Source organism: Vespa crabro, chromosome 18 (genome assembly GCF_910589235.1).
Source record: "Vespa crabro chromosome 18, iyVesCrab1.2, whole genome shotgun sequence".
Lineage (NCBI taxonomy): Eukaryota > Metazoa > Arthropoda > Insecta > Hymenoptera > Vespidae > Vespa > Vespa crabro.
In genome coordinates this window covers 4494501-4566589 of record NC_060972.1, presented here as the reverse complement: position 1 = coordinate 4566589, position 72089 = coordinate 4494501, and the positions used below count along the sequence as shown (strand labels likewise).

The window sequence follows — 72089 nt, the reverse complement described above, 5'->3', positions numbered from 1 at the left end:
TGCATGAAAAGTTATTAATTATACATATTCGACGTATGAAAGAATCATTTGAATTTTAACATTTGATAATGCGTGACTGATGATATTACATACAATCTAATACGGAAAATCGGCTTACATAATGCAACTACATTTCGCATATCCGCTTATGTCCTTTCACAACGGATGTTCATTGTGTAACAAAACTCTCTTGTCGGCAATGGAAAATCATCTCGTAGAGAAATTCACGACGAAACCGTTATTATACCTTCCGCATTAATCAGTATTCAGAATAGCGTGTACCCGAGTGAATTTGATTGATTGCTTGGGTATCTATCGCATTCTCACTCATGTTCCCTTTCTTTTCATTCTATGTTCTCTTAATCGTTTGGATAATGGAAACTTACGGATCGGATGTGTTGATTTTTCTTCTTTGTTTGTTAATGCAAACGAAATATTGATAAGTATTTTTGGATATTCTTATATTTTCAACTATGATGAAAATGAAGTATCGTTTAAGATTTAAGGATAATGGATTAATTTAATTTTTGTATGGATTAAATCATAGAAAATTCAAAGTTCAGATCACATAATACATAATTTGCATCGATGTGCAGCTTCTTGAATAGAATGATCGTAGAAATGTTCTCATCCTTCTATTTTTAGACGTAGAAACGCGCGAAGGATACGTATTACGCTCACGAGATATTAAGAATAGTATGTTCTTAAGGAATACTTTGTCGTATTCTTATCGTAATTAAGCAATTATTTTGAAAATCAGCTGCATTTTTAGGCATGTCAAATTCGAACGGCAACTTTCGAACGAAATTAGAGTTAATTTGAACCAAGTATTTTGTCTCTTGTTGCATATTGTATTTGTATTGGTTCAAGGCCAGCGTACGAAGCTAGATCAAGATCAAAGAACAGGGTCGATGTTACAAATGGGTTAAAAGAGACATCTCTCTATTTCTCTGTCTCTCTTTATCTCACTACGTTCAACAGCATCGCAAGAGGAGATAAAACTCTGTACGTCGGGCTGGGACGTCGTAACGGTTTAAACCATCCACCGTAATTTCTGTTCTCTCTTTTCCTTTCCGTCCTTCCACTATTCCTATCCAACTGTCTGGAAATCTTCCTAAAGTCATTGTTGATTCAACGGAATCTATTTCTTGTCGAATATTCAACGTTCTTTTTTCGTCCTTACTTTTTTTTTTTTTTTTTTATTATTCTTAAACATTTCATTCTCTCATTTCAGAAATAACGGAGAGCGAATGGACACCCATAACAACGCCGGATGGTTGGGTAATGATCCAATCACCACCAACGACCGTTGAAACGTCCTCGGAAAATCTGGAAAGTTCGGCGACTAAATTAGAGTCTGTTTCGTCTACTGTATCGTCTGATGTACCTGGTAAAAAGATTATATCTTATCTGTTGTATTCGATATAAACCTATGTATACATTGTTTTTTAGCCTGTTAACAGTGTATTACTTAAAGTGAATATTTTATTAATATCTACGATACTTGACGATTTTAATAATAATTTTCTCAAACGATTCAGTGAGATCAACGACGGAAGTTCCAACGACGACGGAGCAAGTTACAGAGACGTCAACGATTCTGACGACATTGTCAAGCATCGCTACTATAGTCGTTGATACGGAAACTCCGATATCGATCGAAACTCTAAATATGTCGGATTACAAGCAAGGTTATTATACACGATCATTATCAAAATTTCGTTATTCACGTAAGAGTATTCATAGCAAATGCTATAAAGGTAGATAAATATGAAAAATGCATGACAAAGAATTATTAGTATTACGATTGGATGGATTGATTGTCTTTGTTCTCCTGTATTTCATACGCTTTTCTTTCCTTTATCGTGAATCATGAGAGCTCACGTTGAAAAGATCATTTTCACAAAGAACGATCCGTCGGTATATAAATTGAAAATGCTAATATAGAAGGGGCAACCACGTAGCCAATGAGACGTTTGGTTCACATAAAGAACATAGAGTGGGGTGAGAGAAAAAATAAAAGGAAGCACGTGACTTATATACCGGTTCATCCAGTCGAATGAATTCGAGCACGTCCTCGTTCTCCAACATGGCCGTCGTCGTGACAACGGCAAACCACCACGCGAATCTCTTCAAAGCAGTAAACTCAACGATGCTTCTGCTTGCAGTTTGCGGAAGGAGAATATTTCCCGAGTCGAGGATCGTGGGTGGCAATCGCAGTACCTTTGGCAAGTGGCCCTGGCAGGTGAGTGGATAGAAAAGAAAAAAAGAAACCAAGCTCTTTTATCTTGATTTGTTTTTCACGATTTTCGCGTGTTACGTCTAATTTCTATATAAATAAAACGAAAGAATAAAAAAGAAAAGAAAAGAATGAAGATGAAGGAAGATCACGTTTGTCGAAAGACCAAATTGATCGACGAGGATAGTTAGGAAAGCTTTTGACCCATCTCATTTCTCGGTGATGTCTATCACGACGTTGTTTGCTCATTTTCTATCGAGACTACGCAACGTACGATCTCTTCTAATCAACGATCCTATCCATTTCTACGATGCGCGAACTTGAAAGATTGATTTACAGATCTCGTTACGTCAATGGAAGACATCTACCTATTTGCACAAATGTGGAGCAGCCTTGTTGAACGAGAATTGGGCTATTACCGCGGCACACTGTGTTGAAAAGTGAATATACGAACGTTTTCATTCTACTCATCTCTATTTCTCTTAAGTATTTCATCACTTTGATCTAATTTCAGTGTATCACCGGCGGATTTATTGTTGAGGATCGGAGAATACGATCTAGCGAACGAGGAAGAACCATATGGATTCCAAGAAAGGCGAGTACAGATCATAGCGAGTCATCCACAATTCGATCCAAGAACTTTCGAATATGATCTCGCTCTTTTGAGATTCTACGAGCCACTTCCAACATTCCAGCCAAACGTTTTGCCAATCTGTCTCCCGGATGACGATGAAACTTACGTTGGTCGTACAGCTTATGTTACTGGATGGGGAAGACTTTATGACGGTGCGAATAGTATTTTTTTACTCTACCTTCTTAACATTTTCTAAAAAGAAAGGAGAAATCTTTGGTAAACTGTTTCTTCATTGTTACATCTGACGTCTATTTTTAAAATTTTCTTATCATCGATTTATAGAAGGACCACTGCCGTCCATCTTACAAGAGGTTGCAGTACCGGTTATAAATAACACGGTATGCGAAGCTATGTACAGAAATGCTGGTTATATCGAGCACATACCACATATCTTCATTTGCGCAGGATGGAGAAATGGTGGTTTTGATTCCTGCGAAGTAATATATTAACTATCTATACAATCTATAATAAAACAGTATGAATTTGATAAATGATATATAAAATCGTTACGTTTTTTAGGGGGATAGTGGCGGCCCAATGGTGATTCAAAGGGCACGAGACAAACGATGGTTACTAGCAGGAATTATAAGTTGGGGAATTGGTTGTGCCGTACCAAATCAACCGGGTGTCTACACGCGTATTTCCGAATTCCGCGAATGGATCAATCAAATCTTACAATTCTAATCCGACTAATTAAAAAGTACGGATGCGTAAGTTCTATGAATCGTCAGCGCAAACTGGACGAATTCTGCGCTCCGAGGAGGACTAGAAAAAGAAGGACGAAGGATGAATTCCGGAATAAGAATTCGTAGCTTTGATTTCGAATTTCCCGGAAAAGTGAAAATGATGAGGAAACGTTCATAGATGCCGCCTGACGTCAAGGTTAAGAAATCGCGAAAAGAACGTTGGATAACTGAACTATCTGTTTTATCAACAGTAACAGTAATGCACGACGAAGTTACGATTTGTACGATATGTGGCGTCTTTCGATCAGAAGTGCATCCCGACGTCATTTTCCTCGAAATCGCGTCTTATTCGAATATCGATCGAAGAATGAATGACTGAAGAATTATTTCTTTCTTTTCTTTTTTTTTTTCTCTTTAATCTCAAAAGATCGGCGTGCAATGTAGATGCATGGAAATTTGAGATTTTCTTTTAAAACTCGTTATTTTCCTTTGATCGGAAAAAGAAAGAAAATCGAAAAGAGTGGTAAATTCAATGTGCCTCGGATAAGAAAGAAATTATCGAATGGAAAGCTTGTTGACAGCAGGAGAATAAATTGAAAATGATTTTCATTGCCACGCTTCGATATAAATGCACGATTTACCAACGCATCTAGATATTTACAAAGAACGATATTCAATCTCGAGCATATTTTAAAGTACTTAAAATATTCGAGAGAAGTTATTCGCAATAATGTTTTTATTTGCATATATAAAACTGATTATTTCGCGCTTCACTGAACTCGATTTATATGCGATTATTCTCGTTGAATAGAATTTTTATATTCATCGTGTCAAAACTCCGTAAACACTGATACGTTTGCAGAGTTAGTTTTTTTCTTTTTTCCTTTCTTTTTAGAAGTAACCATACGCGACCTTATGACGATTACTATTGTCGATAATTTGAAAATATTTTCATATGAATGCAATTGAATATTCTATATGAACGCTAACATTTGGCATGAAAGAGACACGTTTCCACTGATAACAATTAAATTTGTATTTTCACGAGGACATACATACGAACGCCGAATCAAATTCATCGTTATTTATTTTACGACGATTGTGCGTAGAAGCATTATTGTTTATTCACGAATTATCGATAGGACACGTATCATGCTTCATTGCCAACGAAGCGCCATAATAAATGGACAAAGTTTAGTTTGTACAGATTTTTTTTTCTGAATTCTAGAGTAATTTTTATGTACAGTAAAATCTCCGTTATTCGGACATAACAATTAATTTTTAATTTTAAATACGCAGACATGAAAAATGTAAAATTGAACAAAAATCTGATTAACAATACTTCTATTGTACCTCTCAAAAGATGATATTATATTTCACAGCTTAAGTTGGCAAAATGTGGCTCTAATATGCATACATATATACGAGATGAATCATTAATTATTGCTCCGGTCGAAATAATTTTTTATTCACTTATTTTAATATAAAATGTTGTCCCTTATTATATGACGTAGTTATTTAACTACTTATTATAAGATAAATATTTTCTTTTTTTACGATCAACAAATACAAAATTAATATAAAAAGCAATAATTATAAATCCGTCCTATATGTATTATTATATATAGAATGAAAATAAACGGCTCGTATCGTAGCAACAACGGGACGAGCGTTTCGACGTATCGAATGCGACGATGAAAGAAAATGTTGAAACATTAATGATTATTCCTCGTTCGTTCGCGATGCATCATCGAAACGTTATTTAATTTAATTTATATAAGCGTGACGCGCGAGCGTTACAAATAAATAATTTATTTTCACCGACGAGTCAGATAACGTGAGAAAGTCGAATAGTCGTCATTCTGTAAATATTCAATGCCATCTAGCGATTGTTCGGCTTTGATCGACTCGTTGTAGTTTTTTTTTTTTTTTTTATTTCTGTTTTCTCATTTTTTATTTGTATCATTCTCTCTCTCTCTCTCTCTCTTTCTCTCTCTCTCTCTCTCTTTCTGTTTTTACGTTATTCGTTCTTTGCGAGAGATCTCGTTCTTTTTATATTCAGAACATAAGTTATTAAAGACGATAGATGGATTAAAAAAAAAAAAAAAAAAAAAAAAAAAAAAGAACAAAAGATTCCGTAGTATATTTATTTTCTTTCAGTTTTTTCCTTTTCCTCATTCACTTATATTTCCTTTGTTTTTCAACTCTTCGAATCTCCTCGACTCTACAACTCTCGTCTCACCCTTTCTTTTATTCGGAAAGCTTCGTGTGGGTGGCGAGCTTTATTCGCACAGCTTCACGGTAAACGATTCCAACAACAGTAGAGATGGCGAATACAGCAGAGTGCTCATGCAAAACCACCTACACATCATATGTATCCATGTGAATGAGAAGCTTGTTTACGGAGTGGTATAAATGATAAAGAAAAAATAAATGAATTTACTGAGGTCGTAGATTTGATAAGGAACCGATGGTACGTTGTTATACCAAACATTGATCCTATATTTCACTTATCTTTTATTCCTTTTATCTAACAAGATAAAATGCATGATCGTAATGTACAGTAAATATTATTATATTTAAATAAAATATCATTGGGGAGATAATTATTTATATGTAATTTAATATTTTATTAAACGAGATATATGTATGTATATTATAAGTTTCAATATTTTTAATTTTGCAAGTAAATTATACATTTCCTTTCTCAATATCTTTCATAATAATATGAAACCGTACTGCTTATTGATCTATCGAATACTGGTAGTAGGAAATTGTATCCATAGCTAAATAAAGTTAAAGAGAAAATATGTACGTTAGTTGCTATTTTGAGCCTTCATCTATTATTAAATTTAATAAAACGATTCTCGTATGGTTATTTTTAAACTAGAGAAAAATTTCCTTTTTACGATCACACCGTGAGATGTTTCGACCAATGACGGAATGTAAATGTCTACACCGTAAAAAGAAAAAGAAAGAAAAAAGGGGGAAAAGGGAAAAAAATGAAGAATTCGATCGTAACTCAAAGAGCCAACGAATGAGACTCATGAATATTGATTATAAAGTTAACACGTCGGATTGCATCTCGTTTAGGTTTCCTTCCTATCTTCTTCATATTCGTTCATTCATTGAGAAAAAATGATATTTGTTGAAGAAAGATTCAAGAATATATTCGTAGTTGAACTGATAAGAAAAATTATTCTTATATTTAACAAAAAATTTACAAGATTTAATTTAATTTCGAACAACCAAAACCGATAATTATTTTTAAAAAAATTCTTTATCAATTACTGCTTTAATTTATTTAAAATTAATTTTTTTCCACAAGTTAATTTTTATTTTTATTTAATATAGATATAATTACATATGCGAATAAATAATTTTAATTAAAAATTTGACACGATTCACTAGAAAAAAATAAAGCTACATCCATTGTTAAAATAATTCATTGCTCTTTCGTAGTATACGCGAGCATGGATCTCGATATTATTATGGAAACTTTTTAATTTTTAAAAGAATTTAGGTCAACTTTCTATACGGGTAAAAGTACGACATATTAAAATGATAGGCTCTCGTATCAAAGTGGATTGTATTATTTATCTGCTCTTTTGCTTCTTCGACGAATAATAATTTCTATTTGAATAAATAAACAATCATTGAGTGTAGTCGACTATATATTTTTCATTTTTGGAATACCGATACTAAAATAAATTTATTGAATTACGTAGCAAAAATAAAGTTCTCCGAACAGACATAAGAAAAAGGATAAGAGTCGAATTGAGAACGCATATAAATACGGGTTGAGAAGATAATTACCTATTGCCCATATAATTAATACTTTTCCATGATTATACTTTTATATTTTCTGTTAATATTGATGATAATAAGTTATACCATATTTGACCATTTAAGAAACTGATAGAAAACGCAAATTTTTAATTTTATAATTAAAGGAAATTATAGAAATTAGGAAATTTAATTTATTTCGAATTCGATATTAAGATTTCCGATGCGTTTCTCAAAGAAAATGTAAATAATAAATATAATATTGTAATAGTATATAAAAATCAAATAATTTTGTTGAAACGCATCGAAATGTACAGCCATTAGCTCGGTAGTATTTACGTTACATCATTTAACATATCGAAAATAATACCAGATTATCCGGATCTCACCGCGTGGAGGTTGCTGTACACGGAGATCCACGGGCTATTATCAAACAATCAATTAATCGCGTTTAATGAATCTTTTTTCAACTTGGTCGATAGTCGATCTAAGATGCATCAACCGTGATCATTCTCTATCCTACCCGAAAAGAAGAATGGATTTTATTATAAGAACATTTTATTAAGAGAAGAGAACACATATTTTCTTGTATATATTTTATACATCCCGGAAATGCACAAAATATATTTTATAATGATTAAGTTGATACTAACATTTGCAAAAGTTTAAAGTAAAAATATACGAAAGACAAGAAAGTATTAATTAGAAATATTTGCTTAATTCGTCAATAAGTGTTGCTTTATGTAAAGAACTTTCTACAAATAATACATAACTTATTTATTGATTAAGTCAAATATTTAAAAGTATCCATTCTTCTTCAATTAATTTAATTATTAGGCCGCGCAGGACAGCCGACCGCACTGTCATATCCTTAAAATTAACTATTTTTGCGAAAAAGCAATCGGCAATAAGCACCCAAGTTGCATAAGCATCCAAGACCCAAACATGCCTTATCTACTAACGCGTTATAAAATAAAGAAATTTCTTAAGCAGTCACTGACATACTTTATCACACAATTATATGTAAATATTTTCTAATAATTAAAAAGCAACATTATCTCTTAGTGTTCTAATTTGATATATCCCTTTTTCTAATTTGATATATCCCTTATACCTTATGAGAAAACCTGCAAAATTAAAATTAGTTTTATATAATGAATTAAAAATACAAGGAATAAAATTTACATTGGTATATAAACGAATGCAATTTTATTGTATATTGTTTAGCTATGTATATAAAAAATGAAAGGCAAACCAAAGTTTTCTTCTGATGAAAGTGATGAAAGCCTATAACAGAATAACGTATGATTATACATGAAATTATAGGTATATACTTTTTATATATATTTAATTAGTTAATTTAAAAAATGCCTCAACATTTATTTATTTTGAAGCGAATCTTTTAGAAATATGAATTATAAAAAAAATGTTCGGTGCAATCTCATTAGCATATGATCTGTTATCCGTTTCAAATGTTAATAAAATAATCATGATAGTATTTTTTTTTTTGAAATGTTTAGCTTACCTTCAGGCATGCAAATAAATATGTAAAAAATATAATAGCCATTTTAGGTGTTCAAATACGCGAAAATTAAAACGGACTGATGTTAGCGAATCCAACGATGTCCTGAAACAAAAATAAAATATATCAATCATGTAATATCATAAAATATGGACTAGATGCATTTTTCAACTAAAATCCCTATCTACTTTATTTTTAACAATTCTGATAAAACCCGTGACTCTACGTTATAGAATATAATGTTTAAATAATTAAGAAAAAATTCAAATATTATAAATATATACTAATAAGAATAAAAAATATATATATTTTAGTTAATTATGAATTATTTTAGACAGAAATCACAAATAAAATTTGATCAAAGTTAAAAATTGTAAAGGCAAAAAAGAGGAAGAGTAATTATTGTAATATTACATTTAAAAATTTAATACGTGAATTATAATTATTTCCTATTCTAACTTGTGCATCTAGTGGATGATACGGCACGAACTTTACGTGCCAAAGAGATGGAATGGTCCGTCATCTCCAGTTATAACAATAAACTACTGACGAGCAAAATGACAACGTGGTAAGACAATAAAAAATATATGATAAGACTAAGAGCCATTTTCAGAGGAACATGTTGATCCTTTGAAAAGATGACTCCTCGTCGATAGTTGCCCTCTTGAACCACAGAGTTTGTGGGGGCCTCTTCGGCAAATAGCCTCTTCTTTTCTTCGTGCCCTAACCACTGCTGCAGGGCATTCCCTAAGTGCACCGCATGGAGTTAGGGAGGGGAAGAAAAAGAAAACAAAAGAAAAAAAAAGAGAAAAAAAAAGAGTACATATTTTATGAACTATCCTAGCCTGTGGACGATCAATGGATCAAAAAAATTCACAAATCGTGCACATTTACACAGGCACATTTACTCGAATGCCCCAGCAGATATATTCAATCTAATCGATGAACCTATATTACTAACACTTCGCATTAGGAGAATCGTAAAATATCGAGCAAAACTAATAAATCTAATTAGACATCTTATGGTCATAATCTCTTGTCTGACCATTTTTATCTTTTATATTTATTATTTTTATTTTAACATACATATAGAACAAATTATACATTCTAAAAATCACGAAAGTGCGAAGCGTTAATATACTTAATACTAAGTATCCGACGTTTTAAAAAATCTTTACTAATTCGAAAGAAAGAAATTTTTAAACAAACTCATAAAGATTTTTTAGACTGTTATATTAAAATACAGAGCATCAGCAAAGTATGAAAAAAGAAAAAAATCAAATTTGTAAAAATTTGCTGAAACTTTGCAAATATCCGAAGACGCCACATTTCATTTCTGATCGGAAATTATATCCTGCGTCTTATTCGATCCTACCTACTTAAAATTAAATAAACATTCACGCAGAAAAAGGTATGCTACCTGCCTGCCTATAACCTATATTTAAAAAATAGCAAAACATTCATTCCAACACATACACTCCACGATTCTCTCACATACCGCCAGGGTGCAAAAGCCTACACTAGAGAGTATGCCCCGGGGCACCTCCGACACCCTAGCTCAAACGCGTATATTATTAACTAATTAGGGGTACGTACCAATTGCTGTAATCGACTGTCAAGGCTAATGATTATTGCGTAAATGACTAAAGCAAAAATAACTAGTATATACTAGTATATATACATACTAGTCATATACGAGTATTTCAAAGTTTCCAAACAAAATGTTGGCTACTACTACATGCAAATCTACTATATGCAAAATGACATTAATAATAATATATATTAGATATGTAGGAACAAAATTTATTTAAATATTATCGCGAACCAACATACGATTCACCACCTAGCACGCACATACACAGATGAACCGTACATCGGGCACAATCATTAACGCAATGACAGCCGCCAAATATGGGAACTTAAAACTAAACCCATATTAACTGTTTCTCACCTATACGTGTAACACCTGGGCACACGCATAGATGAGGACACAGATAAAATGGGGGGGAGAAACGGGAATTAGTTTATTAGAAGCTGAAAATCCTGATCTAAAAATTGATTAACTTATTATCTAGGGCCTACGGTCTATGACTCTATAAGTCTCTTTGTTTTCTTAGCAATTATTTTACTCGACCTTTTTTGTTTATTCTTTCAAAAACAACAACTCTATTGAGACTTTGTATTTATCAACAAAACTGATGGAATATTTATAAAATTTTTCATGCAATAGTAATCGAACAATCCTCGGACGATTCCTTCCAACAAGCGGCTATTCTAATAAAAGAACAAGATCATGATTTACCGCTTGCTTTCCAAAATCTATCCGTCGCGTATGTCTTCTTGCTCATTTTTTGATAAATCCATAACGATATATCGAAGTAGATTGCAATTGAATAAACTATGTACGAAACGATGCATGCAAACGACATCGTATGCTTTTTTTTTTCTGAAAGAAATCGGATAAATGAATGTCCGATTTCACTACTAATATCGCGAACAAATACGTACGAAAGAAGTGCTAATTAATTGCACTAGTAATTAAACGACTTGAACCGATGATACAAGAAGACCCTATCCTGAACTAATAAAAATAAGCATGCACAATAAATAAACAATGGAAAATATATACCACTCGCGAGTAAATCCAAAAGAGGAATTACTCACGGTCATGCTCGTCAATAATTTAATTAAAAAAATTACAACCAGTAACCCGTGCCGATTCGGACCTTTCGTCCTCGGCATGATTGAGCACTGGAGGGACTTAAAATTTTCACTCACTACTTAAGAAGTTCTCTGATGGCTCCAAAACACTCCTCCGCGAATTAGGTCGAAATTGAGGGTGGATGATTCGTAGATGGTTGAAAATGAGGTAGGTCGACATCGAAGTTGGTTGAGATCCTCTTCAATGATGCACTGACTCGAATACTCGATAATTATTTATTAACGAACGGTCACTGAATTTACTCTGCGATACTCTAAAATCTTTTATAAGTACAGCCTGTGCGACTGTTAAAAAAGCAACAAACTTTGCGAACAAACACTGACTCTATTAATGACTGCCTTGCACGCAGTCGATTCAAATATACATGTTCCTGAAAGTCACTTTAAAAATCGCGTAACGCGGTAAAATTTTTATCAACGAACAAACACTGACTCGACTTACGCGATTCTTCTTTTCTTTGATCGATACAACACTCGATTACTACATTGCTTCGCGCACGAATGCAATGATTATCTGAAAGAGAAAAGAGAAACGAGATGATCAGTAACAATATTATAATTAATAAAATGATTAACATTATCGAGGAAACGTTTAAAAAGAAATTTACTCACCAAAGTCTTCGTTGCTCCTTGCACGATGAGCATCCTGCCCCTGGATAATGTACCGGCACAAACACTGACTCTACTTCGCGAATTTATTTAATGACTCTTTTATATTAATTAATAAAAATATTACGAGCAAAGATTGACTGTACTTCGCGCACTATTGTAACGACGATCTGTAAAAGAAAAGAAAGACAAAATTATAAGTATCATTGTTGTTGAAATTAAAAAATTGTTGAAATTACTGAAGAAACATTTATAAAAAAGAAATATACTTACTGATGCACTTGATGGCCCTTGCACGATGAGCATCCTGCCCCAGGATCATGAAGAATGATGCATTAATACGAGGATGATTGTAAATCTGTGACTGTAAAAAAAAAGAAAAACAAAATTATTAGTTTCATTGTTATGATAATAACTTGTTAAAATCGTTAAAGAAAGATTTAAGAAAGTAATTTACATATTGGACTATTCGCTTTAACGCCTTATACGATGATATTAACACACATATAAAAAGTAACAAAAGAAAACGATATCCTATGTATTCCGTTTCGTCCGATTCCTAGAATATAATGTATTATACCTACAATAAAGAGCCTATAAATATATATATATATATATATATATTTATATATATATATATATATATATATAAATATATATATATATATATATATATATATATGCGATGCGATATGTAGCATATATCTGTATATGTATACGCATGAAATCTGTATCTATGAAGAGTGTATTCATAAAAATATATGTATATATATATATATATATGGTTAGGTATGACGAGTGTGGTTGGACATGTTACTGCGTATATGTTGCGTATATGTGTGTACGGCGTATATGTGTATACCTATGTATAGGGCATGTGTACGGAAATCGAATATAACACGAAGTACGATCGCTAATGATTAATAACCGATAAATAATCACACTGATCACTATTAAAACACACGAGAAGTAGAAATATCGTGGAAATAAGACCGAAAATTGGGAAAAAATGTACCTCCGAAGGAACGCCGAGACGCCGATTTTATTTTTCCGGATATTTCTTAAACGCGATAATGCCCCGACTTGAAAACACTCACGCGTGGAAAGGGTGTGTTCGGCTATCGATTGATATATTGGAAGATGTTGTATGTTCGAAAAAAATATATTAATTACCTGTAATTATGAGGACGACGCAGTTTCTTTGCAACCAGGTACGCACGAATCCAAAATGGCGTTAATGAGCCGGTAGGGAATCACACATGCCTTTTATTTCGCGCATGCGCATAATGCCACGAGTTCCATGGCCGTCCCAAAAATATGTGATTAATCGATCTATTATCGGAAAATATCGAGATGTTAAAAATTCGTCACAAAGCTCTAAAAACTAGCCGAATCAGGTAGTTTTTCACCCCAAACAACAAAATCAATTGGTCAATATAACCTATCTATTAATATAAGGCCAATAACGAGATTTACAAATGAAGACGAAAAGTACGCAGTATGAGGGATCATTTTTTTAATCGCAAATATTTTTTAAACGCTACAATGCCTCGACTTGCGAACATTCACGCATGGAAAGCGTGTGTTTGGCTATCGATTGATATATTGGAAGATGATGTACATTCGATAAAAATATACTACTTACTTGTAATTATGAGGACGATATCTATCGCGTGCTGTCTTGACAATGTTAACGAATCGACCATCAATTTGAATCGCAAGATTCCGATTGGCAGATCGCATTCATAAAGCGCCAATTTTAATATAAGCGATTGATTGAATAATCAACGAAACATTGTTTAAACTTATTCTATTTCAACTTGAGAACTTGTTCTGACCAAGTTCGTATAAATAAAAAAAAACTATAAATCTTTTTATAAATAATACGTAAGTATTACGTGTAAAAATATCGAGTTTAACAAGATATTTCAAGTCGGAAGTAGTAAGTAATCTTCGGGCGATCCTTAGAAACAAAAGAGAATGTGCGAAAGTGGAATTTCGCGCGTAAACGATAAGATTCAAATTACCTTTGTTCGAAGCGTGAGAAATTTTAAGATTATAATCGATTAAGATTATTATAATCCAATTAACTATAATTATAATAGACCAATAAATTATTTTTCTTCGCAAATTTTTATCCTGAGAATCTAATTACAGCATTTACGATCTATAGACTTTATATTTAAATGAAACTATTAGGAAATTATATGTTTCATGATAGAAACAGTTTTTGTTTCACATTATTATTTTTCTTTTTTTTTTTTTTACTTAACGATATTAAACGTATATAATCAATTGTTAATGGTATTTGTTAATAATCTCGATTAATTAATTAATATTTTCTCGATTTTCTTGGCTCATTCTGTGCCTTTTATATATTTCTTTTTCAACGAAAGAATCGAGACTAGAAGGACTATCAGAAAGAAACGTAAGATTTTCTTTTTCCCACGTAGATTAGACAAATGTTATGGTGTCTGAAATAATGTTTTTCCGTTTTCATGATTATCACGGTGGGGGTGAGGGAGAAATCGTTGAAAATGTCACAACCGTGACAGACCATGGATGGATGTTACTGGACCGGGTCAAGTGGCTTTAGAGAAAGCCAGCTACCTCCGCCTTTTCCTTATGGAGTCACGAAACTGCTCACAGTAGCTGTGATAAACTATTGCTGGCCTTCGTCGTCGGTGTCATGGCCAATTGAAGTCGTCGATGCGAAAAGAAGAGGAAACGTTGGTTTGTCGAAAATTTTTACACATACTTAAACGATCTAAAAAATTCGATTTAAGGACAAAAAAAATAACCACCAAAAAATGCATTGAGAATGTCAGGGTCGCTAATATTTCGTCACATAGTTCTACATGCAACGACGCAAGCACATGGTAGCACTGGAGGTGACAGAATCGATTAAGGGATTTTATACGGATGACTGCTAGAGCTAGGGTTGCGAACTAAACTTGATAATCGCTATGATGACGCTAATACACATTTCCGTACTCCTAGGTGAACGATCAAAGGAACGAACGAGTTTCTTTTTTTTTTTTTTTTTTCATATTTCTAAACATACCAATTATTTTTAAGTTAAATTAGAAAGTTTTTCTAGCTCGGTTTATTATCCACACGTTTTCTTTCTAAATCGGACATGCCATTTTTACGAACGTTAATGAAACTTAACGATATTTCTACGTGCTTTCGATGGAAAAAAAAAAGAAAAAAAATCACTCTCCAATACGATCTTTATTGCAAATTTGAGATCTATCAAGATAGAAAAGAAAAGAATATAATAAGCTTATGGGATTCTCACGAATGGCTCGTGCAACGGTAAAGAAAAATGACGGGCGTGACTCGAAGGAGCCACGGATAATTCTGACCCAGTTTGCATCTGATATCCTGGGTCATGACCATCGATTGTTGTCTCCTTAGTTGTTTCTTCGTACGTTCCTTCTTATGAGGTCACGACCCAAATGCATCAAATGTTTCCCTAGGATTAGGCGATTTAACGATCATCCAACGATTTATAGCTACGTCATGTGACATTTATCCCTATTAGGTATTCCCCTCCGAAGATTTCTGTACGTGTTTCTCGTCTGGGTCACCGACATAGGAATCTATGGAAGGATCGATGTTACGCGAACTGCATTCAAACTTGCAATAGAAAACAAACGTGTTCTATTCGATTAGAAATAAAATATTGATTGTATACGAACAGATCTATATTTCTTTATTCGTCGCAATTAAATAACATCATACGAACTTGATATAAAGAATTTGTTTCTTAAATCAACGAAATAATAAATTCAACTTATTCATGTCACTTTTGTCAAAGCGAAAATAGGCAAATATTTGATCGATTAGATTTTATTTTCAGGGCTTTAATAAAAATCGATCTTCTACGAAGATAGATTTAGTAAGTTCTGACCGCGATACCTGAACTGAAATTTAAACTAAAAAAGTAAATTTCCGTCCGGTCAAAGGAGAACGAAATGTAAACAATTGAATTAACATCGTCTATGACATCATTACGTACGTACGAATTTAGAAAGTTCCGTCGTCATGGTTCGTACTCTTGTCACGACGTAAGAATCGCGGAATCTATAAAAGAAAGCAATATATCCACTTGCCGAAGCGGCGAACGTATAAAAATTCGTTCGAGCCGGCACAGGTTCTGTCCCACTTACAAGAAGTCACGATCAAGGTCATCGGCACTTGTACTTGCCAGGCACCGACCATGAGGAATCGCCTTCGCCTGTTCTTCTCGTGTTTATAATCGCGAGGAAAGAAGAACTTATCTCAACGATTTGTGGGAGCGAAAGTAATAATAATGATAATCGTTATCGGAAATGTTCAATCGATATTATCATCATCATAGTTTGTTAATTAATTCTAAGTTTACAATGTCCTTATATCTCTCTGAACATTATACAATATAAGTAGATTGATATGGAAGCAATCAAAGATATCATTTGAAATGTTTGAAATTCATTTGAAGTAATCTCTTAGCTCAGTATGATATATTTCAAATAGTTTCCTATCTATCGAGTGGCTCTATCGTACTAATTACATGTATCTGTGCAAGTAGTACCTCGTTAAGTTTACACGTAACGTTAAATCATTCTATCGAGAAACTGGGAAGTTATCAGTCGACGACACGAAGAATCACAGTACGAGTTTTCGGAACGTCGTTCATGCGATTCAATCGCTATGGGACTTCTCGTTAGTAGGTCAGTTTCTCCAATCTTTAAATTTCAAGATCGTTTCGAGATTTGTTTCGAGATTGACATTTTTATTCACTTTCATTGGGATTTAATCTTATAACGACATTTTTGGAATTCTCGATAAAATTGAAATTTAAAAAAGGATGTCGATCGTACGTAACTTCCTCTACTCTGTATAATTTCTTGAAACATATATTTCCAGGAAAATATACTGTATTAAATTTATAACATATTTTATAAGAGATCATCCGAAAGATAAGAATTATATCAAGAAATTACCATTCTAATTTAATACGTGCTCGTAATCTTAACGAAATTCTTTGAAAAATATCTTTATGAAGAAAAATAATAAACGCCTAGTTGACGTCTAACATTTTTACTCCTTTTTATTATTACCTTTAAAGTTATATTTTATAACAAATGATACATTACACATATAATATACCGTATGACCTGTATAATACCATTAGCAGTACGGAAATGAAAACGGAAATTTTGACACGGTACAACAAGATCCAAGTTATGAGATCATAACCAGAAATCGGACTCATTTGTTTTTACATTGTTTTAAAAAGAGAAAAGCTCTAGGTTTAAGATCATTATCCAAAGGAATTCTCGTTGGCCAAAAGTCATAAGGTGAACATAAAGTACCGTAAAAGACGGGCATCTTTTGTCTGACCTACTTCAAGAACAGCACAGCCTCCGGGCTTTCGTACCTTCGGGACGATCAGGTGACAAGGGGTAAGCAAGTAACTAAAAGATAAACGGTAAAGATAACAAATACATTGGAGATAGGGTGCACGTTAAACTCGATCGCATGCGAGATTATAAAATCGACGAGTGTTCCGGATAAGCAACGATGTATAAATAAAAGCTGTGAAACATAACTGGACGATAAAATATCAACGATGAAACGAATGAGAGAAAGTGTCGATAAGGCGACATCGGGTATCCGTAATCTCGAATAAAACTCGAAGCGTGATCAATTGATTTGACATAAGTTTCTAGAGCGAACCATTTATCATAATTTAAAAGAAAGTTTTATTTCCTATTACGGCTATAATCATTTTCCCGATCATAATTTCTTTATTTACGAAACTATCCTTGTGTCCATATTTTTTAACAAAGAGTAAACGTTGAATTAGATAGTAAATACAATAAACATATTATTCCTTATTTTTTCATTTACAAAAAAAATATTTATAATATCAATTCAGTGTACACGTTCGGTATTAATTTATTTCTCGAATAATGTGGATGAGATTAATTTGAAAGGATAAACGAACAGAAAGAGATACGACGATTATCTCGAGACCGTTATCAGGATTGCATCGGGAATCTACATTTAAATAAACTACGTGCAGATTTCTCTCCTTCTTTCTGATGATACTTGCTTTCCGGAAATCGTCATTTTCTCATCGAGTAGAGAGAATTATAGAGTACTTTTCGAATTATGTTTATTCGATAGAAAGATAAATTCTGCCGATAAATTATAAACTATAAATTAGAAAAAAATTAAATGGAGAAAAATAAAGAGACATCTTTCTTTAGCTTCGATCAAAAACGAGAATGTCCTTGCGTTCTGCAAGCAATTTAGAGAAAGAAAAAAGGAAGGAATTGACGTAAATAAAAAGAAAATTGCAACGTGCTCGTTATCGATCGTCTTCTTCCAGGGCGTGGATAAAATATAGATTTTTTAAAGGTTCGTTTTGACCTTTTCTATGACTAAAGGGAATAGCTCCTATAAAAACTCCATGCATACGTATATATATATATATATATATACATATATATATATATATATATATATGCATACATATATGTTGTTTATAGGAAATATAAATTATAAAATTCCAAAAGTACATTTAAATTCGATCGAGTCTTACGAATTTTATATATCTGCATATGATCTCTACAGATCATAAAAAACATTTTTCAAAAATAAAGCATTGTATGGAAAAACTTAAACTTATTTTTAAACAAGGAATCACCCTATATATGTGTATCAGAAAGCGTTATACGAAGATGCGAGATAAATGTCAAAGGTCTGCTCTATGCTCTCTCTCTCTCTCTCTCTCTCTCTCTCTCTCTCTCTTTCTTTTTTCTTCAAAATTGTTGGACGTAAATTGCTTGGCTAGGCGTTAGAAAGTTAATATAACTTTGTACCCCATGACGATTGTGCCCGATATTCATGGTGAGATATTAATCTGACGACGCAGCTGGTGCACAAAATGTGCTATCGTACATATGATAATTCTATATGATACTCGTTGCGACGAGGTCACAATTAGTTAAAAGAAATCGACATGGTTCGCTGGTGTGACTCCAAAATGAAGAGAAATTCGACTCCCTGAAGCCAATTAGAATTTACAACGACGTCTCCCCATTGTTAGAATGCTCGCAATATTTTATCATTCGACAGTTTATTCCAGATACGTATTGAGCTCGTTGCAAATTGAACTAGTTATTATTCAGTAAATTAATTATACTAATTTCTCTCTCTCTCTCTCTTTCTCGGAGAAATATAATTTACGTTAGACTTTCGTTGAAATCACGTAAATTTCAAGTGAAATAGAAAGGTATATTGCGAATGACCGCACATGGAATAGAAAGTATAATATAAATATATGTATATTTATATATATATATATATATACACGCTTCCTTTTTATATACAATTTCGAATCACATTATTTTTACAAGGTATTGTTCCTCAACTAATCTTCTAGAAAGATACCTATAATCATATATTATGAACGAAAAAAGAAAAAGAAATTGATAAAGATCATCCGGGTTGTCTTGAATGTACAGGTTTGAATTAGGATTGCAAACAAGGAAGTTGAGATGGTGTCGAGAGGAGTCGAAAGCGAGAAAAGACAAGGAACATAGGCCGAGGACGTGGGGTCTGAGCATAGCGAAACGTTTCCTGAATGGATAGAGACGAGCGGAAGGTGGAGGTTGCGTGGACGTTGCGATGAGTAGGACAGTGTGTCGGTGTCGTGCACGCTGGGCCCCGTTCTTCTCCACGTGACCTGGCCACTGGCCCACTTTGGTTTCTCTTGCTCTCTTTCTCGTTCTCTCTCCCACTCTTCCGATCGTCTTCTCCTTCCATTTTACCTGCTTTCTTTCTTCCTCTCCTTTTCCTACCTTTCTCCAAGAGCAATCGTCTTCTTTCTCATATATATTCTTAACTAACCCTCTCTCCCCTACTTCTTAAAGTTTATCCCACCACTCTGGGCCTGTTACCACCACCATCAACATCACCATTCTCCTTGCGACGTCCACCACCATCCTCAGTCGCGTTTTCCAAGGCGCCGCTCGTGACATTGCCACGCGATTCCAGCACATGCCGTGGCACGGGGTACAACGGACAGGTACCATCCAGTTCACTGCCCGGATGGTCAATAGTGCGCGATAAGCTAATCGGTGCTCTTGTGGACGATCACCCAGGAACCGATTCAAAAGATTCTTTCCTTCTTTTATATATCTTTCTTTCTCTCTCTCTCTCTCTCTCTCTCTCTCTCTCTCCCTCTTTCTCTCTCTCTCTCTCTCTCTTTCTCTTTCTTCCTCTTTTTCTTTCGCTTTTTGTCCGTCGAACAGTGTCACAAGTTCATCGATTTTTCTTTTTGCTTCGTTTCTCTTTTTTTTTTTTTGAAAGAATTTTCGTCGATGACAAATCGAATTAATTCTCGTTCGGATCTGTGCTGGAATCTCGATCGTATTCATCCAAGTTTCTATTCACGTGGACGCGGAACTAATGTAAACGTGACCCTTCTACGAGCCAAGTCAAGGAAAAGTAGTTGAAGAGAGAAGGTACGGTAAAAATTGAGTGAAGAAGTGCCAAAGGTAAAGGAAGAGGATAGAGTCCAAGAAGTGACCTTGACAACTCGGAAAGGAAAACGTCAAGAGAGAAAGAGAGAGAGAGAGAGAGAGAGAGAGAGAGAGAGAGAGAGAGAGAAAGAGAGAGAGAAAACCATCCGCGATCTCCGTCGAGAAGAACTATTCACGGTTCCTTCTTCGAGGTGACAGCTACGAGAGGATTTCTTTACGAGTGCCAAGAAAGAGTTATGAAACGTTCTTAAAAGGCAGACAGTTGCAAACAATTATTGCACTGCACGGTGAGTGACATGACATTTTTTTTAAATATCTATCTTTCCTTTATAAAAATTAACGTGATTATAATGTATATTCAATTCTCTTATTTGACAGGATATTCGACAAATTGTCTAAATTAAATAATTCATTTGATAAGATGTAATTATTTATGATAATTATCAACATCGATTGCATTTACTCTCATTCAATTCTCATTAAACGAGATTTAATCTTATGGCTTTTGATTCAACGTAAGGGTTAATCGTGACAAAAATATTCGTGCAATCGTCTGGAATCGATATAACCGTATCGAAAGAACATCGATCGAACTATACACGGTACGTCGATTTTCCCATGAAAGAGATTAATTCTCGTTGCAAAATACGACGATGAACTTTCGATCGCTATTTATAATTGACGCGTGCCGATCGTTATATCGAACGCGAATCTGCGCGATGTTTTCTATGTTCTTTTTGGTTCGCGATCCGTAATTACAACGGAATGAACATTCATTAATGTATCTTTCCGTCATTACTTTAAATGATCATTCCTAACGTTCCTAAGATGTAATAATACGTTATGGCATTCCTCTTTCTTTCTCTCTCTCTCTCTCTTTAACGTAATTTCTTTCTCTAAAGATACAGGGCGTATTTATTGTTTTTCATATTTCACGTTTTCTTTAAGTCTCTTTGTTGTTAATAATATCTTTACTGTCATCAATGAAATAATTTTGATCACGTCCTTATGGTCACTTCAAAGCTCCTCGATTCCCTTTTTTTTTCGAGTACGAACGAACGAACGAAGACAACGAAAAAAATTGCGAAAGAATTGTCTGGTCGTTTATCGAAACCAGGACACAATCGGGAATCGATGAGATCGTTGGCAGGGGCCAGCCTGATCGTGAAGCCAGGAGAAAGCTGGCTTTCCGACTTTGGTCCGTAATAAAACGAGGTGTTCCAATATAAACATGGAGGATATCATTCGGCATGCTTCATTGCTCCATCGTCGTATCCCCTTCATTTTCTTTTTTTTTTTTTTTTTTTTTTTTATTCAAACTTTCTTTATAATCATCTATCTTTCCGAACAATTGATCTTTGAGAACTCTCTCGATATTCATGCTATTAAAGAAGATTTTTTAAGAGCCCAATTATAATTAATTGATTTTTTTCACATATTATTTAAGAGCATACATCATTGGTGATCTTTTTAAGAAAAACGTTCTCACGTACTCGATATTTTTTAAAGCACGGTGTCGATGACTCGTTGTAAAAAAAAGGAAAGAAAAGAGCAAAACGAAAATTAACATGGTAGATCGAAATTTCTCACTTATTGCCTCGAAAAGTAAACGTTAGTTTCTTGAAAGGATCTGTGTACTTAGGTACGTCTTTGCGTTTACATAACTCCATTTTAAATGGCATACTGCTGCTTCGTGAATTTGACATTATTTTGATTACTCGGTAAAAAGTCAAAACGTCTTAGAAAGATGTACTGAGGCTTCTGGAAAATGCGGTCCATGGATTTTACATTCAGCTAAAGCTAAATTGATTTTTCACGTTGACCTCACAGTAGCTCGTAAATCTATCGTAAACGCATATGTAGATGGGTTCTCTGAACGTTCATCCAACTTAGGCTTGCCTCGATGGTGCGGAATGGTTAACGTGCTAACGGGTTATATCAACGTCACTTATTCCAATTTAGTATTTCAATGAATGTGGATCATTGTCGAATCGATTTAGCATAAATTTATATACAATGCAAATGTGGTTACTTAAAAATTTCAATTGTTAAATGTAACTCTAAAACATAAATAGTAACATTTCTTAAGTTAATCAAATGCATGAGCAGGTTAGATATAGAATATTTGAGGATATTATTTTAAATTTAAATCAGCAAAAACCTCTGAGTGTCCTGATCACCTTCGACCTTAACATAACGATAAACGTGTTGATTCTCATCTTCTCTTTCCTCTTCAACTTCGTCTTTCTCCTTTGGCCTCGATAAGAAGAGAAAAGTTTAGCCCCGTATAATCATCCACGTACTATCACTTTCATGACAAGAGAGAAGAAGAAGGAGGAATGCGATCCTCTTCGCTCGTGCACGTTTCGTTCGATGCATTCAAGTCGAACTAACTTGCGCGAATGCCGATCGGTTTTGCACGAACGATCGAGCCCGTAATGTGTCGTTAAATCTTCGAGTGAAAGCAAAGGAAGAACAAAATCTCTTTCATGCGAGTACCGCCTCGATTTACTCATCCTTTTCTCATCGAAGTTTATTCTCTTATATCGTGTCTTTTCTAACTTTTATCTGTACTAAAACATGATGTTTTATCTATAACTATATAATTAAATTATTAATTTTCCAAGGAGAACTATTAACACATCTTTACAACTGCATCGCACTAAATAATTAAATGTATGAAATTAATATAACTTTGTTATATGATTTTTATATAAAAATTGATTAAGAAAACGAATTGATTCCATTGATTATTTATTTTTTCTTTGTTTTTTTTTTTTTTTTTTTCATAATAATCAATGAACCGCCCATTGAATATTCCAATTCTTACCAATATTTTTTTTTCTTTTCGATAATTTCCGCTGATGGAATTTCTTGCGTCATTCCGAGTGAAACAGAATTTGCAAATTGAACGGAAGAAGGATGATGGTGACTCCTTTACGAAGGAAACGAGGTCGACCGATAGTAGTACCTACGAAGAACGTCGACTAATGGAACACCGAGTTTCTCTATGGGCGATCGTTCCTTAGCGAAAAGGAATAAAAAAAAAAAAAAAAAGAAAAAAGGAGGATACGACGTTTGAAAGAAACATTAACGACAAAAAGATCGTACTGATGTACTCGTAGAATAACACGAACGCTCCTTATTTTTCCTCTATTCATTGCATTCTCTATTGTATATACTTTGAATTATAACAGAACGAACAGTCGTAATAGAATTTCTCATATAGTTTTCTTTTGTGTCGTTTTGATCTTTCATTTTGTATTTTAACAATTCGTGAGATTTTCTTGAAAAAATGTCTTACCATCACAATTTGATTTATTTTATTCACTGATATTCTCTGTGATATTGATCTTTACGTTTTTAACAATTTCTTATTAATTAATTAATTAACATGACTTCCGAGATCCGACGTCCAGACCTGCGATGACTCGAAGAAGTCTCGAGGGTAAACTAATCCGGTCACCCAGATCTAACAATCAAGTGATGCCACCAAACTGAGCTTTCTCCAAGTGTTTGTGATATGCTCGAGTGCTCGAGAGATGAGCGAGTAAATTGTCAAGAGAAAAAGAAAAAGAAAAAGAAAAAGACGTACATGCGTATAGTTTGAGTGAACATGCATGCACCTGTGCACGCTCTCCTCTTACGTTGTTCCTATTGACGAACGGCCAATGAACGCGGAAGAATTTTCGAATCACCGACACCGTCCCTACTCGACTCTTTCGATTCCTTTTCTTGAATATCCTGAAAGTTCTGACAGGGCGAACAAGACACGACACGATAGGTACATCGTACGATCTTCCTTTCTCTCTCTTTTTCTTTTTTTATTTCTATCATTATCATTATTATTATTAAATGACAAATGTTCCTGAAATTTGTGCGACGAATAAAAATTTTTTACGGATAATTACGAACTAACTTTTATCCAAAAAAAAGTATTATACTCCAATGATGAAATTAACGATCAACGATTTGTTTTGGATCATCTTCTAATATGGTTGGATTTGTCGCAATCGATACTACTAGCAACGTGAAACGGGAGAATGTTGAGTGAAACGAAACACTTTGAAGGAAAGTGACTTCCGTGTGCTCACGCGTGAACATTTACGCGCGTTCGTACACGCTTACAAAAGAGAGAACGAAAGGAAACGAGTGTTAAATCGTTTAAGAATTTTCTAATTCGATTTAGATATCTATGTATGTACGAGATCTTGTGTCTTCGAACATAAGATAAAGTTCGTTTAATGTTAATTAAATTTTATAACGAATCACAGAAATATTAATTTTTTAATTAACAAATGTATCTATTAGAATATCTATTAACTATGACTCGTCTTCTATATACTTAAGATATACTTAAACATTTTAATTTTTGATTAACTAAGTGCAAAAGAGAGTTAATGACGGGGGTATTCACACGCGCGTAAACGAATCGGCTTAACGGTTTACGTGAAAAATCAGAGCGGCACGTAGGGTATAATTAAATTAAAAAAAAATTAAGTTTTTCATTAACGTGAAATGGTCACCCAGAAAAGAAATAACGCGTGCTACATGAGACCTATTCCTATATCATTGACGCTTAATATTTCATAAAATTAATTCGAATTGACTATTTGCAAAAAAAGGTGTAATGGAGTTGATTTTCCAAAATATGCGATATAGAATAAGTAGAGAGAGAGAGAGAGAGAGCGAGAGAGAGGGATGGAGAGAAAGAAAGAGAGAAGGGAATTAGGTTAGCGGTGTAGAATCAGGTGATCAATTAGCATGCCAGTCTTTTTAAGAATTCATCGAATTATTTTTACGACTATTAAAATCCAATCTTTCCATGTATTTTCTTGGCTTCTCTTTCAGTCATTCTCATCTTCCACCGTGTTTCTATATACTATGTATGTGAGCATCGTAAACGTACGAGGACTGTAATGAGCCACTCTGCTCGTCCGATGAATATAACGGGATTTTGTACGCGTGGAAAGACTCATTTGTCCGTGTGCGTGTACGAACGAGCCGATACTTTTCGAGAAGAGATTCGAGAGGGAGAGAGACGACGAAATGTGGTCCAGGCCTCTCAAAAGATTTTCGTAGACCTTGGCCAAGTTTCATGGACCAGGTTTTATCAACGATCGATGATCAAAACTCCATCGTCTAATTTATGATTGTTTCGGTATTTAATAGACGATATGCTATTAAAGAAAAGATTTTTCTTAAAGAAATAATACTTATAATACTTAATTTGTCAAAAAATATTTTATAACATCAACTTATACGCGTATTTCAAATAAAAAAAAAATATATATATATTTTTTAATATTTGAAGAATAAAGGAAGAACAAATTGTATTAGTTACTTATAATATATAGAGGATAAAGGGATGGATATATATACGTAGAGAGAGAAAGAGAGAGAGAGAATAATTTATTCATCACATTATATATATTTACACATAAAAACCTAATAATGAATAAAAGCGTAGAATAAATTACAATAGACATACTTAACAGTTGAATATATTAAACATTATAATTTTGAATGATTGACATTAAGATATTTGCAGACTAATGATTTTAAATGACTAAATTTTTTGATAATTTTGTTATCGAAGAGAGATTGGAATTCTTGATACTCAATGAGTACGTCAGGTTGTCACCTTCCGATTTCCAGTTTCCGCGTCGCATACTGGAGTCGATATTCTTGTACCGTTATTACGGACGGACAAGCACGTCGATCTCCGCTAAGCGAAGCCGAGAATTAGATCGACGTAGCGGCTATTTCTCATTGCGTACCGATGCACTTGTTGTTTAAATTGCAACATAACAAAAAGGAAAGAGTATGAAAAAAAGATTGTTACGTAAGACGGATCACTTTCATAGCCTCGTAATAATTTCAATCGAGAAAACATAAACTAATCGTGAAATTTCTCGCGAGATGCGTCTATGAAGACACAGTTTTAAATTCTTCTGACCTCTTTCATACGCTCTGCCGTTCATTTAAATTAACAACAATTAACATGATCTCTTTTTTTGTCAATTTATAAAATCCATGCCGACTCTTTGTGTTCACAGATGGCTACTGGAACTAATCTTTGTCTATTTTTCGCCTTCCTGGTTTCGACGTCTGCCTTCTCGGTTTCCAATGCATCTCAAAACAAAGGTAATAGTCATCTCGCATATAACTATATAACTCAATAGTTGAACAACCGTATTTTCTATAAGAAAATTATTTCTTCCTAAGGACTCATTCTATTTAGTTAACTCCGTTTGGTATCACAAGTAATAATAAAGAAAATATTTACAGGTGAATATTTTAATATTAATACTGTCGTAACATTAAATATTTATTATTATATGATAAATTATGGAAACATTCTCATTGTTATTTGCTGAATGATTTATACGCAAGAATTTCAAATTCTTTCTTTCTTTCTCTCTTTCTCTGTAGGATAATACATCGAAATAACCCGTGAAATTAAATGGATACTCATTTGGTATCATTTTAAATACAGGCTTTCTGTGGTTTAAAAGGAAACTATTAGAAAAGAAAAAATATTACGACTGCAGAAGATATGCAAATTTCTTGTGGTTTATCCATGAAGGTGTACATTAAATAGTCAATAATGACACCAATTTCTACTTACTCTTTTTTTTTTTATTTATCCATTTTTTTTCTCTTTTAAATATCCACTTTCTCAACTTCGTTGTACTTTGAGTTACGAAAATATCCTCTCTTACCTCTCTATTCATCGTTGTTGTCGTCGTCGACACGTGACACCAAATTCTACTTCCCGTCTCTTATTCTCCTTCGAAAGTCGAGTATACCTACGCTTCTTTGCAAGTATTCGCGTATACCTATTCCATTTCGAGAAGCTACTTATGCATGCTGAAGGTATAGCAACCGTTTAAGATCTCATTTTAAAGTGGCACGATCTTTTGCCGAGAGAAGTTATAAAAGCGTGTATATAGAGAATTTAATGTTCTGAATGCGTGCGAGGTACTCGGATATTTCAGAAAATTGTCCAAAAGTTATAATTCCTTTTAACAGAGATAAAAAAAAAAAATATATATATATATATTTAGATGTACATATATTTATTCCTGCATGAAAATATTATGGAAATTAAAATACTCAGAAATAAGTATATGCTATATGTGATATCTACTATTAACTGTCGGACTGTTCGTTCCTCTATCGAAAATTTCACCTTTCTCCACTTTCACGCGTTGATCCGTGTCATGAGAAACAACGGTATTTGATGATGGTACTTTGAATGTAACGTATATATGTCGAGAATTTGGATAATTTTATATAATTTATAGCAGATATATTTAAATAAGAAATTAAATATCGATTTAATACGAACTTTATACCAATTTCTTTTGTAGAAAGATTTTCTCAAAGATCTCTACGGTAATCTTTATATCATTAACTATCATAATTTATCAATTTACAGAGCACCTTGATTTACGATCAATCAATTTGAAAGATGAATTTATTTATTCGGGACGCACAAAGCGATATGAGGAAATAACTAATAAGCTACGAGTAAATAAGTTAACGAAGTATTTCTCTTTATCCACGACCGATTTCGAACGTGAACGAAGCCTGAAATTAATAGTAATGAATTTAATACCGGCCGATTTGGTTTTTATGCGGTCAAGTGAAACTCGAAACAGGATCTCTCATCATCGATCGTGCGAAGCGAAAAGAATCAACGATCTCCTCGTTATCCTTCTTTTTCCTCCTTCACACGGATACGTTGTCCGTGTCTAGTGATTAATAGTAATTGCATGTCCAAGAGCCTGAGTCTAACTCATTGGTCAATTATTAAACGAGTTGAGAATTCGCATTTTTCGTAGAACTCTATTTTGTCCTAAATGACGATGACGAGATAATAAGAATGATAGAGATGGAGAGATATAAATAACAGAAACGATTTTCTTTCAGGCATTTCTTTTACGCAAAACGATCAACACGTACATTCTTATTGGCTTCTTATTAACTTGGCAGCAATTTCTTTGATGTAAGCAAAACCCGATCCCACACGTTCGAGTAAACTGACTTTTCCATCCTCTCTGTTACTGCATTACTAGTGACACGGTTCTACGTCCCTACGTAAGAGCGCACAAGCGCGAAATACAAAAAAATCTGGAACGGTGCAAGGATCCGGACGAGCAATACGGACGATTCGCGGAGTAGGTCATCATATCGGTAGTATGTAGACGTATAAGGCACGTGCGAAGCCTACATGCTTGCTCGTCTATGCCCCTTAGTCATCTGAGCATAACCATCGTGCCCAGTTATATACATACAAAGTATACCGCACATGTTAGATTTGCCAGCCACGAACGATCTCTTTTCAACACCTTCTTGACACACGTAGATAAGTAATAAAGATCGTGTTATTAGTCTGTCACAGACCTAGTCTTGTCAATGCTGAACGAAACGACACAAACGTATCGTATTGTGCAAGCAGTTTTGCAATTAATCTTCGTTATAATGCCATCATATACCAGTACAGAAGCAAAAGGCACGTATTTATTGGATGAACGATTTTAAGACCATACCGTATAATTATACGAAAATTTTTACACATCATGTATCAATGTTGACGAGGTAATTGTTAAAACGTTATCAACGATGGCCACTTTCCATCAAAGAACCCGGTCCATTGGGCTCTATTATTGTGTAAATAAATGATTATATCGGTCAATACGTCTTTCAAGCGTTAAACGACCTGGAATTCAGTTTCAATTGCGACCTGATTTACATAGGGTTTCTATCATGAGCGATTATCTTACGTTTGATTAGAATACGATCGTTAGCAATGAGATCGTTAAATAGAAACTTAAGCCTTTAGTAATTAGAAGACGATGGGAGAACCGCTATTTACCCGTTATGATGTGCAAGGACAATGGAAGAACGGTTAATTCGTCGCAACACGCATCGAATTCGTTAAAATCTCAAGAATCAAATAGTATCAGATTCATACTAAATCTAGTCTGTCTAGGATTCGTATCGTAATTTGCATTGATGTATGAAGTACGAATGCCAAGTACCCATACTTATTTTGCGTGCGATGCACATTCTCGTTCAGGACTCCAACTAATCGCTGCAGGCGTTTAGAATTTTTTGATTAGATGTAAATGATCGGAGACCTTTAAGTGGCGACAGGTTGCCCTCTTTCAAAACGATCACGAGCGAAAAATAACTTTGATACGTTTAAAAAGGAAATGGAAAAATACCGGTGTCCATTTTCATAATAAAATGATTTCGATGTTAAAACTTTAAGATAAAAATCGTGTTAGCAGGTCGAAGATTGTTCGGGGGTTACAGAATAGTGCCGAAGGTGTGCCAGCCGACGATTCCCTCACGAACGAAATCGGAGGAACCAGCAATTTGCATGTTCAATTACGAATGCACACGCCGGAACGGCCAAGTAGTCGGCGCCTGTATGGATGGTTTCCTCTTTGGCGCGTGTTGTCAATTACCATCGAAAAATATAATTAACGAACCTTTGGAGAAAATACCCAATAAGGAGAACATATTGAATTTCGAGGAGATCGATCACGTGCCAGATATTCCGATTCTTTTAAATCCGGATGGTACGCCGATCGGTATGTCGATCCCGCAACAGATTAGTAACACCATAAAAACCGATTCCTCTGGGGTTTCGAATCATCTCGGCGAGGAAGAAACTTCTTACACGAAAATAACGACGTTCGACTCTAATCCATCGACTTCCGAATCACATAGTAATGATGAATTGGAGAATGCAGAGAAGCCTCAGGTACCTCCGTTACAACCAGGTATAAGTCAGCTGGAAGATGATTTTCCTGCACTTCTCGGACAACAAACCATTCTGGATAGCTTACAACTTCCAGGATTACTCTCTTATACGGACAAAAACAATAATGCTCAGACTCATAATAATCCCATTGTCGAGAATCCACTTGCAACGTTGCTGAGTCCGGATCAAGTACTTCAAATCGCTGATCCGGTCGATCAGTTACCAGCTTTGTTCTCTCAGGGATTGAGTTATAACAATCATAGTTCTGCTGATACGATATTACTCAATGAGAATGGTACCATGTTAAATGAGACGCATAATCCGGATGAATTGTTTAAACCTACCACGGATTCTTCGATCAATCGTTTTACGGATAATAAAATCGTTACTTCCAATTGGAATATGGAGGAAAGAACGAAGGCAACGACTACGGTGCAAAGTACGCAGTCATTGACCGAACGGACAAAAGTACACGAAGGTAGCACAAAGTCCACGCAATGGGTGAAATTCCCTGATCAATTTACTTCCACGACAACCGAGATGCCAATCACGTTCACTGACTTTAAATCCTCTAATTTCAACATGGAATCAACTATTGCAGCCCAAACATACACGAACACGCAAAAGGTCTTGAACGTGACACCTAACTCGGGTTTGAGCGGTACTTATGACAAGACAACCACGACAGATGAGAAACTAACGAAGCACAAAGGAACGGAAGTTGACAGCACGGTTAAACGCGTGGCCACAACTCCGATGACCGCGACAAATGGTGACAAAGATATGATAAGAGTACCGACGATTACTTACGAGGTTCAATCGGGCAACAAGAAGGACGATATACTTGACAAAGAGGAAATAGCGATCAATCATATTATTTCTATCTTGAACGACACTACACCAGGAGCAGAGACGACAGTCACCATGCAAGGGCCTATATCTATCGCTCACAATTGGGTGAACAAAGACGATACTTCGAAACCTTCATTGATCAAGATTTCCTCTTTGAAACCTACCAGTACGAAACCATCGACGTTCAAACCTTCGGTACACCCTTCTACTTTAAAGATATCCACGTTACAATCTTCCACGTTAAAGCCTACGATCACTACGTTATCCACAGCAACTCCTATCTTCTATAAACCAATACAACCATCTACATATTACAATTACGAAACCATTCCTACGGAGACTAATTACCCTACCTACTCTACGTCCAATTCGTATTCCTCGAAACCACCATCAACCCCATTAACTTATGGATCGTCCAGCAGCTTTGCATATTCTTCGAGACCAACCACAAATCCTCCGGCACCGACCGTGATAGTTTTGGGTCCGCTCGGCACGGAATACGTCACCCAAACTACACAAAAATCTTTGATAACTAAGAAACCGTCTAATGGATCGAGTAAGCCAATCTTTGCTTCGACCAGGCCTACTTCTTCAACGATTAGACCTGTTAATGCTAGCACGAAAAAACCGAGTGTCTCTACTATGATCACTCACAACATCAGCACTGTCATATCCAACGTCGATACCAACAGCAATCACGTAGTTTCTACTAGTTATATCACGGTTAATCTGAAAGATACCACCAGTACGAAATTACCTGATAATATCGACACTACGACCGAAGCTTTTGTACCCGAAACGAGTCTGGAAGAAAGGATGACCACGAGAAGACCTACGACATGGACGGCTGCACTGTCCTGGTCCAAAAAGCCAAGTTTCCATTTGAAACCTTCGACTCTTAACGTTGTTTCCTCGGAAAATACTCCAGGCGTTACTATCGTTTTAAAATCTACAACTCCGTCGTCACCAATTGCAGCACCCATTGTCCATTGTGACGACGAAACACCGGCACCTGACGATCTCGTCAACTTCCCACCCGTTAGAAATCCTAATTTAAATATTTCAACGCCCTTGTCTCAGCAAGAAAAGCCAACGATCGTCGAGACTTTCAATCATACAGGCTATCCAAATATCGACATCATCAGTGAGAATGATATACCAACTCCCACGTTCATCGAGGATGCTCTACTCACAAATAAAGTCGATAGCTTCGTAAACAAGATCGTCGAGTCTCTGCAGAGTAACTTTCAGGTAATTCTAAATTACTTTTACTTTTAGTTTTCAGCTAAACTCATTTCTACTTCCCACGTATATAAACGAGTTATGATCTTTAATCATGTTATCCTGAACTATCGATCTATAATTAAAAGAAAAATCTTGATCAAAAGAAAGACGCGATTCTTATTGACTAATCTGTTATCGTATATCGCGAATATAGACGTAATTGAAACGAAATGTTTATCCAGCTTTGAGAATTGTTACTTGAGAAAGATACTATCTGATTTCTATAGAGTAAGAAAAAAAGGATAATATAAAACATGTAGAAGGTATCTAGCTCGGCACAAATTGTAATGGGTAGATCTATCAAGCGCAATTGTTACTTTTCACTTTAGTAGTGTACCGTTGAGAATGGAATAGATTTCTTGCTCAGTGAGAACTAATGTAACATCTAACGAACCCAAGCGCGCATTTCAATTAAATTTTAATCTACTCTCCGGACAAAATCCGTAAGAGAGAACTAATCGAATTGTTCATGTGAATATTTAAGGATCTCAAAGACATCGTCTATAATCGCGCTAACGGATCGACGACGTCAACGACGACTACGACGTCGGTAACGAAGAGGCCAATCACCACAGTTGCCGGTAATACGACGAAAAAACCTATTAGAAGACCATCAACGACTGTCAAACCGTCACAGGTTACGACTAAAAGACCTGTTACTACGAAAAGACCTAATGTACGACCAAGCACGTCGAGACCATCTTCCGGTGAGAAACCTCGTCCATCGAAACCCACAACCTTGAAACCGAGACCATCTGTGACAACGCCCACGGTTACTACGAAGAGGCCCCAGGTCACTACAAAACGTACGAAACCAAACAGAAAGCCAAGCACTGTACCTACAACTACGGCCGAGCCGATTCTCCAAGAGGAGGTAGAAGCGGTTTCGATCGATACAACGCAAAGCAGTGTCTTGAATGTTGCGACCACCCTAGCATCGGATTTTCGTACACGTAAGACACATTATTGCCATATATTTTCTCTTATTTCTAGATATTTCTCATCGCTGGTAAGTGAACGCATACGCTTGAAAGATTAACTGAATATTATTTGGCTGAATAATAAATTTGCAAGTTCATGCTTATTCGTGTTAAATTCCCGTTAATCCATATAGCTTTTATCGCAACTAATTTATTTTTACTACCTTTTACTTCATCGGATTTAAGAAAAAATTATTATATTGGCCAAGAGGGATAAGAAATGCAGAATAGTTAAAGTTCGTATTTTGTTTCATCAGATTAAGAAGGTCGATTATGCGAATTATCCATTTGTCTTTTTTCATTATATTCAAATATATGTGTTTACGAATTCATCCGAATGACCTAAGTTCCATCGTAATTGATAACAGAGGTGAACTCGTGTCGATAATTAATATGTAGACATCTTTTATCAACAGAATGCGGGGTAAAACCTCTAATCAAGACAGGTAGAATAGTTGGTGGAAAGGGTGCACAATTTGGAGAATGGCCGTGGCAGGTATTGGTTCGGGAAGCCACGTGGCTAGGACTTTTTACAAAAAATAAATGCGGTGGTGTTCTTATCACGGACAAATACGTCATCACTGCGGCACATTGTCAACCAGGGTAATTGGATATAATATCCAGATTTAAAATGAAAATTTGTATTTTTTTTTCATCAGGGCTGTTTTTTCTTTTTTCTTTACACAGATTTTTAGCTTCCCTCGTAGCGGTTTTCGGTGAATTTGATATATCGGGAGAGTTGGAATCGAAGCGTAGCGTAACGAAGAACGTACGTCGAGTTATCGTTAACAGGGGATACGATCCAGCGACCTTCGAAAATGATTTGGCCCTTCTCGAATTGGAATCACCGGTGCAATTCGATTCTCACATCGTACCAATTTGCATGCCCGACGATAACGTCGATTTTACAGGCAGAATGGCTACGGTCACTGGTTGGGGTAGATTGAAGTACAGTAAGTATCCCACGTTAGTTTTCATACGTATTAGCAATTAAAATTATTTCCTTTAAATAAAAATCTCGTACAGACGGTGGTGTACCATCGGTATTGCAAGAGGTCCAAGTGCCGATCATGGAGAATTCCGTTTGTCAAGAAATGTTCCAAACGGCTGGACATTCAAAATTAATTTTAGAGAGTTTCTTGTGCGCTGGATATGCCAATGGTCAAAAGGATTCTTGCGAGGTACGCTAAGTAATCTTCAATATTTTATTTTATCATACCCTTGATGTATATCTGCTTGTATATTAATATCCATAAGTAATTGGATATGTCGGTGTATTTATTGTTACTATGAAGTATAGATTAATGAACTAGCAAATGTCAGGTGGCGGTAGTTATGAGATTGCAATTTACGAGAACTCGTACGATACAAGGACGATGACTAGCGTATTTCAAAGTAGACGTAGTAATGAACATAAACGTAATCAAGTGATGGATTTTATACTATCGATCGATCATTTGCAGGGTGACAGCGGTGGTCCACTGGTAATGGAACGACCCGATGGTAGATGGATGTTAGTTGGCACGGTATCTCATGGGATTAAATGTGCCGCACCGTATCTGCCTGGTGTTTATATGAGAACCACTTATTTCAAGCCATGGTTGCATAGTATCACTGGAGTTTGAGGTCAAGAATGTTTCGTTCTTCTCAAGGACACTGATATTTACCCGTGCCACCTGTATAAATGTACAAAGGAAGTCTAATTTATTTCCCACCCGGCATAGAAAGATCGATATCGAATAAGGAAAAGACCCTTTCCTACCCCTAACTACCCCTTTGCAACTAGTGCGACGCGAGAAATTATAAAAGAACGAGAGGTTATTTCTTTATATTTCTTTCCTTTTTTTATTTTTTTTATCTGACACCGAGTGAGACTTTACGATTTTTCGTTATCGAATGAAACCCTATTCAATGTAATTTCTTCGATAGGATAACAGAAAAAGTGGAACTCACAATCAGTGTCATTTAATTTGCGAAATTTTATTTCGTTCTTCCTTCGCGTATCGTACACTTTAAGATATTTTTACCGGGACACGGCAATTGGTTCTCGTGTTCCATGTACATATACGTGTATCTGTCTCTATACGTATACATACATATATACATACATACACACACACACACACACACACACACACACAGATATATATTATATAGATATTATATGAGAATTAATGCGATGCGAATATTATTTATTTCATTGTTAGCTGTTATTTATTAAACTCATTTTTATACGAGAATGGCTCATTTATTCATCCATCTTATGCAATGTCTGATTTTTATGTATTGTAATTGGAAAAATAAAAAATACAAAAGTAATAAAAATTAATTTCTTTGATCGTTCGTTTGTAATTTTCCAAATAATCAACTTCAAACAGATCAAAAATGCAAATGTTCACGAGTCAATAATTTCATTAATTGCAAAGGTAAGTTCTTCGATAGGGTCGTTTAATTATCAACAATGATTTCAACTTTTAAAGTTGACGTTTAAGTCGGTGAAAATAATGGTAGCCCGTGGTAATTAAATTCGAGTCGTTATCTCGTGGCAGGCGGCAAAAAAAAATTGAAGAGAAAAAAATCGCTCGATAGAACATTATGCAACTTATCAGAGCGCAGACTAAAGAACGCATTGCGTGACTAGACGTAGATAAAATCTTTGCTCGGTAGTTCTTGTAAATCAACGAGACGTATTTTCGGCTTTTAATTTCGCGAAGTGTATACCATTTTAAGTTAGATTTTATTAAAGAAAAATGAGATTAAATTGTACAAATTTTATTATTCTTTGATTTTTTTTTTTTTTTTTTTTTTTATAAAAATAAATGTAACCGTCATTATCAATTAAAATATATCTTTTTGAAAAAAACGTATGGAACGAACGTAAGTATAAAAAGAACGTAAATCGTAATTTTCGATAAAATAAATAGGTTAAAAATATATTTCTTTGTTTTGTTCTTGATCGATACATCACGTAGTTGAAAGAAACAGGATTAATAATGTAAAAATAATAATAATAAGGAGAAAAGTTGAATAGAAAATGAAGATAAATAAAGATGGACATCTAACATTGCTACGTTTCTATTGCAATTCTCATAAAATAATATCTTTCCTTTTCACCTTTGCCATACAAATACGTAAATTGTTGGCGTTGTATACGAATACGTAATGCAAGGTACCTGTAATACAGGGCGGAACCAGCGTGTACGTAAAACCAGGAGCTACCTACCACCCGGCTGGGAACATCAGGACACTTTGGATCAATACGACCAAGAGAGAAAGAGATGATGATAGTACGTGAAAGAAGGAGTAAGAAAGAGTAAGAGAGATAGAGATAGAGATAGAGGTAGACATAAAGGTAGAGGTAGAAAGAGGAAAAGAGAGAGAGAGAGAGAGAGAGAAAGGGAGGGAGGAAGAGATAGTATGAGATGGGGTGAGCTAGCTTAACACCTACACGCTAAACTAACCCGCTGGATGAATTTGATCTGGGGCAAGCAAGGAACGCAGATCTCTTTATGGAATGAACAATTCAAATTTTACTATGCCAGCAGCGATACGTCAAAGTTTTACATTCAAGTTCCTTTAACAGGATTTTCCTCAATATTTCATGATATAAATCATGCCTAAGGCCCAAACGTTATCTGAAAAAAAGCTTTCAAGCTTGATTATGTAAAGAAAAGTTATAAGACCCATTAGAATTTTTATCTAAAAGTTAACAGGTTGATTAATCTTACTCAAGTTCATTTTGAATTTTTATTAGAATATCCTTAATTGCACAAATTCTCGTTCTAATAATAAAAATTATTACAATGACAATTTAAAAAAGAATTGTCATTTTTGATACATTTATCATATCTTAACGTCATGATTTTATCTCCATAATAATTAGTATTACAATAAAAAAAAAAAAAAAAAAAAAAAAAAAAACTAGAAACACAACGAAAAAGAAAGAACGGAAATCTGCTATAAGAGTGTTTAGTATCGCTTTAACTATAAATTTAGAGTAGGAAACTTTTTTATCCCTTCATATGGCTTATCATTTTGCAAACAGTGCAAACTTCGATAGGAAGTAGAAAATGCGAATGGATGAAATATCACGTAGGCGAGTGGGAGAGAAAAGGAAGACGAAGAAGGAAAACAATATAGGGAAAGATGGCAAACGCATGCGCAACATTATATATATAGGGTGCGCTTGTATGACGGGAAGGCGAATAGGTAGAAGTATAGATTACCTAAGGTTGCGAGGATTCAGCTCAGTCCTCCAACAAACATCAAAGAGGACTTGTTGATCTCCCCGAGCTGATAAAAAAGTGACTGCTCTCGCCACAATTCACACATCAACTCGACTAATCGTCAGTCATTCGAATTAAAAGCTTGGCCCTGGCGCAGGTGAATAATGTGAGTCACTTTTTTATTTTTTTTCAATAATTCTTTTTCTTTCAAAATCATCTTTTATAAGCCTATATTATAATATACACAATTATTTCATTAATTATTAATATGATTTGTAGAGTATATCATTAACAATTTGAAATTGCTTCTTTGAAAAATTTGCTTATAAATTTCAACAATTCGTAATTCTTCCTTTTTTTCGTAAGTTATTTTTCCTTTTTTTTCTTTTCATTTGAAAGTCGAAATATTTTGAAATAAATAGTCTGTAGTATCCTGTATAATTTTATATTTATATTAAATGCATCTCGATTTTTTTCACGAATAAAAAATGTATTAAAGAGACTCGTATCCTGAATAATAATTATATTCGTGTTATATCATTCGTTGTTAAGAATATTTCTATATTTTATCAAGTTGATTATTTTGTTACGTTGAACACAAAATCGTCGTAGTCACGCAAATGTAATGCTAATATGTAAGAAGAAATCACTATGTTAGATCTATGTACTTACTTTAAATGTTTGTGATCAAAATAAAATAAGAAATGAAATCATTCCTCGAAAGAATCAGAATCGATACAATGTAAGGATCCTTGAATCCTTTTTTTTTTTTTTTGAATCATTCAATTTGATCAGCGAAATTTAAAGAAATTAAATGAAGTTTCAAATTGCAATTGCTTCATTCTTATATAATTTTAATTCTTAAGATAAATATTTATTTCGATCAATAATGCTTCATTTATAGAGCGCTCAGCGACAAACTCCTACGATATAAAAAAAAAAGGAGAGAACTGAATGATGAAGATGCAAGCGAGTATCACGGTGGCTCTGATAGCTCTCATGAGCACGATGCACTTTGGGGTAGATGCATGGGGTGGACTTTTTAATCGTTTCAGTCCCGAGATGCTTTCCAACCTCGGTTATGGTGGACATGGTGGTTATTTGAGCAGATCGAGACTGTTACAGGTATGTAGATCATCAAACTATCCATTTTTTCTCGTCTATTTTCTTTTTCTTTTTCTTTTTTTTTTTTTTATAATAAAAATTCATTGAAGTTACTCAAATCTGGACACAAATTGGACATATTGTGTTTTTTGTCGCAATACGCAAAATACCTTCGATCGATAATCCCCCTCCCCCTCTCATTCTCTCTCTTTCTCTTGTTACTGCATATACAGTTTGGCGTTGCTACGTTCGAATTACGTCACTGGCATTCACGATAAGCAATCACTAATTACGTTTAACCATTGATAATTATATATTGAGATTGATTCTGCATCGAGTCTAATTATTGTCAATTTTATTTTCAATTATTATGATTTTTTTACTTTTTTTTTTTTTTGACAGACGATTTACATGATCCAATTAAGTATTGAATACATTTTATGCAGATGAATTAACTATTCTACATGAAAAGTGACTTGCTCTTGCTTTTAACTACTTGGAATTTAAGATTGCAATGAATTAATATCAGTTAGCTCGTGTTATCTCGTAAATAAGAAACTCAATAAAGTCGAGAAAGTGCTAAAAATATTGAGAGACAAGGTAACTCGAAAGTTCAAGCTGTGTCACCGTCACTAACGGTTTGAACTTCCTCGCAGGATCGATCGTAACAATGTAGCAGATTTAACCTTTGATCTTCTCTCTTTTTATTAGAAAAGAGAGAGAGAGACAAGAAAAAAATTCTTGTTGTAACGAGATCGAATAAAAATTATTAAACTAACTACTCAACGTTATAAAAAAAGTTGGCACATATTTCGCGGCTATGTAAACATGTTATAATTTCAATTGAATAATATTGATTTACACAACTGAGAGAATTAAAATAACATTTAAAATTAGACTAATGTTTAACTTTAATTAAAATTTTCTTTACCATTTTAATTTCCCAAGAATCTCGTACGAAAGAAATTATTGTTTTGAATACAAAATTTAAGTGAATTTAATCATTCTATTTCTTAGATTAAATACTCTTTGGAAATAAAAATTTTATATAACTCGAAACATTTTTTTCCTTTAATTAAAGGGACCACTTTCGGGAGGTTATGGAAATTCTTATGGGGATTCGTTGGAAGAAGAATCGGACGATCCGTGTTACGAGAAGAAATGCACAGCCAATGAACATTGTTGTCCTGGTTCGGTCTGCGTCAACGTTGATGGTGGTAAATCTCTATTAATGTCATTTTATTGTTTCGTCGATATGTGCCTATAATACTTACCGATAGGTGTCTAATCGATAAATTATGTTTAATCAATGTACATGCTAACAAGCAATCCTTTCGACGTATGTAAATTAACTTTTATCATTTACGAACGTACGTTAGTAATCCTTAAAGTATTGGATCCTTTCTTCTTAACACCCTATATAAAAGTACTTTTATCAAATTTTTATCACGATGAAAAAGAAATTGATTTAACTTACGTTTATACATAAAATGCATGAAAACAAGGTGGGGTAAAATGTTAAATGCTATAAAGGAGAATAAACGGAGAGCTATCAAGTAGTAAAATTACAATTTTGACACAGTTCTACGTAATTCTACGTAATAATATTATTTTTAATATATCTAATATATACATAGGATATTTATATACTATGAATAAAACAAGTATAAAAATTGTTTCGTAAATTGTTTAAATCGATCATTATCAAATTAAATTTCGTAATTGATAAATTTCAGTCGTTGGAACATGCCTATTCGCTTACGGACTAAAACAGGGTGAACTTTGCAGAAGAGATAACGATTGTGAAACAGGTTTGATGTGTGCTGATATAGCAGGAGGAGAAACTCGATCGTGTCAACCACCGGTTACTTCAAACAAACAGTACAGTAAGGATCCTTTTCGTAATTCTAATCGTAATTTTATCAATAAAAATTCTATTCTGAGTAAATGATGCATTTTTTAGACGAGGAATGCAACATGTCAGGTGAATGTGATATCGGTCGTGGCTTGTGTTGTCAATTGCAGAGGCGACATCGACAAACGACTAGAAAGGTAATTAAATTAATTATCAATTATTCGTAACGATAGGGATTTTAAAATATAAATATATCATATTTCTGTCCTTAGGTTTGCTCTTACTTCAAAGATCCTTTGGTATGCATTGGCCCTGTTGCGACGGACCAAATAAAATCTATCGTACAATATACTTCCGGTGAGAAACGTATCACTGGACAAGGGAATCGTCTTTTTAAACGAGTACCCTTCGCCTAAACTATCTCATCCCTTTCTTTGGCTTTCGAGGAGGAGAGGTAAAAAGTAAAAGATAAAAAGAGAAGACGATTGGAAGAGTTTTAAACGTCAAAATTCTCCTCCACCAAAGCACGTAGATAATAAGCTATGTCGATTTAACGCAATTACGACGATCCCGTTCGTATTCCATGAACTCCACTTCGAGTTGATAAGTATATCTCAACGGTATAACTGGCGAAACAACAACAACAGAAAAAAACAAAAAAAAAAAAAAAAAAAAAAAAGAAAAAGAGAAAACAAGAAAAAAAGAAAGAAAAACGTAAAAGAGACGAAAGGAAAGAACGTTACGAGATCGTCGAGATATATTTAAGTCACTTTGAAAATTCTGGGTGACGATACGAGACGCCTTCCTGTGTTTTCTCCTAATCTTATGACTGATAATATACGGATACATATCACATTGGACCGTCATCTTATATCGTTAAAGATAAAGCAAGTACGATGATCTTTTTCGTAAAGAGAAAGAAAGAAAGAAAATCCTTCCTTCGTTCTGCTTGTCGAACGGTTGCTTGCAGAATGTTTTTGTCGAGAACACGAGACGATACTTCTAAATCTTTCTTTTCGATCTTTCCTTCCAACTTTTTTATCTTCTCGATCGTTCTAAAACGCAAACAACGCCATGAACGAACAAGTTCCGAGTCATTCTGCAGGCAATAAACCGTCTCGTAGATTCTCCTTTGCTCTTTGTAAATGTGTAAAAGAATTCTAAGTTCGATCGCTATAGATCGATTAATAATATTCGCCTTTTCAATCATATCGATTGAATTCGTCTATGATAAAATTGTACGCGAAAGGGGAGACTATTAACACTGATCGATAGTTAGGAAGTCTTACAATAAATGTATAGACTACAGATTATCGTAATTTTCTTTCTTCACGTTCTATATCAAATGAAAAGGTATAATCGAACGTTCTTCGTATTCAGTGGTGAAGGAACTAAACTAAAATATTTCAAAATGGAAAGTAAACGTGACAAAGACGCGAATTAGTATTTAACTTAATCGATGTTTGATGAATTTATCGTAACGTGTTGTTATATAGACGTCTTTTCTGAATTAAATATCACTTAATCGTTCTGAATATTGTTAATCGGTGTAATACACGGCATAACTATATATATATATTTATATATATATATATATATATATATATATATATATATATCTATGTTATATATATATATATATATATATAAAAAATTACATACATACTTATATATATTTATGTGAAAGTGATAACGTACGAGCTATACCAAAATATACGTATCAAGGAAAGTCTTGTTCTTCTAGATTTTGTTGAGAGAGCTATCGTTTTTATCTATATTGCGAATTAAAGTCAAAATGTTGAATCAACTACGGCGAAACGGGGATAAGAAAATTGATAAAATCGTAATATCGATTGTGGAATTATCATTCTGCCACATATCACGTGTTAAATGGGAAAAATCGCGTTGTTAATTAAGATAATATATAAATATGTATGTGACACGTCGGTTAATTGTATAGACGTATGTTCGCATGAACATGATCTGAGATGCGTTCGTGATGTTAAAACGAAGAGAAAGCGTAAACGAAAATAAAAACAAAAAAAAAAGAGACAAAAAATAAAAAAAAAAGTAATAAATAAATAAAAAATAAGAATAAGAAAAGGAAAAAGAACTAAAGAAATGATGAAAGATCATAAACGCGCGCTCGCGAAAACCTTTCTGAAATGCTTAGAGTACCTGTCGCCTTGTCGTACGTCTTTCCAAATAATGATTCCTTGTTTCTACGCTACTGATGAGAGTCGTCGAGAGTCCGAATACATATCTATAATTTTCAATGACACGTACATACATACATATACATATATTATATATATATATATATACATATATATATATATATATATATATATATATATACACTTATAAATTAAAATTAAATATACTCAAAAGTGTTAACATTATTACATAAGGAAAAGTCAAACATATCAATCGAATGCCTAAAAGCATTAAGAATGTTTTAAATATGAATGTTATATCGAAATTATATTTTTATCTTTGATCCGTATGTATAATTAAGCTATACATATATATATACATATACACATACATATATATATATTTGCATAGTATTCATATATTTTCTCGAGGCATATATATATATATACATATATATAATATATATATATATACATATATATATATATATACATATAATATATACACATATAGTCTATACACGTTCTTTTTTTATGTCGTACGTATGTAATACTCGATATGCAATTTCCAACAAAAAAATTCTTTTCTGTCAAAGAACTTGATTCAAGAAGCCTAAACAATTATATTCATCTTTCTTATTAATTTATAACGATAGTATATGTTCTTATTAGTCTACAACGATATTATTTATAATTGTCCTTACCCTTTACCTTCTGTCTTCCCGATGTAAGGAAACGATAATGAAAAAATGAGCTGCATAAAAATACATATCATAGATATAAGATACTCGATCTTACGAGGGAAGATTCGAAATATATTTAGAACAACTGTATAAGCGGAAAAGTGTATAAAAAAAAAAAAAAAAAAAAATCGAATGTTCATACGTACGATGTATCATAGAATTTAAGGAATTTGGCCGTGTCTGGCTTCGAGTCAAAAGTACCTCTATTGAATGAATTAATTCCAAAGTAATTATATGTGTGAGACTATCTAATACACAAATAAATGTATCGTTCAAACAATACAACATTAAAGAGCTCTAATAGTAATAAATGTGAAGTAACGATGAATAGTAAATAAATTTGAAAACTCCTATCAGTACTTCGATTCGTATATCTTTTCTCCTTGAACATTTAAAATAAATCTTAAAGAATTCGATCAATCATCGATTGCTTATTTAAAAGAAAATTTTAAGAAGGAACTATAATTTTTAAAATCAATGAAATAAAATACTTAAATAGAATAATATTAAAGATATACATGATTTGTCTAAATTTCTAAATTCTTTTTGAATATTAAAAATTTGCTTTATTGTTTAAAATAATAATAATAATAAATATTATATGGCAAATAATATCGATTGGCCACCCTGAATATTAGTGCTTTATTATCAATTTTCAATAAAATTGACAAGTTTTCTATAAATTTATTTGCCATTTTTGAATATAACTCACTTGTTCGACAAAAAATCGAATATCGACGGATAATTTAAACTTACCGCTTCTTCGTTGAACAACCCGGAAAAGATGGCAGCACTTCCACAAAGATTGTGATGCAGGAAAAGATGGCAGCACTTCCACAAGGATTTTGATGCACTTCCACAAGGATTGTGATGTACTTCCTTCTTTCCTGTGCTATCCTCGTCATTAGTGATTTCTTGGGAGCGTGAACTATTAGGATTACAACGTTTTAATAAATATTTTAATTCTATAATATTCGAGAAGTAATTGTTTTGAAAATTAAAATAAAATGACTGCTATACCGGGAACTGTGGCGTTTGATGAATATGGTCGTCCATTTATCATCTTAAGAGATCAAGAGAAACAAAAACGATTAACCGGTATCGACGCTATTAAGGTACGAATTCAGACATTAATATAATATATCTTTTATAATATTTATAAACTATATATTCATATCATATATTATATCGCAATTGTGTTTTATACAAGTTTGAATGAATCATTTTATTTCGATATTTACTCAAATTTATAGTTAGCCATGTGAAGAGCGTAATGGCGACATTCTGGGCTTGGCATTATTTCAATTCAATTTTGAAACAAATACAATTTTTATTATTTATTTAAGATACGAAAGATTTTGTTCTAATTTTAAACGAATTTATTTGAACGAAATGAATCGCTTATATATTTTTCAATTAATTCTTTAGTAATGTTCATTTATATACATCGGCGTATGAAATCAATGAGATCATTTTCTACCCATAAAAGGAAATCTGTTTGGTATTCGTGACGTTCTTGCTCCATTTTATAATAAAATAAGACGTTTCGATTTTTAAAAATAACTTTTAATAATAATGAATTTGTGTGTAAAATTAAATAATAAATAATAATCTGCATTTTCAGTCGCATATATTAGCAGCCCGTAATGTGGCTAATACTCTTAGAACATCTTTGGGTCCAAAAGGTTTGGATAAGTTGATGGTAAGCTCGGATGGAGATGTTACCGTTACCAATGATGGAGCTACAATTTTGAAGAATATGGATGTAGACCATGAAGTTGCAAAATTAATGGTCCAATTGTCTCAATCTCAAGACGATGAGATTGGAGATGGTACCACTGGAGTAGTTGTATTAGCTGGTGCTTTGTTAGAACAAGCTGAACAATTATTAGATAAAGGAATACATCCGATAAGAATAGCGGATGGATTTGAAATGGCTGCTAAATGTGCAACTGATCATCTTAAAACAATTACGCACAAGTTTCCAGATAGTGTAGAAAATTTAGAACCTTACATCAAGATTGCTATGACATCTCTGGGCTCTAAAATGTAATTATTCATTTTGTGACAGCTTTTACCTTTAAAAATTTTGCTATTTATTCTAACCATGATCTAAATAATATATGCTTTTATTTCTAGTATCAATAAATGCCATAGACAAATGGCAGAAATTGCAGTGAATGCCGTATTAGCTGTCTATGATCATGTTACATGGGACGTTAACTTTGAATTAATCAAAATAGAAGGAAAAGTTGGTGGTAGATTAGAAGATACTGTATTAGTACGTGGTGTAGTTATTGACAAAGATTTCAGTCATCCTCAGATGCCAAAGGTAATACATATGATTTATGAAATATATATATATATATATATAATATCTGTTTGAAACTTTATAAATTGATATCTAATTATTTCGATGTTAATAATTTTTTTCAGAGGTTAGAAAATGTCAAATTAGCAATCTTAACTTGTCCCTTTGAACCACCAAAACCCAAGACGAAACATAAGCTTGACGTCACTTCGGTAGAAGACTATAGAGCATTGCGCGAATATGAAAGAGAGAAATTTACAGAAATGGTAAAATTAGTTAAAGATGCTGGCACAACTCTTGCCATTTGTCAATGGGGATTTGACGATGAAGCAAATCATCTTCTTTTGCAAAATGATTTACCAGCAGTTAGATGGGTTGGCGGTCCAGAAATAGAAGTAAGTTTTCATACACAGTAGTAATATCTTTTTTCTGTATATATATATATATGTCTTATTTGCCCAATGATGACAAAGTGTACTGGAGGAGGTGTAAAAGTTAGGAAAATTGGTCTGTTTTGATTCATATGATCTTTGCATTGTTTTACCATTTAACGTCATGTTAATTGTTATAAAAATAAAAGGATCCTTTTTGAATTATCTATCCAACGCTCCTACTTTTGCTGTGTCTCTGATGACTATAAGATTATGAGATCTGAGGGCTCTGCCTTATATTCGTATATTAACATAATGTTGTTAATACGGATTATACAAAAATATAATATTTTCTAGTTAATTGCTATTGCAACGGGTGGTCGTATCGTACCAAGATTCGAGGAATTAACACCAGAGAAACTTGGTTACGCAGGTGTTGTCAGGGAATTATCTTTTGGTACTACCAAAGACAAAATGCTCGTTATTGAGGAATGTAAAAATTCTCGTGCAGTAACTATCTTTATACGTGGAGGTAATAAGATGGTAAGAAATTTTCATAAAATACTTTTGATATATGTAATTCAAGCAAGGAGAATTTCAGTCGTGTCTTTTATACATTTTACTGACCAGACACCTTGCAAAATTAATGCATAATATGATTTTAATAACGTTCAATGTATCTTTATTTCATTGATCAAATGCGTCTTCATGCTACAGCTTAGTGTTTAGAATTATACAAAAGAAGCTTTTAATTACTTATACAGGGTAAATATGTAAAAGCTTTACTTCATCTTTCTTTCTTTCTTTAATCTAGATTATCGAAGAAGCTAAACGTGCCATTCACGATGCATTGTGCACGGTACGCAACGTATTAAATACCAAAGATAAAAAGATTTTGTACGGCGGTGGTGCAGCAGAAATTTCGTGTGCATTGGCATGTGCAGCACAAGCCGATAAGATAAGTACTTTAGAGCAATATGCATTCCGTGCATTTGCCGAGGCCTTGGAAGCTGTTCCAATGGCATTGGCAGAAAATTCAGGTCTTTCCCCGGTAGATGCTCTTGCAGAGATAAAGGCACGACAATTAACAGAAGATAATCCATCTTTGGGAATTGATTGTTTAAATCGCGGAACCGCAGGTAATTATTCATTTTTATGTCGAATAATGTTTTTAAAATCTACAATTGACAATAAAATTAAATATTCATATATTGCAGATATGAAAGTGCAAAATGTTATTGAAACATTAGCAAGCAAAACTCAACAAATTTGTTTGGCGACTCAATTGGTAAAAATGATATTGAAGATCGACGACGTACGTTCACCAAATGATGCCAGTGACGCAGCCTAAATTAATTATTTTTACTTGTTGAATGTATTAATACTGTTTTTATGTATTCGTATTTCATATCTCTTTCGCAATCACGACATAACAAAATGTTAATTTATATGATAATAAAAAATTGCAATACTATCTTTTTTTTCTAAAATTATTTCACTTATATAATGTCTGCCTTAAATATTTCACATTTTTTATGTACACAGATTCATACTTTACGTATGCATAATATATCGTCTAAGAGGAAACATCGTATTATGATCAACGATTTCATTTATTATTTTCATCGTAGGAACAAATAAATTTTTCACATCGAGTAAATGTATAATAATCGCGTAAATAGATTGATTTGCCGCTTAATAACACTTTGGAAAAGCATTTACCTTTCCAATTAGTTGATTCTATGGAATGTATTCGTTTTACTAGGCAAAATAATGACAAACCGAATGGGATATGAGAAAATGGGGAGTCGAATTGAATGCCGTTAACATCTACTCGTAAAATGGCACAAAAATTAATCGCTTGTACTCTTTTATAAATTATAATATAACAACATTATATGCTTCTCTTTCTCTCTCTCTCTCTCACACAATAACTCTTTCGTATCACAAAATATACAGTCTATTCCAACGTAACGTTACATATCTTCTCTCTCGCATTTCCTTTTTCTTTTTTTTACATATTAATTACAATTCCAACATATTTTCTACAATGTATGCAGGTATAACGATTGGCATATTTATCAATGTTGTACCGACGAATATCGCATACGCAATCTTAACGCCATCGATCGCAAAGGGAACTAATATTTATAATTAATGGAATAAAAAAAAAAAAAAAAGGCAATGATGAGACTATATTATATTAATTAACGTAGTCTCAATACCTTCTGTTATCCATATAATATGTGTATGCGTATTTATCTAGTACGAATAAATATTTTTTTTTTTTCTTTTCCTAATTTTTCATCTTGCGATAATATACATTATCTACGAACGTAAAATTGTTAAACATGCGTTAACTTTAACAAAATATAATACTTTCCCTTATTGAACGCTACGTTATATATATATATGTATATATATATATATATATATATTTCCTTTTTCTAATCGGTCTTTCATTTAATTATTTCTTTTTTATGTTTTTTTTTTGTCTTTTTAAATCCGGACGCGACTTGAGAATTAGAGAATTATATTTCGTAGAATATAAATTACGTAGTAAAAAAAAAATGTATATATTATAAAATGTTATATCGATAACTCATTCCATGCGTTCTATAACGTAACTAGAGTATCGGGATCACTAGATTGTTTTAATAAATAAAATAATAGCGAATGTAGCTTCTTGTACAACGATAATCAACTAAAAGCCAGAAGAGCAGTAAGTGGAAACCACTCTCTAGAATTATATTGCCAATAATTAGATCTTCTTGAGCATTGGTAGATGAAGCACCTCTGGAACTTCGATGTCCTCCAACCGAATGTTCGACGGATTGAATGGAAATCTTATTGGATAGGTATACTTTAAGTCCATTAAAAGCTAAAAACATTCATCATTTTCGTAACATCGTATTCCTATCGTGATCACAACTTTACCAAAAAAAAAGAAAAAAAAAAAACATATATATATATATATATATATGTATGTACATATATTTACCTGTTCGTTGTTCTCACCACGTTTGGCCAATTTGGCCTCTATTTTCTTTATAAAAGATACCGGTACTCGTGTCTCGAAGTCATCTGCCGGTGTATATAGATTTAATATTTTCACTATTTGATTGGCCGTAAGTTTATTGCACATCTCGCAAACGGAATTCACATCATCATCTGTTTTTCGTGCCTGAAGAAGTTGTGCCGCTTGGATGATAGGTTGAAGTGCTTCAGCAGCAGCTCCTACTCGTTTATCCCTACCCCACTGTTCCAAGTGACTCAAATTGTACCTAATCAAAGTAATTGGAATTTGATTATTTGCATTCTAAATTGAAAATTATAAAATTCCTATTAATTACCTTATTTGCATTCCTTTGGTCCAATGACAAAGCTCATTTCTCAGTAATAAATTATTTAACGCACTTGCGCACATAAAATAGAAGAGTTGTTTAAATAATTGCATAATAATTTCGGGATCAACACCATGATAAAGAAGAGTTTTGTGCACTGAACTGAGTTCGTCTAGGAGCTTGTCAAGCTTTTGCTGGGTAGAATCCGGCTCCTCGCCCATGGACGACGAACGGGGTCGACCTGGCTTGTTGGAATTCAAGCCGGAGATCGCCTCGTGCTCCAAAAGCGCCGGTACCGTAAAAGCTTGAATTCGCTCCTTCAAAGTCGTCACGATATTATTAAAAATCCATAGACTAACATTGCTCAAGACAATTCGATATTCGCTTAAATCGAAATTCCGTAAGCACTGATCATTTTGTCTAATTGTATTTTCCAATTGGAAAGGTTTGTCGCCAGAATACTGCTTCATATTATGTAATAATCGTAATGTATTGCTTAGCCATAATACGCTGTATTCAAAATCTTCTCGTTTCTTAACAATGCGTTTAACACCGTTCAAATACGCGGTTAACAACGATCGAACTTTATCGTCATCGTTGATGCAATCGGTGTGTCTTATACACATAAATATTATATATGCTGGGAGCCCAGGTAATAAAGTCACTGCTATTCTTGGTTTTAAATCTACGAATCGGAATTAAAACACTGTAGTAATATCAGCTGTTATTCCTATTGCATACGGATATCATATTGACTTACCAATAACTAAATGCCTTATTACCACACCAATATCTTCTTTTCTAAATTCAAACATTCCTTCGTAATCTCTTTCTTTCTTGCGAATGGCTGGCATAATGCTTCCGTTGTCGCTGGACGAATGACTGGTCGTTGTGACAGTACTGGGGTCATTAGCAGATTCTATACTGTCTGGTACTGTAATAGATACATCATGCATTAGATATAAAGGGTCAAGAATAAAGAAAAATTGATAAAAAATCTTAACATTATCATAAATGATCCATTTCTTTTTCTTTTTTTTTTTATGTACAGGTGAGCTGTGGTCTGCATGAAACGTGATATCAAATGATATGGATGATTCATCGAGACCATGCACTCACCAGTGTTTTTTAGCACATAAGGACGATCCTTATGTTCCTTAATATCATTTCCTTCGTCTTTTGATAGCATTAGAATAAAATAATCTTAATCGCAGTACTTTCACAATTTATATTTTTAAATATTATTTCTTATTTAGTTAATTAATAATTATTATCTAGAGGAATATTAAATATTTTTACTTACAGCCTGCATCTTTGAGACGTTTCGCAAGAATTTTACATTGTTTCTTAAACTTTCTGCATTCTTCTGCTATCTTATCGTATTTCTCTTGTAGATCCTTTAATATTGCAATAAGAATGTTTATATATATATACATATATATTGTTCAAATTTATTCTACTTTTAAGCCTGATTGAAAATTAATAATCTTACCAAATTTTCAGAGGTCAATCTTGTAATTTCATATTGCATGTAAGCTTCGGTTTGTGTTTGGGGCGATTTACTTAGATTGACGGATAATAATTTCTGTTGCTTTTCGATTTCTTCCTGTAATCTGTCGATCTCTGCTCTCCATTCATCCCTTTGAGTCCTCCAACCTTTTTCTTTTGCTTGCAATTCATCTTCTAGTTGCCTTTGAATAAATTATAATGAATTAAAACGATTGAAAATTTGTTTAAATCTAATGAAAGTTTCAAGGAATTATTCAATCGCCGAATATTTCTTCAATATAATTGCACAGATCTCTATTTAATTTGTTATCATTTAAATTAACATATTTTCGCATTGCATTCGATTGAATAACTCAGCATTATGCAAGACACATGCCATGTCTAATGTTTCGCGTCAAAGAATCTACTCAACTCACTCTCTTGATGCCTTTCGCTTTGTCTTAAGTCTACTGAAAATCGAATTGCATGCACAAACGACAAAACACGATTAGACACGAATTGCCACGAAATTAAATCTCTGATATAATTATCGATTTACCTATTTATCTTCTTCTGTGCTTCGAAGGCAAGGACTAATTCACCATCTTCGTTAACAATGTCAACATCTCGACCATAGTTTGAACCAAGGCTCTTCATTCTTCGAGTATGATCGGCCAACACACTATGCAACTGTATGCATTCTTCTCTTCTCCTTTCCAATTCTTCCTGAAGAGCTTCAAATTGTCCTAAATAATCAATTTTTAAATATTACATTACGTCAAACTCATTGGAAAAGAAACTCAACAGTAAAATTAGCTTAAATCCATTTTTCCCCAACTTCATATTATTCTATTGCAAGATTCACAATAACTCAATGTAATATTTTATGTGAAACACGCAAACAAATATTGTAGTAAAGTGTCCAAGGTATACAAATAAAAGCTCGTCAATGTTAATAATAAATATGTGTAATGTATTTTGTATAGCACAGCCAAAGGAAATGGTGTATGTATATAATACGTACAGATATGTATATTAAAGAGAAACAAAAATTATATATATAGAATAAAAAGAAAAATGTTATAAAGAATTTTTTTAGTTGTATCAATTAACCATTTACCTATAAGATGCTGCTGTGCAGCTGTTGAGTCTGCATTCGATACAATTTTCCTTAATGAACCCAAATCCTTTTTAAGCTGTGCATTTTCCATTTCTAATTCTTGAAGCTAAGAAACATCAGAAATACATATACAATTAGTTATACAATCATTGATTGAAACAATCTATTATTGAATTCACATTGTTAAATTAATTTTTATATACCCTGAAAGTATCTTGCGTTCGCGATGCTTCTTCGGGACTGTCACGTTCTAAATCTTCTACCATTCTAATTAATCGTCCATTCTCCTTTTCAACGTCCTTCAGTTTTTGTTGAAGTTTCAATACCAAATTAATATCCACGGGTGCATGGGTTCGTTCATTTGCCGTTTCCGAAGGTGATTTATTTGATTGTACTTCACCATCAGGTGGGGTATTTGAACGTAATTGATTCCAATCGGTCGTTTCTACGCGTGAATATGGCGTTGACGACGATGTTGTTGAACGAACGGATCCATAACCGAAATCCTTTACATAGAAAAAAAAAAAAAAAAAAAAAAAAAAAAAAAATGAAAAAAGGAAAAAGCATTACGTTGCATTTTTATTTCATACGTTATTCGACGATGATCGTCATAATAAATGTAATGAAATGAAATTTTACAATGTTTTGATCATCCTGCGGTAATTCCGTTGAAACTACTTGTCCGCTGTTACTAGAGGCATTACTCAAAGAACGAGAATGTCCTGGTACGTGGAGAGCAAGTTTTTGTTCCAACATCTCGGCATGTTGCTCCAATTCGTGGAATTCTTTCAACAATTTCTGATAAGCACCACGATCCTGATCCTGATCCAACAAAAGCAGATCCTTCTCCTGTTCCAAACGATGTTTAAGATTTTCTTCGGCACCACGTAAATTACTCTTCAACTTATCATTTGCCACAGAAAGTTCTTTTCGCAATTTTTCATTTTCCTCAAGGAGTTTCTTGTTCTCCTGTCCTTTCTCCTGACTGATTTTCTCTTTATCCTATAGAACAACAAAAACTTGGATACAAAATAAGATAATAAAAGAATGAGATAAATGAATAAGTAAAAATATTCACGTATATCGTTAATTCGAATAATTTCAATTTCAAATATTTACCTGCAAAATATCCATTTTTTCATCTCTCTCTTGCCTTAGTACGTTTTGCATTTTTTCCAGTTCTTTTTCTTTTTCCAATAAAATAACATTTAACTTTTTGTTCTCGACTTCTACAGATTTAAGTCCTTCCAATTTATTTTTTAAGTCAAATACTTCATTATGTACATTCTTCAAGTGTTGATTTTCTTTTGCCTAAAATGAATGTAATAATTTCAAATAATTATTTATTTAATTAAATTAAACTCGTTGCATAACAACGAGAGAAACTTACGAGTTCATTTATTTTCTGTTGCAAAGTGATAATCTTTTTCTCTAGACCCTTGTTAAGAGACTTTACGTGTTCTACGCTTCTAGCTTCAGCCTTCAATCTTTTAAACACTTTTTTGGCCAAATATCTTCTTACACAGGACTGAACTATAACGATATCCCTTAATTTCTTTTCACATGCCCTTCTGACTAGATATCCTCTTATGTATCGTTGAATAGTCGTTACAGCTGCATTTTCCTTCATCAAACGATACCTTTCTCTCGCCATTTTACCTCTGGCATATATCTGAATACCAATAATTGTGCATCTAATTTGCTGATACCGTCGTCTCTGTAGCCAACTTCTAACATTAGCTTGAATTTTAATGGCAGCTCTTTTACGTCTAATCCTTTCAGCCTTTTGCCTTGCCAAAAATCCTCTTCCATATTTTTGAAGACCTAAAATCGCCCTTCTAATTTTTTCATACCTGTTTCGACATATTAAACCTCGAACAGTTTTTTGAATCATTATACAAGCATTCATTTGTTTTTCTGCTCTAAGCTTTTCAAGATAAGCCACTTGTCCAGCACGAAACAAAACTTTTGTTTTCCCGAACTTGAATTTATCCTCTTCCTTGATAAACCTAATCGAGTAATATTGTAGAAATTAAAACGTTTTCGTAGAAATAAAATCTTTTCTTAATTGTTAAGTTTTAGTTGTCACTTTACCTAGACAATATACGACAACATGTCTCTTTGAGATCATCGCGATTTATTTCTTTGAACACACAAAGACATCTGTATCTTTGAAAGAATTCGGAATATGTTCTCTGACTCGGGAAACCAGCAGCAGAAATCCTAATCGTTTCGAGCACACCGCAGGCTCTTAACTGTTGTACGGCACGTACAGGATTATATTCGAATGATTCCTTTGTATCGTTTGGCTTGATACAACGAACGTAATGAGGAGTCGTTGCATTTAACGTCGACATTAACATATTTAAAGAATCTCGAAATTGCGAGCCAACCTAAGGAAAATTATTACAAATTTATATAGACACATATATGCATATATATATATATATATATTATTTCTAATAACGCGAGAAAATAATTTTTACCGTTTTCTTATTATGCTTGGGAGTTATTACTGGTTTTTGTGCGGACACTTTGACTCTTACGTTAGGTACAACCAATTTTGGATCCTCCTCACAAAACAACTTCTTCAATAATTTACACTGAAAGAATAAAAATGGAATGTACAAAGAATTGTACGTAAACGATTAGAAGAATTGAGAATATTCCAAAGATTTGAACTTACACTACCAGCCCTTAACACGTCTACTTGTTCCTCTATCACTGTGTCTCTGTTCTTTTCGAGAAAACCTAATGTTTCGTACTGAACTAAGCCAGCAAAATGATGAATCAAGAAAGCGGAAGTACCAAATCTTGGCTTTTCGAAATGTTTCGACTTGTTACATTTTGCATAGAGTTTATCTGCCCACGAGCTATCCGTTCCTTTTGGCATCTGTGTCAAATAATTACTTGCTAATAAAGAAAATTAATTGCCATATACGAGTTGTGAATAATTGTATTTAAAATTAAAAAACTATCCTGTCAGAATATTTTGATGAGATAACTTGAATCTGTTCTACATGATACTATCTCAATTGACGTATGATAATAGAATGAAAATCATGCGTCTTACCCGACATTCTTCGTCTAGCAAATCCAATATGCCCAATCTCGTTTCTATTAGATCGATACACGGCTGATTGTCATAAAAGTCTATGAAAGTCCATTCGATCTCCTCCTTGAGATATTCTTCTTGTTCAAGTTTAAATACATGCTGATTGAATTGTTGTTGTAACTTTTCATTCGCGTAATTTATACAAAACTGTTCAAATGAATTTATCTCAAATGTTTCGAATCCATAAATGTCTAGCACACCAATGAAACATTGAGCTTTGTTTTGAGACTGGAGGGAACTATTGATACCATTCACTATCCAATTGAATAGCTCGGCATAAATATGCTTTGCCAAAGCATCTCTAGCTCCTATCGCTTGCTCCGCATTCATTGGTTTTAAAAAGACTTCCCTCATAGATACGATCTTCCTATGGCAAAGCCATTTACGCATAGCGTTAACGTCCGTACCAAGTAATTCCGAGATTATCAAAAGATGTCTATCGGTTGGCTAAAAAATTTTAAGGAAAGTCCGTATGAATTAATGATCTTTGAATCGTGAAATTTCTTATAGGCAGACAGCTTACAGAAATAAAACTAGCTTCGGTGTCGTTATCTCCATTATTGCTCTGTGCATCAAAACTATTTATATTTACGTTTCCTAAATGCAATATGGCTGATAATATTCGTAACATATCGTCTTGCTGTTTAGAAGTAAAACCGAGCATCGTAAGAGCACTAATTGTATCGTCGAAACACGAGAGATCGTCGACTCCTTCGATTCTAGGATTGTTTCCTTGATTGAGGTAATGAAACCCGTTTGAGTTTCCAAGATGTAAGTGTGGAAGACGCTTCGCTGCCGAGCACATTTGATAAAACACATGATAATTCCTCTCTTCGTTTGCCTGAACGATATAATTAATAGAATATGATGACATACAGTTCGAAACTTTCGATCGTTCTAACTTACAATGAGAATTTTTGTAAATTATAATTTTCCTTTTTACCTGAAAGACGACTCTTGACTTCTCCAAAAGATAAGTTCTCATACTGGCACCAGTGATATTATATGTTTTATTAAATTGTATTTCAATAAATTTTCCAAATCTCGAGGAATTATCGTTCCTCGTTGTTTTCGCATTGCCGATCGCTTCCATGATTGGTGACGAGGCTAATACTTTCTTCTCGATTTGTGTCTCCGTCGTGGAACCGCCAACGGTAGCGAAATATCGCATGGTGTACTTTGCCGACACAGTTTTACCTGCACCTGATTCACCGGACACGATGATGGACTGATCATGTCCTTCCCTGAAATTTTTCGTCAACGAAATTGAGTAGTATAAGTGCCAATAATAATAATAATTAACTTTGTACATTAATTAATATAAATTATTCTTTTTTAAATAAATTAAATCACCTTTCCAATTTCGTATAAGCCTCCTCAGCCACAGCGAATATGTGAGGTTCCAAATCTCCCATAGCTTGACCTCTGTATGCCCATATCGTATCATTTCCATATATGGGCAATTCATTGTAAGGATTAAAAGCGACTAAAACGATACCGCAATACGTGTAAATGCAATGCCTTTGAAAACGTATTTGTAGATTATAGAGAACAGCTGGTTCGTGAAGGAACGACAAAGATGTAAGATTATTTTCTCCCATCAAAATATCCGGATTCCTTAATGGGGGTAGATCATGATCGCTTCCTATCTGTAATGTCTTCGTTTGATTCGAGTCGTCTGTGTGTACCTTTAATGTTGGCCGATTTACTTTGTAATCCTCTAAGAGGACAGCACCCTCCCAAATCTTTTCGGGATGTGGTATCCATACTTTGCCGCCCTGAACAAATCATATAAATCTATTAATCGTTAAGACGTGATAATTTAACATAATTATGCTCATTCAAAATTATAATTATATAATCGTTCTAATTGCCCAATCGTCTCAAAATAAAAGATAAACGGCTCTAATCAATTTCATTATTCTTATCATCGATACGTATCTACGATGAAATGGGACTTAACATATGAACGAAATAACATGATAGTGGAAATGGCAGTTCGACGACACACCTTGCATTGATTGATTGCAGGCTAATTTTCCTTTCACAAGGTGCCCTACATTTACACACGAAGCAAACGACGAACGAGGCCAACTACTGGAATCATATCGATTCATTCGGCCCGTACCTTTGAAAAAGAAAAAGGCGACAACTTTTTCTCTTTTTAATTAGTATCTATTTTTCTTTCCTTTCACAGCTGAAGCTATTAGATAATACTATGAACGCATCTATTTACGTATCTAAACTAATGGCATCAGGACATCATTATTGTAATTTACGAATTCTCTTAAAAAATATGTATGGTACAATTTCTGAGTATAAATATGATGAACGTTATCATACATAGGTAATTTCCATAAAACGAACGTATAGTATCGATGTAATATCATCATCTGAGTAAACAAACGACGAGCAAACATCGTCATCTTATTAGAAGGAGAAAAGAAATCGATGTGTGGTGCACGAAGAAATGAAAAAAAGAGGAAAAGAAAAAAAAAGAGGAGAACGAACGCACATACAACCAGGTTGAATTTCATGAGAAATAGAACGATCTGTTTTAAAAGTCAGCTAACGGTAATCGACGAAAAGAAATGTCGAGTGAACTTTTACATTTGTTGTCACATCACGATGGAGGTAACGATGAAATCGTTATACGTATGTATATATGAATTACCATTTAACGGAATACTGTAACATGTAAGTACGAGATCCAAAGGAATGTCGAGCAACGGTAAATCATGCTTTTTATTTTGTCATCGTTTCCTCCACCTTCACTTCATGGAAGACCTTTTCGTTCGAGTTAATCGGTGCGTGTAACTTAACGACCATAAAATCCTTACTTTAAGGATTAAATTCACAAGAAAGTAATCGCCAATGTATTGATAATTATAATTAAATCGTGATAATTATTAAATATTCAGAATTTCCATTCATATATATATATATATATATATATATATATATATATGTGTGTGTGTGTGTATAGTATTCAAGTCAATTATAAATAAGAAAGTAAATGTTGTGTAATAAATGCGCGTGTAAGATTCAACTTTTATTTATCTTTCATCTTACTTACGCGATACATAAAACTAACATAAGAATGATTAATGCTACATAAACCATCTAAGACTTACCGTGAAACTATATAAATTGTATATAATGATGAAACTTTGTACTATACTCTCGACATAACTATCGTACGTTAACTCGTAATATTCTGCACTAGGAACAAATTTTATGGTTAACGTAGCGTAACATGAAAGAGTAAAGAATATGAAAGAAAGTGCAACTGAATCGTCATGATTCTTCTCTTTGATATATTGATGAATGATTAAACGCCATTGATAAAGTATTATTGCAGTATCTTATCTTATTTCGTTACATTCTTTGGCTACACTTATTACGTCATCATGTGGATAATATTGCGTTTATTAAAAAATGCTTTTATCAGGCTCATCAATAAAAGCATTACGCATAATGTTATTGTCAACTCAATTTTATGAACGAAGAAAAACGATGAATAAGCAAGCGTGAAATGTTAAATACGTTAAAGAGGAGTCAATTCTTTTATCTACACAAAAGTGATAAAATACAAATAAAAAAAATTTGTTTTGACTGAACAATATGTATGACGTCTATTTCGTACTCTAATAAATAATATAGATATATACTTAGAAATATAAATAGACTTATGTGGGTATCGCATACTTGATTCTCTTATCTACAACTTTCTCTTAAAGCGGTTTACATTTACATAACGGAATTCGCATGACTGAATAGTTCTTCTTAAAATGTCGCATATTAGATACGTATTTCGAAACGTTAGAAAATCGATTAATACGTCCTACATATCTATTATACCTGCCGTGATATTTACAATGATAGATATCAAATTATTAGAAAGATTTAATCCGATTAAAATAACATATAAATAATTAATTAATTAATTCTGAATAATTTATTATGTGATTTCAATGATAATTAATTCGTTTGACAAAAAAGAGAGAACAAAAGAAAAAGATAAAAAAAAAAGAACAAAGGAGAAGAAAAGAAAACAAGAGAAATTTCTTCGTCGGCGGGGGGATGTACAATTCATTCGTGAACTCATGACCCAAGGAGTGTCCGTCACGAGACGGAAGAATCCTCGAGTAGTATCGACCATTTCTTTCTTTCTCCCTTCTCCCTGCCAACTTTTTATAATTCGTCTCTCGTATCAAGAATCAGATTGTCCGTTTCACCGTTCATCAAATAAATCAACTACATTGACTTTTAACATTTGAGGTGAAATTTTTTTATCTCGACTTTTTTTTTCTTTGCCTTTACACCTGTTCTATTTTGCAATTTTACTAATAATCATTTTTAATCGCAAATAATAATATGAGGAATAAAACATGCGTGTCATATAAGTTTTCACTTTTACTCGTTCGTAATTAATATGCATAGAATCCTGCAAGTGATCTAACAGGTTTGTCTAAGAGGCCAGTTCCCATGCTTTCTATGATTACACGTAAACTATATTTTCACGCAACTAGAAAAGTTATTATTATTGCGAGTCTCGTGCCTCTCGTGGAAAATAAAAAGTACGTGGAAGAATAGTGTTCCCACGAGACTCTTTTCATTGAGAATGTCCAGTTCAACGGTATCCTATGATACCTTATGATATATTACGATGAAAGGTATGCCCACTAAAACAGTTTTATCTTAATTACAAGAATTTTCTATCTTTTCTTTTCTTTTTTTCTTTTTTTCTTTTCTTTCTTTCAAATTCGTCCATCTTGATATTACGAAAATTATAGCAATCAGAACTAGTGGTCATACGAAAAAATTATGTTGAATAACTGTAAAGTACATTTTACACAGATACTTTTATCGATAGAGTATTTCTATTCACACGTATATAATTGATTAAATTTTATATATATGTATGAATGAAAAATATATTTTTGAAATTATTCGTATTTATTTTGAAAAGCACATATTTTTCTTAAATGGCTTTTCAAGCGAGGGTATTTTGATAAAAAATACGGTTAATGGTCTTAAACTTTCTTTATCGTAGAAACGAATGAGGGTCTATTCTAGGCTCGTGTTACGAAACGATGAAAAGTTAATGAACATAAATTTTCTTTCCTCTCTCTCTCTCTCTCTCTCTCTCTCTCTCTCTCTTTCTTTTGTACTTTAGAAATAAATGGAGAAGAAGAAGATGGAAAGAGAGATCTCACGCTTGTCAAAGTGTAATTCTATATATTTTTTTTTTCGCGGTATATATTATAAGGAACCGTCTCTAATTTGTCGCACGAGTTACACCAAGTCGACCGCAAACGCAACGGCTAAAAACTCGATGGAATTCCGTAATGCCATATCGGAGAAAGAACAATCGCAAGAAGACAAGGATAAGTACTTGTTTTTGCGAGCTAGTCTATAAAACATATTTTTTTTTTTCTTTTCTTACAATGCACGTTCACTGAACTCTTTACAGTTCATTCTTAAAACCTATAATAATAGGATTAAGAAACAAATATTCTATTAAATTAATATTCTATAAAAGTAATATACTTTTGTTATATTAAATTAAAAGCTGATTTGTTTGACGTATGAATTATTAAAAAAAGAAGAAGCCTTCATGTCAAACTAGAATCGTAAACTAAATTGCAGGAATAAGAAATGAATTTGTTGCAATTTGTATGTACTCTAATGATTGCTATAATCCATCTAACAAATTGAGAAGAAAATAATTTCCAATATGATTATGTTCCTCTTTATCTTTCAAGTTACAACACATGATAGAAGCAAGGGTGACATGAGCACGTACCACTATTCCACCCTCGTGTTGTGTCTATGTCGAGCTTTGCAAACTGTACACCAATCTACGGCTTCTGTCGCGTTCGTCTATTCACTTGGGAATGTATTTACAACGAGAGAGCTATGTTCTATTATATTCTTCTAACATGTATGAATTATATTTATCTATTATAAATATCTATCTATATCACTGTTCATTGAATTGAACAATTTTTAAATAGGTTCAAATGTTTTCTTTCTTTTTTATTTTTTTTTTTTCTTGCAAAGACCGAGAAAAGTTTCTGTTTTTTGAGAAATAATTTTAAACGTTTCTAACACGACTTCGGTTCAATAACTTTTCAATCTGTTGGGAGAGAGAGAGAGAGAGAGAGAGAAGAGGGAGGAGCGATGCGGAAGGTGGAACTCGCAATCTTATCGCCACGAGGTCATCCTCGAATGAGTCATATCGATGTGAATTCCTCCAAGCGCAAAAAAAATATCTGTTTGCACACTAGCTCAGCTTTTGCTGTCATTCAAAAAATCATCATTTTTATTTGATCAACATTTCGGTTGTTTTTAAACGAACGATTAAACTGTGATCTATATGACTTGCGAAACATTACTTTCGTTATCGGCGTCAACGTTTTCAAGTAAAACTACGTAATTAAAATAATTTTTTGAAAAAAAATTTATCACGATCGACAAGACGTTTCGTAGTTTTGATATTAATTTAATGAAATGTGATCGAATGAATAAATTAATTGAATCAATTTACCTTCGTAACAATTAACACGAATAATATTTTGATATCACTTTTGAATAGAGAAATTTAAGTTTTTAAAAATATTCGAAATAGATAAATTGTGACATTTAATCGTACATTGATCACAAATTTAATCAGCGATGATTTTTTTTTTCGTTGATTCATTAAATTAATCACGATTACAAGTGATAAATCTGGATGGATCGATATCCACAATATTGCTTTCTTTGTCCAAAAAAAGGGGAATGAAAAATCGTAGCAAGTACAGATCCTAAGAAGGATATGTGAAAAAGAGAATTCGTAGATGAAAGAAGGAGTTGGAAAAATTCCAACTGGCTGGCACCGGAAAAAACGGCGATAGCTCATGTTGCCGACTGAAGAAGTCTTTTAAAGACTTCTTTCGAACGTTCGAACGAAGTCTTTGCCGACCAGCTTAAAGTAACGTAAATTCAATGATATTTTACTGACAGATTTAACTGCTTGGAGAAGAAAAAAGAAAAGAAAAGGAAAAAAAAAAATAAGAAACAAGAAAGAAGCTAAGTAAACTCTCGAAGCAATTTAAGTTTTACCTTAAGATAACGTTCTTTTTTTTTTTTTTTTTCTAAACATTTATATGGAATAGTTAAGTGTCCATTGCATATATCTTTTAGAGATATTGAATATAATTTTATAATAATGATATGATGCATACAATATTATATATATATATATTTTCTCTCTCTCTCTCTCTCTCTCTCTCTGTATGATTTAGCAATATCATTCGACAATCGATCCATGCTTTCTTACCTCGGCTCTTTCATGACATTTCACGACAGTGAAAAAACGTTCGAGAGTTTATGTTCTTCTGTGCAAAGAATAACGAGGTCAAGTTTTACCACCCACATATATTCATACGACCCTTTGCTACGCTTCTTCGTTTTCTTTTTCTTCACTATACGAATATTCATATTTATTCATTTTACGTTCCATATACGAAGGAAATAAGTTTAATTGCGTGAAATTTGTAGAAATCTTTGCTATTGAATTTTCTTTTACTTTCATGATAAAATTCAAGTTGGTTTATAAAAAAAAAGAAAAGAAAAATAAATAAATAAATAAAGAAGTAAAGAATAGATAAATGATAACGATTAAATCAATTGTTCATTATTATTATTATTATTATTATTAGTCTAATCATGTCTAATAATAGCTAATCGTCAAAAAATATAGATATATTTAGATAATGAGAAAGAAAAGTAATGAATCAAGCGTATCTTCCACGAAAGAAAGAGAAGCGTATCCGTGAGAAGGAAACTTGCTTGGTTCGAGAGGTAGGCCTTGTTAAAGTTAAAATCGCGGTCGTAAAAACGAAGGAAGAACTTTGTGAGATACTGCCTCGAGGAATCTTCGCATCGCATAGAAAGCCCACGAAGAAGAAGGCTCGTCCTCGACTTTCCATTTGAATTCTCTTCGAAGAGATTATCAAGAGGTACGATGAACGAACAAGCTCGCAAAAAAATAAAGAAAAAGGAAAAAAAAGAAAAAATAAAAAAGAAAGTAAAATTATTATTTACTATGATAGAAATTATTTAAAAATGGACCATTTTAATATGCAATAAAACCTATTTATTTAATCGAAATCAATCGGAATATATTAGTATAAATATTCCATTCAGATCAATGTATACATATATATACATATATATACATATATATGCATACTAAAAATCAATGTTTGGAAGAAGCAATATGTATATATACCTAATAATTAATTTTAATGATTTAAGAAAGTGACGTAAGATATTTAAACCTTTCATAAAAATTACAAAACATATATGTCTAATCTAATCGATCTTCCACAAAATTTGATTATCTTGAAATAATCAAGATTTCTAAAGTATATAATCGTCACGAAAATGAAGGCTTTCGCAATTATACGGTAATCTCTCGGTTCTCGTTGAAAGAACCCAACGACTCGGAGACAAGGAGAACGACTCGGGGACATTCTGCTTCTTTTTTCAAGAAAAAAAAAAAAAAAAAAAAAAAAAAAAGAGAGAGAGAAAGATTAAGAACGTAGATAATATATAGGGATACGTAAAAATTCATGACTCTAGAATTATGTACTATTAAAGGTAAGGTCGTTAGATCAAATGGCTTCGGTGATTTTTATTCAAAAACATCGCCGATTAATGTGAGATCATCCATGCCTAATATCGTGTTCGAAGCTTCTGGAAGGTCTTGTAGAAATTTGTCTTCGAATCGAAATGTAACGATGTGTAAAACGTAGCGACACATCGTTTCTTTAAACCTTTATCGTCGCTTTATTACATTTTTATCTATGGAATAATAATCGAAATAAATCGTAACATAGTTAACACTGTAAAAAAAAAAAACAAAAAAAAAGCATTACGAATGAAATACAATAGATAAATGCAATTCTATATTTTTAGATCCGTATAAAATTATTTTTATAATTAGAAATTAAAATGATAAGAGATATAATAAACTTTACATCGTATAGAATATTTTCTTTCAACAATTTATATTCAAACAAAGATTTGAACAAAATAAATTGAAATTCTTCGAGTCATTGTCTCAGACACTTTGGGAATTCCTTGTACTTCAAGGGGAGTGAGAAAGAGTACAGGTAGAACGATCTATCTCGAGAGGTTTCATTTCTGAAAGAGAGAAAGGATTTTGCTTGGCTCGAAACGAACTACACGAATCACCTTCTACGACGGCCGATCGCTCCGGCAACAGCTTTGAACCAGGTTGACTGGCTCTTTAACATAAAGGTGCGTTTATGACTTCGACGAAGATCATGAATTTCGAGAACGAACAACGTTTGAATACGAATGTATTTCTTATTATACGCAAATTTATTTTATTTGAATATTTTTCTCTCTTATGAAAATACATATTTCTTTTCTTTTATTTATTTATTTATTTTTTTTCTTTATTCGAATGAAAATGTATTTTTCATCATTTCAAATTCCACATCGTTTGTTTTTTTTTCGATAAACGATTACTTTAAAAAGCATTTACGAATATTAATTACGATTGAACGAAAGAAAAGAACAAAGAGATTAGTTACTTTGTTATCTGTTATCTTTATGATCAATTTCCAGCGCGAGATATAAACTTTCTCTATCTCTCGGAAAGAGAAAGAGAAATTAAAAAAAAAATCTCTTCGGATGGAGCGCGTCGTAAAAAAAGGAAAAAAGAAATGGAAAGAAAGGAAAAAAGAATAAAAGAGAAAGGAGAAAGAGAAGAAACTCACAGACATCAACATGACCTCGGTCAACCCTCGCCATTCACCTGACCGAAGCGATAAATCAACGAGCAATATGGAAAGTCTCGATAGAACCTTAAAGAGGGAAGCGTAGAAGAGATGAGAACGTTCCTACGAGATTTTTCTTTCTCGTAACAACCGTGCTACATGGGAAATCGAATCTAATGGTAAACTAACGGTACTATTATAACTGATATGCCACCAATAATCTTATGCTAGTCAATATAGGTATTGGTAATGTGACTAAATCAATGATTACTTTGAAGTTTTCAATCGATGTTAAATCTTGTAATCACTCGATTGTATCGATTAAACATTGCGACAAAGAAAATGTCTATTTACTGCAGAAAGATAAGTATATATTAAACATTAGTAACAAGTATATCAAACAGATATATAAAAAGTTTTATATTAATTTTTATACTATCTTGACAAACTGTATGAAGAATATATTACATTTAAAATAAATCGATACGCAATATTATTACGGAGGAAAAAAAAAAGAAGAAAGAGAAACAAAAGATATTAATAATTCTCGTCTCAACAATGATAATACGATCGGACGAGGATAAAGCTAATTTCGAAATTTTTGATAAACGATCAAAACGATGATTCACATATAAAGATCTCTTCGATCTTTCTCATTTTCTCGAGCAGATTCGAAAGCGATCGCTGTGAATTTCTACGATCATCCACGTACGATGTAACACTGTTGTAACCCAGCTGAAGATTCGAATTCTATTGGCGCGAATGAGAGCAAAGGTGAAATTGTGTGGGTGTCCGATCGATATTTACGTCAAAAGTCGGAACGTTCCCTTTCGATAAACGCGTTCACCGTGTTACTACACTACTGTGACCCACTCTCATTCGGGAGAGGCGAATTTTCCTCCTTCACCTGTTTTCTCACGAACGAAATTTAGGTCCTACATTTATCGACCATATATTCTACGTCCTACTCTTGCCATTGATTTTTCCTTGCCCTATAAAGGATAAATATCCTGATCACGTGAAGAGAGATAAAGTAATAGCGGGAAATTCTACATCATTTTTTGACATTCCTTAAAATTTTTACAATTACATTATAGATATAACGTATAATTTCATTGACGATTAATATTCCGAAATGAAAGAAAGAATAGAGATGGTTACTCGAGCAACTTTCTTTTTTCTTTTTATGTAATTTCTTTCTTTTACATTTCATCAAACGTCCGTCAATCGAGATAAACCGGAACGTTTATCATAAGAATATATATCGCGAAGGTGACTAGAAGAGAACAACAAACATTAGAAAAAAAAGTGACTATTATTATTTTGAAAGAAGCTTAACGAATTTCGTTTTATAATAAATATAATTTTGACAATGATAAATTTTCAAGAATAAGAAATAATTGAATAAAAAAAATTTAACGAATAAAATGCATTCTTGACAAACGCTAACTGATCGTCATTCCTTTCATCGTATTACATCATATTTTAAATATAAAATACTTGATTACCACATCAAATAATTATGCGAGAGTAAGAATCCGTCATTATTTTTCTAAACTTTTTTTATACAGGATAATAAATAAGTTCAACGTGAACTTTATATAAATAAAATAAAACTTTCGAACGTTCCCTTTGAAAAAGACTAACCTTGGATAAATATAAAAAAAAAAAAGCGATGACCTTAAGGAAAAATGTTCACACAAATGAGGAATTGAAAAATTAATTGAAAGTTTAAAGGATTAAGTACAGTCTCGTAGATACGTATGTATATACCTTCACGTAAAGCTGTCTTAAAGTCATGGCGAGATCGGTTTAGGTAAATCTTCTCGTTGTTATCTTCGTCGTCGTCTTTGTCGTCGTCAGCGTCGTCGTCGTCGTCGTCGTCGTCGTCAGCGTCGTCGTCGTCGTTGTCGTTCTTCTTCCTCTTCTATTACTTGTCGACTCTGCGTCTCGTCTTCGTCTTCGTCTTCGGTTGGAATCGTCGCGCGTGCTCTACGTGAACCGCCGACCTTCTCTTCCCGGATACATAGCGACCTTCTCTTCTGATCACGGCATGCTTTTCGTTTCTATTTATTTACTTTTTTTCTTTCTTTTTTGCGCCTCTCTCTCTCTCTTGCTTCTTCGATCCGTCAACTCGTCTCTCTCACCCTTAAAATACGAAGAGAAAATGAAAGGCGCACTGTAAAGATTCTCCCGATTCACCTGATACACCTTCCTCTCTCTTATATTCTCGACGTATGTCGCTCTCACGCAACTCACTGTCACCATACAAACAAAAAATACACAACTATACAAGCCGCACTCATTCACCCACCCATCCACACACACACGCACACACGCACACACTGTACGAAGAAAACGGATAAAAAGGAGAGAGGAATCTTCTGCGAAAAGTACCTTCCCGCAAAACCTTCTACAACGGCACTGCCACCAGCTGGCTCGTTATCGGGTTTAGATTGACCGCCTCTCCTCCTTCCACCTTCCAACAAGAAGCTCGCACACTCACTCACTCTCTCTCTCTCTCTCTCACTCCCTCCCACCTTATCGCTCTATCATTCCCTCACTCTCTCACTCTCTTTCACATCCCTCACCATCATCTCTATAAACACGTACTCGACGGCCTTCGTTGCGCGACGACGCGCATCTTCCATCTTTGTCTTTTGCACAAATACATCAATATGACGCTCTTCGTCGAGAGATCGAAGTCAATTAATGCCAGCGCCATCTTTTAGTTCACGTAAATACTTACTTAGGTTGAATATCGTAGAATAGTAGAAATCTGTATTATCCTCAACTACATGATAATACATTATATATGTATATATATATATATTTAATTTAATAATGAAACATTTTTAATATTGAAAATTATGTATCGTAAATTAAATAAAGAAGGCGATCAATACTAGACGTTGAAAAACATTTCAATCCATTAAATCATAGAAACGTTTTGTATATTCCTTGCATAGATAATCTTAATAAGAAGTATAAAAAGTAATTAATATTATTTTAAGTAATAGTCGGATATTCCATACCTCATATTTGTACGAAAAGAATTTAGGAAAGAAGCTATGAGAAGGAAGTTTCTTTTCCATCTCAAGGTAAGTAAGATTACATTATTACCCACTAATTATTGGAAAAAGATAACAACGCCCCTATTGGTCAAATTACCAATAATCCAATAACAATTACAATAATAATAATAATATTCTTAAAGATTGATACTTATTTTCGATACCCAATAAAACTATTTATTTAATCTTCCAATAAACAACTTACAATTTATTTCTTAAATCAAATATATATATATTTGAATGTATTTCAAAATGGTAAAAAATAATTTGAAGAATTTGCGATTCTATCCCAACATGATTAAATTACATATAATATAATTTACTCATGTTAATTATGTATAATACTTTACATAAATTTAAATATAAATTTTTCTATATAAGCAGCTATTCGCTCGGTAATACTTGCGTTATATAATGTGGTTTTATATATCGATATATCGCAAGTAATACCGACCCAGGTCTCACCACGTGGAGGTTGCTGCATGTGGAGACCCACGGGCTAACGGTGACTCTACTCTAAAATCCGCGTTTCGCGATACCGATCCGTTATACCTTTCCGCTTCAATGCTTGGCTTCTTAACTAACAGGGTATGTGTAGCTTTAGCTACTACACACCTCTTACAGATAGCTCCACCAATAGCACCGTCCGCTTCAGACATAACGGATTATTAAGCACATCCGAATTCGTGCTTTCCGAATTTCGAACAAACAAAGCGCACTCCTTAGAAATACTAATCGCGTCGCGACACTCACGTGTGTGTTATAATTACGTAGATTCTACTGTTAAGCCGAAATTCGCGAAATACCCCCATAGGAATTTTGAAGAAATCAAACGAAGTCCACGGTAGGACCTTTAATCGCGCCCGAACACCCACGCCAGTGTTAGAAAAACGGTAACTCTACTCTAAATTCGCGTTTTCGATTCGAACAATCAAACGTAATATATTCGCGCCCGAGAACACCCACGCCTGTGCCCGCCGACACGCGCGCCAATGTTCTTCCTATCCTTCCCGTATTCGCGCGTAGAAATCGATGATGAATCCAGCCATGACGACGAATCATTCGGCCGCTGATGAACCTATCCCTCGATGACCTATACTGTAACAGAAAAAGAAAAAGAGGAAATAAAAAAAACAAAAAAATATATAAAACAAAATAATATATGTATACATATATAAAATACAAATAGAAAATAAATATATATAAATAGATAAGAGAGCTAGGAAAAGAAACGAAAAGAGAAGCAGCATGCACCAGCCCATGGGTCCTATCTAAAGCTAATAAATCATAATTAATAAAAATAGATTAAAAGCATAATTAAAAACATAAACACATAATTAAACACATAATTAAATACATAACAAAAAAGAAACAACATAAATAAATATTAAGAATACATAATTAAAAGGAAGTAACATATTAATAACATAATTGGAAACATAATTAGAAATGAAAAATATGAGATAGAAACGAGAGCCGGAGAAAGAAAAGAGAGCCCCAGAAAGAGAAGATTAGAGAGCCCCAAAAAGATAAGACAAGAGAAACAGTTCTACATGATGCTGAGACAGCAACCCGCACAGAAGCCCTCACCCATGGGCCCCTCCCATGGGTCCCACCCGAGATATGTAGAAGATTATTAGTGAGAGTAAATTAGAATAAACAGAAATGACAGCGGACATAAAAGATAAATTTTGTACAATATATTTCTGTTTCATTTCTTCTTTTGAAGTATTATTAACGATATAAAATGAATATATGTTAATGTTTAGTAAGTTTGAATTAGTTTGTAAAGATATTAGAAAAGTCACACAATATGCAGCCATTCGCTCAGTAGTACTTGCGTTAAAGAATTTATAATTAGAGTATGCAAGTAATACCGACCCAGGTCTCACTACGTGGAAGTTGCTGCATGTGGAGACCCACGAGCTAACGTTGACTCTACTTTACTCTAAAATCCGCGTTCCGCGATACCGATCCCTTATGCCTTCCGCTTCGGATATTTAGGGCGACTTAGCTAACAGGAGGTATATAGCCTCAGCTACAGGGACCCCACTTACAGAGAGCTTTACCGTTCAACACCCTCGCCTCAGGCATAACGGATTATTAGGCACATCTGAATACGTGCTTCCGAATTTCGAACAATCAAAGCGCATTAATCGCGTTCGCGACACTCACGTGTGTTATAATTACGTAGATTCTACTGTCCTATCCAAATTCGCGAAGTAATCTAATCGAAATGTGGAAGAAATAAAACGAAGTCCCCGGTAGGACTTTCAATCGCGCATGCGAACATTCACGTGAGTGTTTGAATAACGATGACTCTAAGTTGAAATCCGAAGCGGACCCCGAATTTCAACACTAAAACGAAGTCCATGATAGGACTTTTAATCGCGCCCGGACACCCACGCAAATGTTCGGAAAACGGTGACTCTACTCTAAGTAAACTAATCGAATATTCGAGTGAACAAAACGAAGTCCCCGGTAGGACTTTTAATCGCGCACGCGAACACTCACGTGAGTGTTAGAAAAACGGTGACTCTAAGTTGAAATCCAAAGTGACATATGTTAACCGGTATTTAGACTCTCCATGATATTTGTCGGGATTTCCGCCCCGCTACCAAATATGAGGATGATCATAACATCAGCCAACTATGTACAGCACTACAAGGTAAACCGTTCGCGCACCCCGAATTTCAACACTAAAACGAAGTCCATGGTAGGACTTGTAATCGCGCCCGGACACCCACGCAAGTGTTCGGAAACGGTGACTCTACTGTAAAAAAAACGCGTTCGCGAGGTAATCTAATCGAATATTCGAGCAAATGAAACGAAGTCCCCGGTAGGACTTTTAAATCGCGTCCGCGTACATTCACGTGAGGTTTAGAAAAACGGTGACTCTACTCTAAATTCGCGTTTTCGATACGAGCAATCAAACGAAGTTAAGTCGCGCCCGAGAACACCCACGCTTGTGCACCCCGGCACACGCGCCAGTGTTCTTCCTATCCTTCCCGTAACCGCGTGTAAAAATCGATGATGAATCTTGTCAGGCGATGACGCATTCGACCAAAGGTGACCCTATCCGTTGATGATCTATCCTGAAAAAAAAGAAGCTACGGAGAAAATAGAAAGCAAAGAAATATATAAAATAAAACATGATATATACATAGATTATAAATAGAAAATAAACATATTTAAATAAATAAGTAAGCTAGAGATAGGAACAAAAAAAGAGCAGCTCTGCAGCATGCTGAAAGAGCAGACAGCACCATTCCATGGATCCTACCTAAGACCTATAAATCATAATTAATAAGAATATATTAAAAACATAACTGAAAACATAATTAAAAACATAATTAAAAAGAAACAACATAAATAAATATTAAGAAAACATAATTGAAAAGAAATAACTTGTTAATAACATAACTGAAAACATTATTAGAAAAGAAAAATATGAGATAGAAAAGAGAAAAAAAAAATGCAGTTCTATACGATGCTGAGACAGCAGCCTGCACCTTCTCATGTGTCTTACCTAAAATTTATAAATCATAATTAATAAGAATATATTAATAACATAATTAAAAACATGATACAACAAATAATTAAGCACATAATTAAAAACATGATTAAACATATAATTAAACACATAATTAAACACATAAATAAACACAAATAAACACATAATTAAACAGACAATTAAACACATAATTAAACATATAATTAAAAACATAATTAAAAAGAAATAACT

At 33.5% G+C, this 72089-nt stretch overlaps 5 protein-coding genes across 9 annotated transcripts in view; 4 read left to right on the top strand and 1 right to left on the bottom strand.

The window, feature by feature from the left end:
• Positions 1-5259, top strand: part of LOC124430266 (serine proteinase stubble) — a 19202-nt gene extending 13943 nt beyond the window's left edge. For both annotated transcript variants that reach the window (XM_046976564.1, XM_046976565.1), the window contains 7 exons: positions 1235-1390; positions 1542-1691; positions 2169-2245; positions 2579-2679; positions 2754-3025; positions 3156-3310; positions 3393-5259. In XM_046976564.1, coding sequence (XP_046832520.1) covers positions 1235-1390; positions 1542-1691; positions 2169-2245; positions 2579-2679; positions 2754-3025; positions 3156-3310; positions 3393-3557 — 1076 coding nt within the window. In that variant the 3' untranslated portion in view covers positions 3558-5259. The remainder of the gene's footprint in view (positions 1-1234; positions 1391-1541; positions 1692-2168; positions 2246-2578; positions 2680-2753; positions 3026-3155; positions 3311-3392) is intronic.
• Positions 5260-19583: 14324 nt separating this feature from the next.
• LOC124430373 (serine protease filzig) lies at positions 19584-35898 on the top strand. 2 transcript variants are annotated; one of them, XM_046976837.1, is made up of 8 exons: positions 19584-21027; positions 26800-26887; positions 30043-32624; positions 33142-33610; positions 34054-34240; positions 34325-34590; positions 34664-34818; positions 35101-35898. In XM_046976837.1, exons 2-8 carry the CDS (start codon positions 26800-26802, stop codon positions 35260-35262), a joined length of 3909 nt encoding a protein of 1302 aa, XP_046832793.1. In that variant the 5' UTR covers positions 19584-21027; the 3' UTR covers positions 35263-35898. The 2 variants fall into 2 exon arrangements, with proteins under 2 accessions (XP_046832793.1, XP_046832794.1); XM_046976838.1 differs by lacking the exons at positions 34325-34590; positions 34664-34818; positions 35101-35898 and having other exon boundaries at positions 34037-34207.
• A 1945-nt stretch (positions 35899-37843) lies between these two features.
• Positions 37844-44080, top strand: LOC124430356 (prohormone-3). Its single transcript, XM_046976787.1, has 6 exons — positions 37844-38029; positions 38768-38988; positions 40049-40184; positions 40704-40853; positions 40931-41019; positions 41095-44080. Exons 2-6 carry the CDS (start codon positions 38818-38820, stop codon positions 41236-41238), a joined length of 690 nt encoding a protein of 229 aa, XP_046832743.1. The 5' UTR covers positions 37844-38029; positions 38768-38817; the 3' UTR covers positions 41239-44080.
• Positions 44081-44558: 478 nt separating this feature from the next.
• Positions 44559-47877, top strand: LOC124430302 (T-complex protein 1 subunit epsilon). Its single transcript, XM_046976645.1, has 7 exons — positions 44559-44836; positions 45346-45770; positions 45861-46053; positions 46158-46427; positions 46761-46946; positions 47218-47542; positions 47621-47877. The coding sequence occupies exons 1-7, from the start codon at positions 44729-44731 to the stop codon at positions 47752-47754; spliced, it is 1641 nt and encodes a 546-aa protein (XP_046832601.1). The 5' UTR covers positions 44559-44728; the 3' UTR covers positions 47755-47877.
• Positions 47878-47997: 120 nt separating this feature from the next.
• LOC124430301 (unconventional myosin-Va) lies at positions 47998-67804 on the bottom strand. Of its 3 annotated transcripts, XM_046976643.1 has the most exons (22): positions 67668-67804; positions 67044-67418; positions 56824-57248; positions 56414-56714; positions 55994-56311; positions 55429-55917; positions 55042-55248; positions 54842-54958; positions 54450-54748; positions 53746-54364; positions 53475-53666; positions 52995-53357; positions 52559-52861; positions 52356-52461; positions 51795-51981; positions 51240-51438; positions 51051-51144; positions 50867-50923; positions 50508-50681; positions 49757-50432; positions 49405-49687; positions 47998-49284 (listed from the first exon to the last, which is right to left on the bottom strand). In XM_046976643.1, exons 2-22 carry the CDS (start codon positions 67068-67070, stop codon positions 49165-49167), a joined length of 5556 nt encoding a protein of 1851 aa, XP_046832599.1. In that variant the 5' UTR covers positions 67071-67418; positions 67668-67804; the 3' UTR covers positions 47998-49164. The 3 variants fall into 3 exon arrangements, with proteins under 3 accessions (XP_046832599.1, XP_046832597.1, XP_046832600.1); XM_046976641.1 differs by having other exon boundaries at positions 67044-67781; XM_046976644.1 differs by lacking the exon at positions 50867-50923 and having other exon boundaries at positions 67044-67780.
• Positions 67805-72089: the final 4285 nt, after the last annotated feature.

Excerpts from the sequence above, each read along its gene's own strand:
- LOC124430373 (XM_046976837.1), top strand. The coding sequence starts at position 26,800 with ATGGCTACTGGAACTAATCTTTGTCTATTTTTCGCCTTCCTGGTTTCG. Across the intron at positions 32,625-33,141 it reads CTCTGCAGAGTAACTTTCAG|GATCTCAAAGACATCGTCTA; the intron begins GTAATTCTAAAT and ends TGAATATTTAAG. Across the intron at positions 34,241-34,324 it reads GCGGCACATTGTCAACCAGG|ATTTTTAGCTTCCCTCGTAG; the intron begins GTAATTGGATAT and ends TTCTTTACACAG.
- LOC124430356 (XM_046976787.1), top strand. The coding sequence starts at position 38,818 with ATGATGAAGATGCAAGCGAGTATCACGGTGGCTCTGATAGCTCTCATG. Across the intron at positions 38,989-40,048 it reads GCAGATCGAGACTGTTACAG|GGACCACTTTCGGGAGGTTA; the intron begins GTATGTAGATCA and ends CTTTAATTAAAG. Across the intron at positions 40,854-40,930 it reads TACTTCAAACAAACAGTACA|ACGAGGAATGCAACATGTCA; the intron begins GTAAGGATCCTT and ends TGCATTTTTTAG.
- LOC124430302 (XM_046976645.1), top strand. The coding sequence starts at position 44,729 with ATGACTGCTATACCGGGAACTGTGGCGTTTGATGAATATGGTCGTCCA. Across the intron at positions 45,771-45,860 it reads ACATCTCTGGGCTCTAAAAT|TATCAATAAATGCCATAGAC; the intron begins GTAATTATTCAT and ends TTTTATTTCTAG. Across the intron at positions 46,428-46,760 it reads TTGGCGGTCCAGAAATAGAA|TTAATTGCTATTGCAACGGG; the intron begins GTAAGTTTTCAT and ends AATATTTTCTAG.
- LOC124430301 (XM_046976643.1), bottom strand. The coding sequence starts at position 67,070 with ATGACTTTAAGACAGCTTTACGTGAAG. Across the intron at positions 54,365-54,449 it reads TGTTGTCGTATATTGTCTAG|GTTTATCAAGGAAGAGGATA; the intron begins GTAAAGTGACAA and ends TTACTCGATTAG. Across the intron at positions 50,924-51,050 it reads ACGTCTCAAAGATGCAGGCT|ACGAAGGAAATGATATTAAG; the intron begins GTAAGTAAAAAT and ends TGCTATCAAAAG.